This window comes from Mytilus edulis, chromosome 1, assembly GCF_963676685.1.
Source record: "Mytilus edulis chromosome 1, xbMytEdul2.2, whole genome shotgun sequence".
In the NCBI taxonomy this organism is placed as follows: domain Eukaryota; kingdom Metazoa; phylum Mollusca; class Bivalvia; order Mytilida; family Mytilidae; genus Mytilus; species Mytilus edulis.
The window spans coordinates 40,862,913-40,935,001 of record NC_092344.1 but is presented as its reverse complement, the minus strand read 5'-3'; the positions used below and the strand labels follow the sequence as shown (position 1 = coordinate 40,935,001).

General features: G+C 32.4%; 3 protein-coding genes across 5 annotated transcripts; 2 read left to right on the top strand and 1 right to left on the bottom strand.

Moving 5' to 3' along the window:
• Positions 1-2,275: 2,275 nt before the first annotated feature.
• Positions 2,276-4,978, bottom strand: LOC139515567 (zinc finger MYM-type protein 2-like). Its single transcript, XM_071305185.1, has 2 exons — positions 4,325-4,978; positions 2,276-2,591 (listed from the first exon to the last, which is right to left on the bottom strand). The coding sequence occupies exons 1-2, from the start codon at positions 4,756-4,758 to the stop codon at positions 2,276-2,278; spliced, it is 750 nt and encodes a 249-aa protein (XP_071161286.1). The 5' UTR covers positions 4,759-4,978.
• Positions 4,979-9,870: 4,892 nt separating this feature from the next.
• Positions 9,871-11,625, top strand: LOC139515493 (uncharacterized). Its single transcript, XM_071305091.1, has one exon. The coding sequence runs from the start codon at positions 9,871-9,873 to the stop codon at positions 11,623-11,625; it is 1,755 nt and encodes a 584-aa protein (XP_071161192.1).
• Positions 11,626-15,801: 4,176 nt separating this feature from the next.
• On the top strand, positions 15,802-67,925 carry LOC139482672 (major facilitator superfamily domain-containing protein 4A-like). Of its 3 annotated transcripts, none has more exons than XM_071266702.1 (12): positions 15,802-15,889; positions 35,632-35,746; positions 52,821-53,019; positions 54,417-54,602; positions 58,025-58,148; positions 60,827-60,912; positions 61,922-62,014; positions 62,539-62,619; positions 63,460-63,607; positions 63,908-63,978; positions 64,368-64,485; positions 65,212-67,925. In XM_071266702.1, the coding sequence occupies exons 2-12, from the start codon at positions 35,703-35,705 to the stop codon at positions 65,367-65,369; spliced, it is 1,308 nt and encodes a 435-aa protein (XP_071122803.1). In that variant the 5' UTR covers positions 15,802-15,889; positions 35,632-35,702; the 3' UTR covers positions 65,370-67,925. The 3 variants fall into 3 exon arrangements, with proteins under 3 accessions (XP_071122803.1, XP_071122792.1, XP_071122785.1); XM_071266691.1 differs by lacking the exon at positions 15,802-15,889 and adding an exon at positions 36,588-36,912 and having other exon boundaries at positions 35,629-35,746; XM_071266684.1 differs by lacking the exons at positions 15,802-15,889; positions 35,632-35,746 and adding an exon at positions 36,017-36,912.
• The last annotated feature ends 4,164 nt before the right edge of the window (positions 67,926-72,089 follow it).

Here is a 72,089-nt window from a genome sequence, read left to right as displayed (position 1 = left end):
AAAATGAAAGGCTTGCCGAACATTTTCCCGCTTGTTTCGCGGCGAGCACATGTAAAATTGATATGTTCCGACACTTATAATATATTCAATGTGTACACGAAACGCGCGTCTTGCGTATTAAATTAGAATCCTGGTACCTTTGATAACTATTTACACCATGGTCGTTGCCACTGCTAATGGACGTTTCGTCCCCGAGGGTATCACCAGTCCAGTAGTCAGCACTTCGGTGTTGACATGATTATCAATTATATGGTCATTTTTATAAATTTCCTGTTACAAAACTTTGAATTTTTCGAAAAACTAAGAATTTTCTTATCCCAGGAATAAGATTACCGTAGCTGTATTTTGCACAACTTTTTGGAATTTTGGATACTCAATGCAAAATTTTGTAATTGTTTGGCTTTATAACTATTTTGATCTGATGGCGTCACTGATGAATCTTATGTAGACGAAACGCGCGTTTGGCGTATTAAATTATAATCCTAGTACCTTTTGATAACTAATTATCCTGCTATAAATACAAATTAAGACGTGTAAAAAGAGTCTTAGTATAGATTTGGACAGCCTGTGTTACTGGCTCTGAATTTTAACGCGTAAAGTTCTAGAGTAGTACATGCATTCCGTGACAATGTGGCGCCATGATCAATTATCTGAAATACCAACCAGAAAGCTATGAAAAAAAAAATTGAATGTCTATGGAATATATTCTCCTTTATTCTAATAAAATTGAGAATGGAAATGGGGAATGTGCCAAAGAGACAACAACCCGACCATAGAAAAAAAACAACAGCAGAAGGTCACCAACACGTCTTCAATGTAGCGAGACATTCCCGCACCCGGAGGCGTCCTTCAGCTGTAAGTCTATCATACTTAAGAAGCAATAAAATTATAAAGAAATAAATCGTGAACTTCATTTGTCGCTTCACTATCTACCTAAAAAGTTGACACGGTGTTATATTAACTACTGTTTTTTTCTTGCCACTAGACATTTTAAGACTTTCATGTTGGTCAAAAGGTTTTTAGCATTGATGTTGTAACGTGAAAAAGTAAATTCACAAAAATACTGAACTCCGAGGAAAATTCAAAACGGAAAGTCACTAATCAAATGTCAAAATCAAATGACAAAACACATCAAACGAATGGACAACAACTTGTCACAATTTTTCAATAGCTAGACGCGTAAAGAATGTAATAGTTTGAAATATTGCATGCTCATAAAACATTATTGTTATATTCTGTTTTTCGGTTAGGACTGCATCCATTGTTATTGTCATATATTGTCAATTCCGTGTTATTTGAATAAATAACATAGGTTTAAACCAAACAAACGAATTACAGATACTCGACATGTTTCTCAATGTTATCTAAATGATAATGCAAATATGGAATGTTGACTTATCGAAAGATAAACCTCTAAGTATTTGTATTCTATTCATTTATTCATGAATAACCTCTTTGATACTTATCGGATAATAAGAAATATCTTTGATGATACTGTTAGTTCGTGAATAATTCAATCTTTGCATCTCAAGTCCATTTTCATAGATACTTGGTATGTCTTTATGATATACGAAATTGCCCATTGTACTTGAAGTTTGAAACTTAATTCTTTTTATGTTTAGAACATAGTAAAGTGCTTTCGACCAATGAAATGCAAGGATTTTCACCCTCTTAATAGTGAAGAATGACACAAAACATGTTCTTATTTAGTGATTATCTTATTGTTATGCTCTGAATTACAAAGGGCCAATTAGTGTTGCCAATATTGCCTAGAGGCAATTCGCAAGGACAGTGTACTGAAAAAATAGTTATGACCCCAGGCTTTTTAATCAAGATTCAATTATTTGTATAAATTTAACTGTAATAAATATTCTTTAATACACAAGCAGTTCAAATTTCTAAACAATATCTTTTCCATTTTTGAAAATGACAACTTTGTTTATACAATTTGGCACATTTATTGTCATGGTACTATTATCGTTTTCTTTGTCTTCGAAACTGTGCTGGTTACTTTTGGCAATGGACAAGTCATTTTCTTGCTTAACGTTTTTGCTTGTGGGTACTGGAGGCTGTAATGCCTTGCTTACATTATCCTGTAATGTTTCTAACGGGCGTTTATATGTGTCGACGGCCGTTGATCGGTGACCACTTCTTGATTTTACAGTTGAATCGGAAAATCCGGCATTGAAAAGTGTGGTGCAGCACGTAACTTTCCCAGAATGGTTGGTGATATTACGATCAGTAGTTGAAATTCTCGCAGCCTTAAATAATTCCTTCATTTTGCTAGACAATGTGTTAATACCAATCGGCTGGACGCTAAAGCGAATAGAACCATCGTAAATAACTTGCAGTTGTAGAAAAAAACTATATTGGTTAGCCCATTTGAAGTGTAACAATTAAAAACTCCACTATCCCACATGGCCTCCTCGTCTGTTGTTAATATAGGGTCTGCCCTTTTTACGTTAGTTCCAATACCATTATTGGTTAGTTCTTTCATTCGACTGTCAAGACATTTTCTAAAAAACGCAAATGTAGATGAATCCTTTTCAAAGAGGCTCACGTCATTTCTGTTACAATCTGTTCTCAGATACCTACAAAAAGTGGTGGTTTTACTCTTTGTTTTAATACATATAAAGACTTATAAAGGATTAGTAGAACTTTTTTAAAGATGAATTGGTTGAAGAAGAAATTATTTTTCAGAAAAGTAAAATAACCGACGACGAATTGCAATACAGTGAAACCTGTCTAGTACGACCTCCTTGGTACTTCAATTTTTTGTTAGATTTTGTTAGATGTTCGGTTTAACAGATTCACATCGCATAAAATTTTATATGACTGGACTTAGGATCATATATGTTAAGTTTAGGTGGGTTTTCGATTCATTCAAGGTTCTGTTTACACTGGTTTCATTGTAGTTTAAAAACGTAGTTAAAATTGAGATTAAAATTGTCATTCGTGTTTTTTTAAACGCGAGTTTTATCTCCCGAGCGAGGGGGTGGGAGACGACCCCAGAAGACAAGAAATGTATACATGTATGAGTTTGCTTTCCAAAATTGGCCGAATGAGTTGAATATACAGCTTTTTAGTAAATCAATACAAAATGAAATTAGCCATGTTAAAACTAGACTAATTTAAACTGTAATAGTATGTCTTAGAATTAATTATTGTTTGTTTGCTGTCTCTTCACGAATACATCATATCTCAATTATCTATTAAAAACAGTATATTGAAAGTATAGGTTGAGACAATTTAAGCATATTCGGAAATAATAACATTGGGATACATAATTATTGGCAAGCAGAATAAAATTATTAGAATATCCGAAAAATAACTGTCAAATTATTTTATTGTATTTTTTTTTGTCCATAATAGTAGTTTTAAAATAACACCTTTTTATAATATATTTTTTGGTTGAAGGGTTTGGGGTATATAAATGGTATCGAATAGAGAAAAAAACACACAAAAGGAAAGGATTTTACCTTAAAAAAAACAAGGGAACACCCTTTTGATTTTTAAAGGTTTGGGGGAGGGGAAGATATTTTAAGTAAAAAAATACGATCGAACATTTTAGGAAAAAAATGCAGAATGAGCAGTGTTATAAAATCAAACTGGTAGGATGAATATGACATGCTTGTCCTTTTTGACAGTACTTGTAAACGAAAATGCAGGAGAAAGGTTTTCTGATGTGCAGTAAAAAATCAATTGATGATTTTTTTTATAAGCCCCCTGCCTAGAATTCCTGCCTCAAATGTTGCATCCACAAAACAAGTTACGATACATTTTAAAAGTAAACTATTTTTAAGGAGAGGGGCTAAAATCAAATGTAAAAGGACAGGTGAAACCTTTTGCAAAAAAAAGCAGTATGACTCATGACAAAAAGTTAAAAAAAAAGGCAAGATATATATGACACAGTAAATGTAAAATGAGGATTCAGGTAAAAGTTCGTCTCCAATATGTATTGAAAAACCCAGAATGCAAACCCCCCTTTTCCCCTCGAAATCAAATGTTTGCTCCCTTAAAACAAGTAAACGAACGTATTTCAACAGTTGTTGCCCCCCCCCCCCCCCCCCTTTTCCACCAACCCGTTTAACTATACCGAACTCCAAGACAGCGGTTACAAAAACAAATATCAAAATCAACACAAATGTAATTCATAAAATTACATTTTCATAGTTTTAGTACAATGTAACATCTACATCAAACGCTATATACTGTATTGTGGAAGCTGTGGACTACAATTCCAATAAAATGTTGATTTTGATGATTTTACTTGTAACGGCTGTCCTGGTGTTATATATATTGAAATTTAAAATTTGTAACTTACCTTTGAATGCCTGATGCTAACTGGACCAATGAATTTGGTGGATAAGGACTGGTATCAACACGTCTACATTCTTGTATAAAGTGTGCCATCCAATAGTTTAAAAGTTCATTTGAGAGTAAATTCGGATCACTTGGTATTGCATTACCACCATCAGTTATTGTTTCTTGATACAAATTTCTTTCTAAAGTCCACGCAACCCAGACGCCTAAAGCCCACTTGTTGTTATTTCTAGTCTTTTTCGGAATAGCTTTAAGAATTCTCTCTTGTAAGTCTGAATCCGACAATGGAACAGAAAATCTACGCGGGGCCGCAGCCTCACACACGACCGGCTCGTTTTCATATTTTACAAGGTCCTGAGTAGGTAAAAGCATTAAATCATTCTCGGACACTTCTTCTTTTAATTCAAAAGTTCCAATTCCAACAAGTTGATTCATTTTAGACTTAAAGATGCATACATGTTACTGACTTGAAAATAATAATACTTTTAATAGTCATTAGAGCAAGACAGTTAGCTAGAGGGGTTATTTGTTTGGCCATATTTTCAAGAACTGTGTTCATGTATACCATTTAACACAGTACATATAATTAATCAAGAATAGAGTTTATATGTTCTAAGTTTGTAAGAACATGATAACCCTCTTCTTCATGATAAGTACTCGCTAACGCTCGTACTTAACCATGAAGAAGAGGATTATCATGTTCTTACATATACTAAAAATGAAATAAAATATCGATTAACGTTAGTTTTAATGTATCGATCTCCCTGTGTATGTAAATGTGCGTAATACTTGTAATACGTTACTTAAGATAGAACAATAGTTCCTTTAATAGAACGTGCACATTTCTTTTTTTAACTTTTACTACCCGATAGAATAGACAATTTTAGAATTATCGATATAGGATGAATATACAATAGGAGTCTTAGAGATTATCTGAATCATCCAAACATGTATGCAGATGTCAAGACCGACAAAAGGTTGTTAATAGTAGATATTTCCAAAGAAGACCAAAGTATTTAATCGATGATGCATTTTTCTTCTCTAAATCAGTCATGTCAGTCTTTCAGAACATGTTCTCTTTAAAAGTCTATGGAATTAACCTAAGTCAGCAGATGCAATACCTCAAACCATAATCTGAGTACCTAAATTTATAGAAATTCAAAGATTCTTATTGTGTCGACATACCTCGTCTACAACTATTGTTTTTTTTATTTTATAGAATTCCATTCGTTTGATGTGTTTTATCATTTGATTTTGCCATTTGATTTGGGACCTTCCGTTTTGAATTTTCCTCGGAGTTTAGTACTTTGGGGATTTTACTTTTTACAAATAATGATGTGCATCTACATATCTTTAAAGGAGATAGATAGAAATCGGTCCAACTATATGACAACAAAAATTGCTCCGAGGCAAGTTTACAAAACTTTGAATTTTTCGAAAAACTAAGGATTTTCTTATCCCAGGCATAGATTACCTTTATAGCCGTATTTGGCACAACATTTTGGAATTTTGGATCCTCAATGCTCTTCAACTTTGTACTAGTTTGGCTTTATAAATATTTTGATATGAGCGTCACTGATGAGTCTTATGTAGACGAAACGCGCGTAGGGCGTACTAAACTATAATCCTGGTACCTTTGATAACTATTTACGGTCTTTATCACACCTCTACTGATAACAAAAAACAAAGCATTGTTTTTTTAACTTGAAAATTATAAATACATTTGTTAGAAAAAGAGCACTATCTGCAAAATATTTTCAAATGTTCAAATAAGTGCTTTCGTGCAAGTTTTCTTCACACTAACAAAAAGCACCTCAGAACCAAAATATTGCTTTTTCTGAAAAGCATAGTTTTGCACTGTCACCTTGTACGTGTATTGGACTATTTAAAATGGGTCAGTCTAGATAAAAAGCAAGAAGCGTGGACTGACAATGGCCTATGAGAGCATGCTTAGTAGAGCCCCTTATTTTGCCTTGCAAAACTCACCTGTAGACTCGAAGAATTATTGCAAGGATAGTGTGGCACTACTCTCGGTGCATCAGTCTGACCAGTGTCACAGTCATACAAATTTTTATGTAAGATTATCGTCTCATTTATCAACCAATCAAAATAATGAGTGTGCTGTTTCGAGCACAAATTTTGTACGCCGAGTACTTGGAAATTTTGATGACTGAAAGACCAGTTAATGTACTTTAAAGTGAAAAAATACGTTTTATTGATGCTATCACTGTATCAAAATTAAGTCATCCTGAAATTAGGAAGTAAAGATAAAAATGTTTACAAGCAATATAAAAAAATCAATATTCTAACAAAGAAACGAATCTTCTTTCGTAACGTTATAACAATGAGAATGTATTTTACTATGCAATCTATATAACTTGTGTAATTTAAGAACCACGAAAAGTGCCAAAGAACAGACATAAGGTTAAAATCCAAAGTAATAGGGTAAAAAGGTACTTTAAACAAATATTATTGAAATCAAGTGTATTGAATAAGTCCAGTTTTTGTATAAGAAACAAGTTTCCAAATAATATACAAATGCTAATTTAGGAAAAAACACACTCAAAAACACTGAATTTAGTAAAATTATCTGCACCTGATATTGTAAGTTTCTTTTTTTTTGTTATGCATTTCTTATTTACAACTAAAGTTTTATGTTATAATTGGAGGACGTGTTGACATTTTCTATGGGTACGATATGTATTCGTCTGCTTGTCGACTTGCTTTTTAATAAATAAGTTATTTTCAGTGTAATGGATAAAAAGATAGTATTGCAATAACTATATGTTAGATGACAAATATCTAATTTATACTGTCTAAATGAGTAAATCATTCACAAAACTATGAAATAAAGAGAATTTCAACGTTCTCTTAAACTATGCACGCATGAACACATTATATTTTAACGATTTTCTGTGTAAGAAGTCAGTTGTGGTTATCGCCTTATAATTACAGGTATTCTGAATCAATGTATTTATATAAAAAGATGATTATGATTGCTAGCTATAGTGAGACAACTCTTCACACAAGACCAAATGACACAGCAGTTACCAACTATGTTTCACCGTACGGCCTTCAACCGCAAAATTAAAGTGAGCTATAAAAGGCCCCAAAATTAGAAATGTAAAACAATTCAAACAAGAAAACTAATAACCTAATAAATGTACAAAACAAAATCGAAAAAAAGTTTGTAACACAGCAATAAACGACAACCACTGATTTACAGGCTCCTGACTTACGACAGACTCATACATACATAATGTGGCAGGATTAAACATGTAAGCGGGAACCCAACCATAACATGGGACAGTGGCGTAACAGTAAATCATAAAAACGAACTATAAAAATTAGTGAAAAAGGCTCAACTCATCAGATGAACACAAATAGAGAAAATACATCGAACAAAAACACAGAGTGGACGTGGCCGGGTACTTGTACATCCCAACAACAAAAAAACACTATGTACAGATCTGCAAGTACTCCCAGTTACTGACAGATAGTTCAAAGCCTTTAAATACACTAACAAAATTCCTGCATCTAAAACTTAGTAATCATTCGGTACACATCCAACATCAAGTTGATTTATTTCAAGACAGAGTTGAATTGACATATTTATGTTGTTTATATTATATAATGCATGCTCACGTTAAATTTATATTGTAATATATATTGTATTGTGGAGAAGACTATAAAAGTATGTTTTACTTGTGTCTGATCCTTTTTGCTTTGAGCGAATACAATATGCTTAAACTTGAACATGAATTCTATATGAAAAAGTTGCTGATTTTTTAATATACTAGTATGTTCATCCATTATTTATGTCAACGAAACATTTTTAACCTCATTTTCCATTATTATTGTCTTATCTCATATCAGTTTCTACATATATTTTTATCATCTGGTGCCATCTGTTTAATTAATGTTAAAGAACGTTGTTAGTAGTATCCGTTTTGATCATTGTCTGAAAGAGAAGATTCACCCTTCATTATTGATTCGGCTATCTTTTTCTATTATCTCCAGTAAAAGATGAAGTTTGTATTGTTTAACAGGGAATGTATCAGGAAAATATTCTTGTTATATTTATAAAAAGGTGTGTAGAATATACGTCACCGAAGGAGCATTCAAACTAGGAAACTATTCGAAAGACATGTGGAGGGCAAAACAATCTCATCAATAGAATGGGTTATATATAAAGTACCAATTTTTATCCATCGCATCACATGTCTCTGTGATGATACAAGGCTGAAAACACATTTGTATATAATTCGTCTAAAATATAAGCCAAACAATGCTATTTTTTTCTTCCCTGGCCGGAATTTGAACTCATTCTACTGAGATATCGGGGCACGTAAACGCCTTTTACTATGCGGCTATATATATATATATATATATACGACTCGTCTAAACATCAACCCAACAAGATTTTCCAAAAGACTCAAAAAGTGAAAAAGTATATTTAAACAAAACGCATTTGACTAGTAGGTCGAAAAACTGATGTTCTTAAACCCAGCGGATTGCCATTGGCGGTTGCCAAATAAATGAATCACCATATGTAACAAAATGGATATTATATATAATATTCTTTTCGTATATATATATATATATATATATATATCTGTCAAAATAACATCTTCATGCCTTATATATCATGTACTGTAGTACGCCGCTAGATTAAAACTGACGTGGAAAGGTAACACATGCCCACCGAAAGCTCTTTTTTTTGAGAGCCCAGGTGGTCGTGTGGTCTAGCGGGACGGCTGCAGTGCAGGCGATTTGGTGTCACGATATCACAGTAGCATGGGTTCGAATCCCGGCGAGGGAAGAACCAAAAATTTGCGAAAGCAAATTTACAGATCTAACATTGTTGGGTTGATGTTTAGACGAGTTGTATATATATATATCATGTACTGTAGTACGCCGCTAGATTAAAACTGACGTGGACAGGTAACACATGCCCACCGAAAGCTCTTTTAAGAGAGCCCAGGTGGTCGTGTGGTCTAGCGGGACGGCTGCAGTGCAGGCGATTTGGTGTCACGATATCACAGTAGCATGGGTTCGAATCACGGCGAGGGAAGAACCAAAAATTTGCGAAAGCAAATTTACAGATCTAACATTGTTGGGTTGATGTTTAGACGAGTTGTATATATATATATATATACTCATAAAACAAATGGTGAGGTAAGTAAACAAGTAACAGTTCATTCGGTTTCGTCCATCCAGTGGGACTCACCATGATAACAGGTTATTCAGTTATCCTGGTGAGTCCCAATGGATGGATGAAACCAATTGTCAACGTGTGTACTTATCTTACTATCTATTATATGAATATATACCTCTATACATGTAAACTTTTCTTACACCTATATATACATATATATAATAATATTTTTAAATTTGCAAACTACATTTCACATCAAATAATAACAGTTCGTTAAAATATTGTCACTAGCGCTTTCATGCCTTCTGGCAATCTTCAGAATATATTACCGAGACAAAATTCAGGAACAGCTCAATGATAAACAATATTATCGGGAACTCAACGACAATATGGAAAAGAAAACTAAGAGAAATATAAACAAACTTATTTCAAAATTTCCTCATTGTACTACTGAAAAGGAAGTTGACTATCTTACAAAATTTGAGGTAAAGACAAGCAACTTTTATGGACTACCTAAAATCCACAAAAGTAAGGAAGTAGAAACAGCAGTTCAACAACAAAATTGCGCATATATCGAAATAAATTCACCAAAAGATTTAAAATTTCGGCCTATTGTTGCTGGACCGCAGTGTCCAACTCATAGATTGAGCCATTTCATTGACCTAATTTTGAAACCTTTATGCCAATATGTACCTAGTTTTATCCGTGATAATTTTGATTTTTTAAATCATTTACCAGCCGAAGTCAAAGAAGATGCAATATTGGTAAGCTTCGACGTAACAAGTCTTTACACCAATATACCGCACAAACTAGGATTAGATGCTGTAAAATTTTGGCTAGAGTCATATAGGCACATTATCGACCAAAGATTTTCGAATAATTTTTTGTTGGAGGGATTGAAAATCATACTAGATAATAACACCTTTTTCTTTGATGGAAAATATTATCTACAGATCTCTGGTACAGCTATGGGAACAAAAGTTGCTCCCACATACGCAACTCTCGTGATGGGATTTCTGGAGGATAAAATGTATCAACAAGTTGAAAGTGAATTTGATACAGCTTTTAAAGTGTACGTAAAATCGGAATGGAAGCGATTCTTAGACGACTGTTTTATCATTTTAAACAAAAGTCACAATTTAGAGAAGTTTCATAGTCTGATAAACACATTACATCCTTCGATTAAATTTACCATCGAATCTAGCGAACAAAGACTGCCATTTCTAGATATTTTAATATTAAAGAATGGAACAACCTTAACCACAGATATATATTATAAGAAGACGGACACCCACCAATACCTGAATTTTCATTCATGCCATCCTTCACATACGAAAAGAAACATCCCGTTTTGTCTAGCACGACGTGTATGTACAATTGTGAGTGATGATTTCACGAAGGAATTACGTTTGAATGAACTGAAGGTGTTTTTGAAAGAACAAAACTATCCAAACCCACTAATAGAAAAGGGAATAGAAAAGGCAAAAGCTATACCAATGACGGAACTCAGGTCCACAGCACGCAAAGAGAGTAATACAGAACTTATCCCGTTTGTTAGCACTCATAACCCGTACAATCCTGACATATTCAACGTCATAAAAGCAAATTTGCCAGTTTTACAAAAAACGAAAAAATTTAAAAAGCTTTTCCCTACAGAAAAATTCCTGAAAAGTAAAAGACAGCCTTTAAATCTTAAAAAGATTTTAACAAGGGCTAAGTTTTATGACCCAAATGGAATACAATACAACGTTTCAAAATGTAATGACCCTAGATGTGGTCTTTGTGAATACATGGCAACCGGCCCGCAAATAACATTGAAAAACGGCCAAACCATTATTCCAAATGCAGACATGAATTGCAAAACGGTAAACCTTATTTACTGTATTGTATGCAGCACTTGCAAGGAATGGTACATCGGACAGACTGGTAACTCAATTTGTCAAAGAGTTCGTGTTCACAGACAACAGATACGAGATCCATCCACACGAATGCAAGATGTGAGCGAACATTTCGAAACGTGCAGTAGTGGAAAATTTACCGTATATCCGTTCTATAAAATGAACGAATCGAACAAATATAAAAGACTGGCAAAGGAAGCACACTTTATAAAGGACTTTCAGCCAAAATTAAACGGATCTACTTAAACACGTTTGATTTATCTCCCCTTATCGTTATTGTAACGTAATAAACGTTACCAACGGCAGTGTCGTCAAGGACATTGTTAAAACGTCGCCTGAAGATTGCCAGAAGGCATGAAAGCGCTAGTGACAATATTTTAACGAACTGTTATTATTTGATGTGAAATGTAGTTTGCAAATTTAAAAATATTATTATATACATTCTGTACACCGTGTTTATTTACTTTTGCTACATATATATATATATATATATATATATATATTGTCTAGCGGGACGGCTGCAGTGCAGGCGATTTGGTGTCACGATATCACAGTAGCATGGGTTCGAATCCCGGCGAGGGAAGAACCAAAAATTTGCGAAAGCAAATTTACAGATCTAACATTGTTGGGTTGATGTTTAGACGAGTTGCATATATATATATGTCTAAGAATATAACTTAAACACGCTAATAAATACATTAAAACGTTCTACAAGATTTTAAATAGAAATACGCAATATTTCGCTTATTAAATTAGCTTCATTAGGCGTGTGCAGTTCTCAAGGTGAAATCGGATATGCATGACAAAAACATATTTTTGTAGCTTGAACTACACAAAATTTGAGGGAAAGTTTAACATATTCATTGACTGTAAAAAAAATATGATGTTTGTAGCTACACCGACATTAAGTTGGAGTAAAATTTTAACATATTTATTGATGTTCGAAATATTGTATGAATTTTTATGAATTAATTTGTATGATTTCAAGATTATTATTTAGATTTGTATTTTTAATCTTTTTTCGTCTCTCATTGAGTCCATCAGTTTCAAGAGTTCGTAACTACTGCATCATAAATGCCTCTCTCTTTTATCTTCCTTGTGTATCTCAATTTTGGTTTTTCTCAATGATTTGAAATGTGACGTTTTAAAGATTTCTTGTGTATAAAACGTATAAAAACGACCGATGGTTATTAAGTCGGATGTTAAATGATGTTTCTGGTTCACCAACATATTGCAACTAGCCAGTTCCACACGTTAGAACATAAATACAATTTTGCGCTTTGCAATTTGATGTTATAAATATGTTATATATATGTTCCGACCCATATGAGTATTTGGACTATACGTGTATGGTCATGACCATATGCGTATACTCTTATGGTCCGACCATATGAGTATAATACTCGTTTGGTTATTAATGGGATGGACTATATGAGTATTTAGACCATATAGGTATTTTTTTTCTAATTACATTATAAACATTTCAATAATACAAACAAATATCTAAAAAAAAAACAGTGATGATAACATGACAATTTATTAATTTTATAAGTCAAAAACAACGTAAAAATGTAGTGCCATAGTTCGTTTTCATCGCTAGATACATTCTTGCATGTAGGCTTGGTGTGACATTCACTTCCAAACGTATCATAGTTTTTTTGCATTTGCAAGAATTTTGTGCACGGTCCTTTTCATTTAAACCTTTTGCTTGCGAGTGAAAAGCTAGCCTTTTTGCAGCTGCGTACAGGGATACCGAGTTCTTTGGCCATTCTGATGTCTACGATGTCTTTAAGAAGCTCTAGATCTCAAATATCGTAAAATGACTGCAAGATTTCAAGATTTATTAGGAAAACACTCAGACACATTTACAATGTGTTACAAGAGGTCATTATTGATAACATATATATACATTAAATATGACAGAAATGAACAAGTGATTAACAAATTAATACAAACAAAATTTACAGAAGAGAAGACAGTTTTCTGATAAACATTGACAATTTCTTATATAGTTCAATATTGCAAAGTGACAAAAGACCTTCCATTTTTGCAATGTTTGGATTATTTCTATAATACTGTGGTAAATATTTGTTTCTCAAGTCTACTATCTCTGCATTTTTACAAATAAATAATACATGATACTCATCACCAATATCCTCTTTGCATAAATTACATTTTCTTTCTGATTTTGGTATATTGTACCATCTACCAGTTTCTATAGGCAATCGAAAGTTTGCAGTTCTGAATTTTGAAATCCAAATTCTAGATGACTCTGGTAAATTGATCAGGTATCTTTCTATTTCAAATCTATTTTTGAACAGTGAATAAAATTGTCCACGTGATGTGGTGTGTAAATCACTATACCATTTTTGTATGAACTGGTCACACAAAATTTGTTTTACTAAAGCCTTTTCGTATACAGCAAACTGGTTTAAAAAAATAAAGCTCATGCCTAGCTCATTAAATATAGATTCTATGTGGTTTATCCACTTGAAATTCACACCATGATTGCTTTTTAAACATAGCAGTAACTTGTATAAAGTACTGCTAAGTTTATTTTCATTTAATACTAATTTACTCCAAAAAGAAATCATCCTCAATTTGACCCGAATTACGAGTGGATACCTCCCAAGTTCTCCATAAACCATAAATGATGCAGTTGAATTTCGAACTTTCAAAATTCTCTTACAGAATTTCAAGTGGATTTGTTCAATAATTTTAAGGTTTTCAAAACCCCACACTTCTGAACCGTACAATAAAATTGGTTCAATCATGGAATCAAACATTTTCAATATCTATAGGTATTGATTCATTACGAAATAGTTTGTAAATGCAATATAACGCTTTTTGTGCTTGCTCAACAAGTTTTTTCCTTGTGTTAATAAACGTTCCATTATATTTGAAAATAACCCCTAGGTATGAATATGTATCAACAATTTCAAGGTTACAATCTTGCAAAATAAAAATAAAATTCTGTCTCGTGTTTCTTTTACAAAAAATCATAACTTTAGTTTTATTAACATTAACCTGTAGTTTCCATATATCACAATATGATTGAAAAATGTCTAAAGCTCTTTGCATACCTTCCATACTTTCAGACAGAATGACAGTGTCATCTGCATATAAAATAACAAATAATTAATAAAAAATGTGCAACTCACTTTCGAGCTTCTCTTTAATAATATTAAGAGGTTCACCGTCTAACTGGCTGAAATAACTTTCTAGATCATTAAGAAATATAGAAAAAAAGAAACGGTGATAAATTCTCCCCCTGCCTTACACCAGTAAGACAAGGGGAAAATTCAGACTGGTCACTATTATACTGAACGCAAGATTTAATATCATGGTACATGTTAAAGATAACCTTAAAACATTTACCTTTAATCTCACAATTTTGTAATTTTGTCCATAGCCCCGATCGCCAGACAGTGTCGAACGCCTTCCGAAAGTCGACGAAAGTACAATAAAGCTTCTTGCCATTCGAAAAATATAACTCAATTAGAGTATGCAATACAAAAATGTTGTCAACTGTTGAATATCCTTTCCTGAAACCAGCTTGGTTTTCGGAAATGAGACTCAACTCGTTAGCAAAAATATTTAATGTAGAATTTATAACAGACGTAAATAATTTCCCTAGGCAACTGATAAGTGTGATTGCCCTGAAATTATCAGGGTCAGACGGGTTACCCTTGTTTTTAAAAACAGGTTTTATAATTCCACTGGTCCAGCTTTCTGGAATAATACCAGTATCTAACACTACATTAAAAAGCTCACAATATATAGAAATTAACAATGGAGTTGAATATTTCAAATATTCATTTAAAATTTTATCTGTACCTGGAGCTTTGTTATTTTTCAGCTCCTTTATTGCATCAGATATTTCTAATTCTGTTATTTTTCCATTTAATAACTCATCATATACAGGATTTTCACAAATACTTTCAATATTCAAACTAAAATCTCCCTCATCATCTTTACTTGCATTTAAATTTTTAAAATATTCAAAAAAAGTGTCAATCTCTACCTGTGGGTTATCTTTTCTTTTACTTGAAAATTTGTGAAGTGTATTCCAAAATGCTTTTGTGTTTGTTTTTGATAGTGATCGAAGCTCGTTTGCGCAATTTTCTTGGTATTTTTTATAACTCTTATTAAGGAGTTGTCGGTATTCTTTAGCCTTCATATTCATCAGTGTTTTGTTATCAGCAGTCTTATTTTTTTTGTATTTCCTTCTTGCTCTGTGAAACTCATCACGCATAATCTTGCATTCTTTTTTAAACCATGGTTTGTTTTGAGTTGATCTTTGACGCTGTTTGCCCGCTGGTCCAAATGCAGTTGAAGCCGTATCTAACAGTACATTTCCGAGTTCACTAATTAGGTCATTGACCTGTAGTAGTGGTGTAACGGATTCCGTTTGAAAATTTTCGAGGGTGTGTTTGATTAAATTCAATGCATCCGTGTCATCGCTGAGTACCTGTGTAAACTCGTGTGCCTTGTTTCTGTTCCATCGAACGTAAGTGTTGTTTTTCTTATTTTGTTGATCAGTGTAATTTTTGTGTGTAATGCATAAAGAAAAATGCATCTGATTATGAACATCAGATAGTGTAGGGTCAAAGTCAAATATTTCAAGTTCCATAACTAGGTCAAACATATCAGGTGACAAAATAAGGTAATCAACAAGACTTGCGTCTTCACAAGTGTGTTTTCCAATAAATTTATCCTGATGCAATCTACCATTTGCAAAACATAATGAACATCGTTTGCATAACTCTATTAATTTTCTGCCATAATTGTTAACAATAATTTTGTCCTCACTATACCTTTCAAGGGGAATACCCTTTTTAAGGTTCATGTGGACCCTATGGCGAAAATGGCCGTATTTTCACCTCAAAATTTACTCTGAGTACAGGCAAACCTGTGCATCTGGAAAAGTTTTAAGGCATAGCATGCCCTAGATAAATAGAATTCAAATGCAATGTATGATTTAGAAAATTCATAACTTAACTGGATTTTGCCGTACACTTTTTTTCGTCCCTGCAGAAGATGATAAAATTAACAAACAGTTGAGTTTACCTTGATATGGTCCACTCAGGTACACAGTTTAAATAACCAATTATTGTCAGGTATCTATTGTCCATCTCATGTCCATGTCAAGCAATACAGCTCACTTCAATTATTACCTGTGGGGAAGTTCTCAAACCTGTTTCCCAACTTAGTTTATTATGGCACCTTCTGGAGGAATGAAAAAAAGTGCACGGCAAAATCCTGGTAAGTTTTTATTTTTCTAAAACATAAAACATTTTTGAAATTTATTTATCTAGGGCATGCTATGCCTGAAATTTTTTACAGATGCGCAGATTTGTCTGTACTCGGAGTAAATTTTGAGATGAAAATATAGCCATTTTAGCCATAGGGTCCACATGAACCTTAATAAAGTTATTTACACACAATGTATTTTCATTCATAATTTCAGATTCATTAACAATATCTAACATATCGAACAGATTCTCGTCTATTTCTACAATATCACTCATATGTCCTGTCTTGAGTTAAAATCACCAACAAGAGCAATATTATTTATATCATGAGAAAAAATAGAAGTTCTTCTATCTCAGTGAATGCTTCTTCTGAAGAATACTTCGAATTTTCAGGAGGGATGTAAATACATCCAAATAGAAATTATTGCTCATCAAAGTTTTAGTACAATTTAATGAAAATTCCACCCACTGAACAAATTCTGAGTCTGACTTCAAAAATTTCAGACAGTCAGAAAATGAATTTTTGAATACAACACTATACCCCCTGATTTTTTCACAAATTTTGTTCTATTTTTAGCAAAGTAGCTGTAACCATCTGGTAATTTTAACTCATCAAACTCATCAATTTTAGTTTTAACAAATATTAGAATATCATAATTTTTAATCAATACATCAAAATCTGGATTTAAAAGTTTTGATTTGATACCACATACATTTAAAAAGGTTATTTTCAAAGTACAAGTGTGGACACATATGAGTGTGGATAGTATGGTTGGATGTTTGACAGTGTCTTATGACAAAAGGAGTTTTATGTTTTTCCTATATGGTGTTATTAGTTGTGTTGCACGATGACAAACAATCTGAGCATTAGGAGTGTTGTTTATTTATTATTTAGTATTTATGTTCAAGACGGGCATGGAAGAGACATTAATTGCATTAGTTACCAAATGATTATGATAGAATATGTTCCACATCTTTGATTTTGGATACATTTTGTAGCTAGGAGAGCAACACATAATACATTTTTCTAGGTTCATATTTTCATGTGTTTTTTTTTTGTAAATGGGAGATGATATCTAGATTTGAGAACATGATATAAGGAGCCTGTAATTCAGTGGTTGTCGTTTGTTTATGTGTTACATATTCGTTTTCATTTATTTTTTGTACATAAATAAGGCTGTTAGTCTTCCTGTTTAAATTGTTTTAAATTGTCATTTCAGGGCCTTTTATAGATGATTATGCGGAATTGGCTTTGCTCACTGTTGATGGCCTTACGGTGACCTGTAGTTGTTAATTTCTGTGTCATTTTGGTCTCTTGTGGAGCATTATCTCATTGGCAATCATACCACATCTTTTTTTATATGTATTTGCTTACTATTTGTATGGTTCTATTTATATTACTTTGTGGAAGATCGTCAGTATCATTAGTAAAAAAAATTGTTAAAAGGTCGAATTGTTCCTCAGATTAGAATACATTTATTGGTTTTTAGTAATGACAATGCCTGACAAGATGCTAGGGGCTAGATGAGATAGGAAGTAAACTTCTGTGCTGATTTTTATCAATTCTTTAATAATATTTCCTCCAAAGCTGGTCGAAGCAAAAAAAAATTGACAAATATGAAAATGATTTCACCAAAAGAACTTTTTTGAGCATGCTTTAAAGACTCAAAACTGCTCCAAAAGTAATCTAATAGAATTTCAAGCATGTCAAGTGGATATTATCAACATCTACTTGATAAGTCTTAATATGTCTAAATATCTAAAAAGTTATAGTATTCAAAAGGTATTGCAAAATTATTCTCTTTTCATTTTTGTTTGTTATATAGATACAAATATAAGTGATACATGTACCACAAATACATGTACAGTATTTGTTGTGGTATGAAAGTGTAGTAATTAACATTTACTGTTACAATGTTAATTCACACAAATTTATTAGAAATAAACAATTGAATGAAAAATGTTGAACATGTACAATGAAACATAGTTTTAGAAATCAATTAGGCCAGATAGGCCTTAAATTTTTTTTTAAACATAATCGAATGACCATTTACACTCAGGACCAAGTCATCAGTAGGCAGTACAGATGCATTAAAACAACCTAGCATCATATTGCTAGTAGCGGGAGTAGCATTGTCGGGTAAATTTGTTCTTTTTATAAAATTTGGTCAAAGGACATATAATGGTTTGGTTCAAATCGATATATGCTTTTTATCTCCCTATTACTTACATTGAAGAAAGAGGTGATACTACTTTGACAAATCCTTGTACATGAGAGTTGTCTGACAAATCTTTATTTCACAAAGAATGAATTGCATAACAATGAACTGAGCTCAAAGCAAAGTACTTAAATAATACACTTAGACAAAGAGCTAAATCCAGTGATATACTTTGTACTGGCTGCAGGTTCTTCATGAACATCCATTGACCAAAACCATATCTCAATAAAATGCCATACTACATGGTTGGATCAGAAGTCCTGAAAAAGACATGTTTTTTTTTTTTATCGTATTTTAAGTATGCACAGGTTAAAACTTTCTTGTGGTATAATCATTCAGTATCTAGCAACTATCAATTTGCTTCATGCACAAATTGATATAGGTTGAGCGCTCCTCTGTTGGAAATAAGAACACACCTCCTGGCTCCACCTAATTTAAGTCAACTGATGAAGAAACATTCAAAACTATAAAATGTTATCCAAGACTTTTCAGTGTCTATTTACCATTGCCACTGATGAAACAGTGACGTATTTGTACACATATATACATGCAAGACTAAAATTTTAAAGTACTACATATATAAAACCAAAACTGATATTCGGTCTTTACTACATCTTCATTCCCCAAGTCATTTTCAAATTTTCCAAATTTAGCTATATTTAAGCTAACTACTCCTCACACACATGTATTTCTACACATGAGTATCGTAAGATATTTGCCAGTGAGCCGCAATGAATATTTTTAGCGAGTGAGCCTAGCTAATGAGCTAAAATGAATCAAATTGTGTACTCAGTCAGAGTTGTTGATATTTTAAGGTATCTTTACAAAGAAAACCTGCAAATCTCAGTGGCAATTCAGCACTTTTCATAAAGGGGTGGCCTCTGACTTTCCAAAGGGCTGCCCACTCCTGTCAAGCTTTGATGATTTCCTATATAATCAACTAAATTTTTCCCACCAATAGGAGGATCTAGGGGGCAGACCCCTCCCCCCCCCCCTTTTCGTTGGAAAAATTTTGTTGATTATATAGGGAATCACTGAAGCATGACTGGAGTGGGCCCCACCTTATGAAAAGTTCTGGATCCGCCACTGCCACCCCCTGGGTCTGTCTATGCATCTGTTTATGGTTCTGCGTAATAGTACCAACACTGTGTTTTTTTCCACCTTCCTTACTTGGCCCTAGACAGTTGCTTATCTGGTCAAGGTTCTATCACTAGCTATTTTAGACTAGAGATTTCATGCGTACAAATTAAACCGGACCTCAAACGCATGTACTACAGACGAAAAGAGACAAATAATTTTATATATAACCTCGAGTTTACTTCGACTACTGATATGCAAACCAAAAAACAGACACAAAAATATCATAAAATAGCGATTGAAAGATTGATTGCACTTTGAATGTATAGTTCAGACTGAGATACGTGTTACATGAGGAGCTGGTTTGTTTACAAATAATAATGTCACGTGATCACTCACTGACGTCACAATTTGCATCGATCTTGCAGTACACTAGACAGTTCGCTCAAACAGTACCCATTATCATGCAACGCAAATGTGATTGGTTATCAAATAATACAGAAATAATGCATGTTTATTTTTAGAAGAAATTAGTTCATCAAAAAATTAGATTTTCACTTTTGACATGAATAGGTCGGGTTGACATTTCTGTCATCGGGGATAATATTGAGATAAATGGGATTAAACTGACTGTCAAAGATGTCTAGAGAAGCACATCTGGAGAACTTTAACATAAATAAGCCATACTTACCAAAATTACTCTATATTAATAAACCCTATGTCAGTGAAATTTCACAATGATTACGATAAACAATTTTGATACTGACGATGATGCTGGTCACGGTTAAATTGGTGCAAAAAATATTCTTACTCCTATTGCTTTATGTAATAAAGTTTGTATAGAATTGAATTTGACTGAAGTTCAGCATACAAAAAAACCTGGATATGCAGAAGCATGACAATATATTACTGATAAAGTGTGTATATATTTTTGTTAACGAAGTTGCCTGTATACAGCTGTACTTCACTTGAGCTAAAGGATATCTCTATTTGTGAATCGGTTTATTAACCCTTTGAACCCAGGGTCGAAGTTGAAGATGTTAACATATTAACGGAAATTGTTTGGGTTGCTTTTACATCATTGAGGCGACCTATTTTCATTGCGGGGTTTCACATATTTCAAATGGAATTATAGAAAAAATAGAATGTTGTTAGCAGAATTAAAACAGAAAATGATGAACACTTGATTATTTTTAGCAATACAGAAATTGGATTGAGGGTCTGTGTATTCACATTATTTGTAAAACTCTCCTCAATTATTCCTGTGAAGCGTGTGCTTTATATCGAGGCTTGCTATGCTTTACATCGGCACCACAGTGCTTCAACCAATCAGGAAATGTTTATTTTGGGCATTCGACCTATTCTAACTCAGATTTTTGCACATTTTAATCCAAATTATAGAAAAATGGAATATTGTTAGTACATATAAAATAGAAATGATGAATACTTTTAGTTAAAGATGAATTGGATGGGGGTTCTGTGTATTTACATTATTTGTACAACTCTCCTTACTGATGCCATATTTTGGAATTTCCGTGACTTACATGTAAATGGTTTGCGAAAATTAATATTTTTATATAGTATAGTAATTGACCTTCAAAAAGTAAATCGGTTCGATTGAAGTATTATACGGCGGCTTCACTGTTGTGCCTTTAAAATACACCTATACTGCACGTACAAACTATGCTAGAGGAAAAACGATGATTTACCAGTGTTATTTTCAACCCTTTTCAGATGCATAAAGCATTATATTTAGGACTTTTTGGAAATGCCCTTAAATTGTATGAAGATCAAGAATAACTGTATTTACCAATTTCATTCACAAATTATTTCTAGAACGGGTTTGTTGTGACGCCTCCGGGTGTGGGAGCTTCTCCCTGCATTGAAGACCCATTGGTGGCCTTCAGCTGTTGTCTCCTCTATGGTCGGGTTGTAATGGGTCTTTCCCGCATAAGCAATTTCACACAGCAAAATATAATGAACATGTTTACTTTTATATAAGTTTCTTTAATAAGGAAGTTTATTAGTAAATTGAGTTGTTTTCGCATCACTTAAGTAATTACATGTAACGAACTAACATAGGTCCAAGTAATGTGCAGTGGCTGATCCAGGGGAGGGTTTTCAGTTGGAACCGCCCCTATTTTGGGGTGATCAATGCATTTGAATGGGCACATGGTTGGACCCCCCTTTTCACAAAATGGCTGGATCCACCACTGATGTGTTTCAGTTTAGATTAGAGTAACTGAGACAGATCCAACCATTTTTTAAAAGGGGGCCTCACCCAGGATAAGCAGAGGCGGATTTAGTAATTTTTCAAAAAGGGGGACCTAATGTAAATTGAGTTTTTTCGCATCACTCACTAAATAACATAGGTCCGAGTAGTGTGCAGTGGCGGATCCAGCAGGAGGGTTCCCGGTTGGAATCGCCCCTTTTGTGGGGTGATCAATGCATTTAAAGGGGACATGGTTGGACCCCCCTTTCAAAATGGCTCGATCTGCCATTAATGTGTTTCGGTTCTGACTTGACTAGCTGAGACAGATTCAGCCATTTTTTAAAGGGGATCCTAACCCAGGATAAAGGGTCAGTTCCAACTGATATCCCTATCCAAATGAATTGATCGTCAACAAAAAAGGGAGGTTCAACCTCCGGAATCCCCCCTCCCCTAGATCCGCCACTGACCAGAGACTTAATGTGTACAAACCTGACGTAAAATTATGTACTATTGAATGATAAATAATATCACATTACCTCCAAAAATCACATGTTTCAATAATCCAAAAACGATGTTTATGTAAGAAGTTCCCGCGCAAATGTCATGTGTTACCGAAACGGGACGGGAAACACACAAAAGAATTGTAGGTGCATGTTGTCATTCGCATTCCGATTAATTTACACAGTTCAATAAAATATATATGTTAACATTATCTATATTGGTTTTGAATTTAGTTACTAGATCAGAAAAATGATTTGTTTCTCGCAGACAACACAAAATAATATACATATTAACTCGACACTTAATCTAAACATCCCTACAACAAAATGGGACGACCAAACAGATTTCCTAATTTTGATAAAGGTGAAATATGTAGAATAAGAATTGTGCACTCTGGAATAAGACCATAAATAAAGCCCTATATAGAGTGTAAACAAAAAAAATAATGTATGAAATCATTGTTTATTACATCTGCTTGCATAATAATATTGAAGTTGAAACTAACAACGATCACGTGTATCCTGTCAACCCCTGAAAAACATAATATTGTCTTCTTGACTACTTCCGCAAACCGTGGTCTGGTAAAATGATATATTGTTATAGTGTATGTTAATTATGAATGTCAGTTAAATCAATGTCTGATGCGTTGTCCTAATAATCTCCATCATTATTGGGTAACGGTTGACCTGGAATTATAGGCGGGGGTTCTCGACGGGCGTCAGGGTTGTATACTTCACCATCTACCAGGAGTTTTTGCGTGTCGTCTTTGCCTTTTGAATTCCTTCATTTTCGGAATGAGTTTTTTACGCCTCTCATTTATTTCACGTGGGTATTGCTGGTATATAGAAAATTGTGGTTTGTTCTTTAATTTACTCGCAGCTGCTCTGTTAACACGTTCATGGTCACTGAATCTAGTAAAACGGACAATAATGCTTCGTTCCTTGCCGTCAGACCGCTCACCAAGTCGGTGCACATTTTGGAATTGTATAGCTCCAACATTAGGAATTTCCATTTCTTCCGAAAGAAAAGACCTCAATACATCTTCTGTATTTTCCTCATAACCATCTTGATTTCGTATACCACCAAAAATTAAGTTGTACTTCATGGAATGAGATTGTAATTCTAGAAATTTTTCTTTCAACTCGAAATTTTCACTTTCCAATTTTCTGTTTGATCTTTCAAGATTCCTCACTCTATCTTCGATCTGATGATGATGATTTTCTTGTTGTGTTTCTGCTGAACATTTCTGATATCATTTATTTCATTGCTCATTTTGGATATGTGGTTTTCAAATTTTTCAAATTTCTCAGCAAACATATCAAGCAGATCTAATTTAGACAGTTTGTCGTTCATTACGTGTTCTAGACGTTGTAATCTGTGGTTTGTGTCGTTGATATTGCTGTATATCATTTGTGGTGTGATGTTCGGGATAGGCATAAGGCTTTCAGTTTGGACGGATGATGGAACAGAGGGTGGTAAAAACTGCATCGGAACAGGTGCCGATTGTTGGTAATTAACAGAAGATTGAACTGGTAGGGGGGTGCTCTGCAGAACTGGCCGAGTACAATTTTGTTGAAGTTAGTTAGTCTGATTTGGACTGCATGTAAATGTCTGATTATTGTTCACATTGTTGTTTATAGGGACTTCAGTATAGGATCCATGTAAAGATTCATGGGCTTGTGTCAGAACTTGAGATATGTTCATATTGTTTTGATTGTTTTGGTTCGTCGCCATCTTGGAACCTGTTTTATAAGGTGAAGTCAGACCTGATTTCGTATTATTACTATTTTTTCGCTTCTTTCCTTCCATCAAAAATCATACCAATCGTTCATTTGTTCATTTAAGTTCACCATCATTATCAATTTGGTTAAGTTAAATACTTTAAGACACCTTTACTTGCATTTTTTTTCGGGAGCTATCCCACAATCAACTTGTTCATTCCGCCATATTTGTTGGTCTGCAATACACCATATTCACAAGACAACTTAAATAAACTATGTTATTTTCCAGTTACTTCTTGTGTAACAGTTCATTAAGAAATTGGAATTCATTTTTAAATGATATTAAGCTTTTGAGCAATTAGTTAACGCCGCCGTCGGATCACGATCCCTATGTGTTGCATTCTGCGGCATGAGTCGCAGGCGAGACAAAAATAGAATTTAAGGTAAACGTGTCTGAATTTTTAATGACGAAATAAATCACTATTGAATATAACGGATTACACATTGCCAAGTTTTCGAAATATCTTATTTAAGATTCTTTGCGAACCTTGCCTCTTGAAATGTTCTTCCAAGTCCTTACAATGTATTGTTTAGTTGATTAATTCAAATATTACCTAATATTTCAGTGCATAGCAACAAGTCTGCTATTCTGCCTGCGAGACATTTTTATACATAATGTACTATTATGACTTTTATCATATGTATTGGCTCTATAAATTTCATCATCTGATTTTACTATCTGCAAATCATGTTAAAGTACATTGCTTATTGTCAGGCGACAAGTCATTAAGTTAATTCAGGAAGTAACCAAAAAAGATTTACATCTTATTATACATTTTCTGATTTAATGAAGTTCGTAGTTTGGTTTGAAGTGTTATAATTTATTTAACAAAAGAAGATTTTAACTAACGAATAAAGCATGTTCTATAATAAGTACAGATGTAAAGATTTACAAACAAAACGAAAAAAAATAGAGTGTTGCTATCTGGAATGTATATTTTCGAGTGAATTTTAGGTCAGCACCATGACTTTACAAAAAGTGTGAATTATCATGTAAAATGTTATAAATACACACGAGTTAATAAAAAAAAGTCAATGAAGGACAAAAATAAAGCTATAAAATAATAAACAGTTAACTATATGAATAACAACAAGTCTACAAAATAGAAAACTAAAAGATATTCAAGAACACTACCCACTGAATACCATAAGAGAGGGGCGAAAGATACAACAGGAACATTCACTCATATGTCGAAAATAAACATACAACGCCATGACTAAAATGAAAAAGACCAATTATAGACAAACAATAGTACACAAAACACAACATACACAACTACAGAGAGAAACGCGAACACCACCAAAAGTTTGGGGCAACAATACAAACTATTTTGTCTCAGACGATCAAAAAAATTTCACAACATTTGATTTGGAGAGTGTTGTTTAATTCCCTTTCAATGTCTTTAAATTGATCAAATCTCACCGATAAAAAATATCGAACCTTGAGTTATTTCGTTTTGTTTAAGTGTTGGCAAGTTAATTTATGTAACGAAAAAAGTCGATTAAAATGAGCATATTCCTAAAATCTTTTGAACCCTATAAAAAAGGAAGGAAATTTAATGATTTCTTGGATGTTTAATTCACTTAAAATCCATTCAAGAAAAGATGTGGTTCTACGGAATAGTTGAAACAAAGATTCTTTTTAATCTTTTTTTAAGCACTCATAAATATGTTTAACATCACTTCAATTATTATTTGCATCTCAGGAGCCTGTATTCAGTGGTTGTCCTTTGCACATAGTAGTATTATTCATAGTTGTTTTTTCATGTGATCGTCCTGAAAATGTATGAAATATTTGCCACTGTTGATCATACAATATCTCCTTATTTTTGTATTGTTGTTTTCCATATAGTGTTGATTTTCTCATTGGCCATCATACCACACCTCCGTATTTTATATTATTTTTTTTCAATATAGTGTGTATTTATAGTTTGTTCAAGAAAATTCGTCATAAGCAACCATGCATCTTTATTATACTCAATGGCTCAAAATCTTAATCTGAATCATTGTCTTCTTCTGGAAGGTCTTTGGGAAAGTCTTGAATTACAACAGATAAAGACATCTGTCTTTGTTGATTTTTTATTTGTCTTTCCCTAACTGGCACAGTCTCTCCTGTAGAGCTTTTCTTAGTGCTTCTTTGACATTTTTCAGCTTCCTCATAATGTGCTTCATCTCCTCCTCAACTTTCTATCTCCATCTGAATTTCCTTCTTCTGCAAATACATTCAATTCCTTGTCTAAGCTTACAAGCTTCATATGATTTACCATCAATTTTTCCAGTTTTTTTCTGATGGTGGACTCCTTTTGTTTGGAGGCCTTCTTCCCGTCTAGCAGTATACTAATATAACTATTCTTTACTTTCAATTTGGCTGGTCCAAGCTGTGTCGGCAGCATCTGCTATTTCTGTCTTTATCCAATTACGCTTAATGTGCGTAATTGAACACAGTTCTTTTGCCTTCATATTGAAGAATTCCCTACTTTTCTTTTCCAAACCAATAGCGGTTTTTATCTGGAAGTCTGACCACAACTGTATCCCTTTGTTTCCTTCTTTACCATAATAATTATGTTTTTTTACTGCCAAAATAATAGTTTTTTGTGAACCTGAAGAAACCATTAAACACATGTATTAACAACAATAGTTTTATACAATTGGATAGAAGGAAGATGAAAGAATGAATGCAATAAAATAAAAGGGATTTTTTATTAATATTTACAATTCTCTTAGCCATTGTCCATTCATCTTTTCCGTATAAAGTTAGTTTTAAAATCAATGAAATGTATGCAACTCAACGATTTGATTTTGATTTTTGTTTTTTTGTTAACGTCACCTTTAAGCACCACATTTAGGCTATTTCATAGCGGCCAGTTTTTATTGGTGGAGGTAGTCGGAGTGCCCAAAGAAAACCACCGACTTGTTATGAAAACCGACAATTCTAGTCAATTAAGAGAGGAGTCGAGTGCACGAGTATGATTAGAATTATCTATATAGAGGATAATACAGTCAATGAGTATCAACACTACATTTATCTTAGGGGTAATAATATGGTTTATAATCCAAATAAGTACTAGTATTCGACTTCTTAAATCATTAAAAGATTGCACTCTTTACGGACAGCTCAAATAACATTACCGGTATCAATTACACTGCACCAGATGCGCATTCGACCTAAATGTCTCTTCCGTGATGTTCGAGGCCAAAATAATTAAAAGTCAAAACCCTCATACAAACATTGAAAGAGCTGATTAAACCTAACATTGACTAAAAGTAAACAAGGCTATTACACGAGGTAGATACAACTATGACTTTTCTTGTGATACCTAAAATTTGAATGCTCAATTATCATATTAAACCTGAAACTTAAGTATTTTGTTAGACTACTTATATTAAAAAGGTCACAATGCCAAGTGAGAATATTTTTTTTTACCAAAATAATACCGATAACATTTCAAGCTAATGCACGGTGGGTATGGTTGTCCTGCGAGAGAACGTTCTGTGCTGGTGATTTGGTCCTGTCAGGTGCTGGTGGGTCCTGATTCTGTGCTGGTGGGTTTGTTTACATTGTATCAGAACGGCAATAAAACGACTGTTTTGTTGCTTAATTTTTCTCTGATGCGTCATAAGTACCATGCAAAGTATATTACAACAATATTATATTGCAAAAGTCGTGCAAGTTTGTTAAACGGAATTGTCCTGACGCTGTGCTGGTGATAAGAAAAACGGTCCTGGTTCTGTGCTCCTATGTCCTGGTTCTGTACCTTTATATTTTAGTTAAAAGTGGCATATGTTCAAGATCATTGATGCTGTACTGTTATTGACTAATTAACTGTTGTCTGCTTTCTTGAAATTGACATTGTTTGAATCTGTTTACTGTTATTATGAGAGTAAAAATACCCCTATTTTTTTATTTTTTTTTAAAATTAACTGTATAATCTTATTTATTGGCCTGATAATGGAACCCTTCTTGCCCCCTTTTAAGATAAGAAAATATGTTTACGATTTTCGGGATTACGATCATTTTGCAAGATCACCAAAATACGTTGTAATTTATACAATACTTATATAAAGTAGATGATGTGGTATGTTTGTTGTCAATGGACAAATTTCCATAAGAAACCAAAGGAAGTATGTGTTAACAACCATACGTCATCGTACGACCTTCAACAATAACCCATAAATTTAAATAAAAATGTAAAAGGTTTTGCATAAAAATGGTGAGCCAAAATATAGAACAAAGGACTTTCTAAGCGTTTGAATCATATGTCTTTAGCAGCTTAAAACACATTTGTTTGTGAACAATTTAGTGCTGACTATAAGAATGACAATAGTATTGCGGGTTTGTTTGTTGTTGTTTTTTTGGGGGGAATGGGGGATAAGTTAGAGCGAGGTTACAGTGAAAGTTTTAAGCTTGGAATAGTTTCCCGTAAGATTTAAAAGTTGTATTTCAAAAGAAAAATGTATCTTATAGCTATTAAGACTCACTTGCTGTATCTGTAAGATTTTTTCAACATAATGTTTTTGTCTGAAAGGTTATCAGTTTTTTTTTTCGAAAGTTCGATAGAACACTGAAAAAAATCACTATTTTATGAAAGGGCAGAGTAGAATATGTCAATTTCAAAAATTAAAATATCTCGTAGCTTCATACTACCAATTGAGTATAAAACAAGTATATAAGTTTAAAAAAGAAATTCTTAGATTAAACACCTACATTTAACTTTAAAAGGTCATAACAGTTTAAAACAATACAAATCTACACACACAAAAAACTGGCTTAATTTCAACTGGTTATCAACCCGAATCGCTATAAGATCATATATAAGCTCACCTGTGTCGAGGGGTCGTGTGAGGTTCATGTATTGTCTTGGCGTCCGCAATTACAAAAAGATCTTTTCTGAAATTACTTGACCAAATGTTACCAAATGATTTTTCAAGAATGAATCTAGGAAAAACAATATTCATCAACAAACATGAACACCGTCTGTTAAATGTATTCGAGTTTTTAGTTACAGCCGATTCCATTGAGTATGTAGGCAAAGTAATATCTTTGGTTAGCTTGCTTGTTAGCTAATCCGTGAAGTCATTGTTAGGTAAGGTATACTACCCTCCTTTCGAAGTAGCCTGGTCCTACAGACAGAAAGATGTGTCATTTGTCGGACTAGTCTGTTTTTAAAGTAGGATAGTTTACATAACCTAACAATGATTTTTCTGTTCAGCAAGCAAGATAACCAAAGATATTTCCTTTGTCTACACACTCATTGAAATCGGCTTTAATATTGCAAAAGTTCAAGCAATTAGGGCAAAACTTACCGAGTAAAAAAAATCAAAAGGCCAATGTCTATCTACCTTGCACATTTCAGAAAATTCAGATCAGATAACGAAACTGGGTCCAGCAAAATTTATAAGCAATTTAAGATTTTGACCCTCACAGTTTCCATTCACCACAAATATTCTCGTTACAACGAATCATTTTAAATACAAAAATACCAGTTGCAGTCTTTTGTTTATCTATTAATATATGTATACGGATAAAGTTATGAAAGGCAGCAGGGTAACCAGGGTGAGGAGTCCATGTCATCTGAAATAAATGCTGAGCATAGATCTAGAAAGCGACAGATAATCATGACATTAAAAAAACTTTCTTCTTTTCGACTTTTTTCAAATTGACACATAAAATGAATCATATAGTATTGTGGAATTTTAACTTGTGTTCAATTCATTGGTTACACCTTTTACTAGGATAACAATCTTGTCAAGTATGAGCTGGGTAAAATATTTCAGAAAAGAAGATGGAAATGTGAAAGTTTCCGTGCGTCAGGTGCAACAGCATATGAACAGCTAACATGCCTCGTCAGGGTTGAAGCTAAAAAGTCCACGAAAATTTGATTTAAAACCTTTATTCGTTCCAACAAAGTTATTGAGATTTTGTTGAGGATTTAACCATCTACGACAACAAATTTTTTTTTTTAGAATTTACAGCTCTTCTATAAATATATGCAAAGCAAACCATTGATCAAATTGCTTGCTATGATTGTTTGGATGTTTGTAAACGACAGGTAAGAAGTCTGTTTACTGTATACTAGAATTTATTTGGACAATAAACATTAACTTCAACTCCTGTCAGTTTTTATTTGTCCAATCAAATCCCAGTATGTATTGAAACTCCGCCTACCTATTGTTTTAAAACTTCCATGCTTTTATAGAAGAGCTGTACTATATAATGCAAAGAAGCTTTTAAGTCTTTCGCCAAAAAATACTATCAATTTCTTTTTGTCCTATGTAAACTTCCGTACCATTTCTTTCCATTCATGATCATTAAATTGAACTGTAAAATATTTCTTGGTACCTTCTTAATTCCTTTATAAGTCTTATGTTAACATAATTATGACAATAACTGTTGTGAGCACAAGATTCACTGCACACTTTTAAAGTTCTGCTTCATCAAACATTAGAATGTGAACTTAAGTTTTGAGACTTCTTTAATCGACACGATTGGGATTTTTGTATATGAGAACATGGTTTAGGCTATTAGTTGAAAATGCGGACCCTTTGAACTACTAGCGTTCAGTACCTGCGAGCATTCGTTGTTCAATAATGTGTGTCTTTGTGTTATTATTTTATGTGATAAATTGTTGTGCTGGTACACCACTGTAACAATGAAGGAGGAAATGAGGAGGATTGGTTGGGTGGAAGTGGGGAGGGGTATGCGGAGCGCTAACAAACATGTCTATGCGGCATGGGCTTTGATCATTGTTGAAGCATCAATTTAATGGGCATTTAAAATCTTAATAAAACTATTCTTATTTTAGATACTATATATTGTTATCTGATATTGGACGAAAGATGTTGCCCTTTTATGTAATTATGTAATACAAGTTATGATCATTTGAAAACACATATTAAACAGCCAAATGGATGCACAAGAGCTAAAATAGGAGTCATAGATCCTATTGACAACAATTATCTGTCCAATTTTATTGATTTTGTAACATTTGTTTCAAATATGACCAACTTCTTATCCAAAATCAGCAGCACCGTATCAGGACCCACCAGCACAATGACAGGACCCACCAGCACAGTATCAGGACATGAATAAATTGAGAAAATGCTAAATTTTAATAAATTGCAATGTTTTTTCACAAAATAGTTTTGTCGTGTGGATTGCGGTATAGAAAGCGGACTCTATGAGCATTTTTGTTTTATTATTTCAGTTCTAGATTTTCTGAAAATGAGCATTTTTGTGTTACGCTTACTGAAACAGTTTAGAGGGTCAACTTTTTAATGGTTTACATGTGAACCTATAAGAAACAAAATTGAAAAATCTCAACTGTTTTCTTCCATTTTTTATGAGTGAAAACGTCAAAAATCATCATTTTCGTCTTTGTTTACATTTTTCCATCGATCACCAGCACCCGTCAGGACCGAATCACCAGCACAGAACGTTCTCTCGCAGGACAACCATACCCACCGTGTAATGGTTTCTTTTTCGTTCATTGAAGTATAATTAATATAAATAATCTTTATTGCAAAATTACACACATGAGGGTCAAGCAATACAATCGAACAATAATTGTATACAATACAATACAATATATAGAATAATAGAACATATTAGAGTTCAATTATGAATGTATGTAAAATTAACACCATCATAAGCTTGTCTGACATGGGTCTGACTCCTTCAGTTCTAAAGACTGCTTAATGAAGATTCCTATATGACAAACAAGTACAGGGATGGGGTTTAGAATGTATTTTAGTTTATTGAATTTTAACTTAGTATTGTACTATGTACGGTGTTGACACATCTTACGATGTAACAGAGAGGCGAAAGAATGATACATTTGTACAACTCGACATTAATATGTCGAAAATAAATTGACAACGCCACGGAAATGAACAAAACAGACCAACAATAGTACACGAAACACAACATAGCAAACATATAGACTGACCAACACGTACCCGGCCAAAAAATAGGTTTTACAATGTCGATATTGAAAATTTTATGAAACAGCCGAGCAGAACTATATATATAAACAAATGAAAATACGATCAATCAAATTAGGGCGACTGTAGTATAGAAATAGGATCACATTAATATGTCATTTAAACTATAACTCTTCTGTCTAAAGAATGCCAAAAGAATTTAGGCAGCAACCATTTGATTTTCGGGGGGGGGGGGGGGGGGGGGGGGCTATGGATTTTTTTCCCGGACAAACTATTTTTTTTGGCGACAAGTCGACAACAATTTTTTTCTTTTAATTTTATCATTACATATAGTGGCAACTAAGGGTGAAACAAACAATTTTTTTTTCAGGGTTGAAAACATTATTTTTTTCTCCAAAAACTGGAAACAAACTTGTTTTCAAAAAAAAATCCATAGCCACCCCCCCCCCCCCCCCCCAAAAAAAAATCAAATGGTTGCTGCCTTAGTACAACAGAAATACATGTTAGTGAAACAGGCAGATTAAGAGGGACAGGGAGCCCGCCTCCTTTTTGTTATATAGAGGATCACTGAAGCATGACTGGAGCGGTCCCAACTTAGGCAGTCATGCATTGCCTCCCTTTTTTATGAAAATTTCTGGATTCGCCACCGTAAAATTGATGCAGCATATGTTTTCTAGACATCAGTCAGTGAACAAGCTGTTATTGCCTAGTGCTAAATTACTGTGTTAGTGAGCAGATGTTACTGATGTTGACAAATAAATAAATTAATTCATTAATGACGATTCACTTTAATATTTTATGGTTCGTAACACAATAAGCAGTATCATAGGATGCGTTAATTGTCGGTATTTAAAAAAAAATGATAGATAACCCTCATATAAATCAGAAACTTTGAGAACCAGAGATGTATATAAATATGTAATAAACAGCTGCGCCATGAGCGCATGATACGCCCGACGTCTTGTGTGGAAGTTTTATGCAATAATCATAAATTATAGTTTCTGAGAAAGTTTTAAGCAATAACCATATATTGTTTTTGAGACACGGCGGGACATGTGAAACCCCCAACCCTGTTTTTTTTCTCGAAAAACTAAATATCACTAAAATAAAATTTTGAATCAAAACCAAAAAGTATACAGATCTTTAGATTAATATAACAAAGAAGTGTGTAAAGTTTTAAGCAATAATCATAAATTATTTTTGAGATACGGCGCGACATGTAAAAAAACCTCCCCTGTTTAACAAAATACTTAATAACTCCAAAATAAAGTTTTGAATCATCAACAAAAAGTATACAGATCTTTAGATTATTATAACAAAGAAGTGTGTACAGTTTTAAGCAATAATCATAAATTGTTTTTGAGATACGGCACAACATGTAAAAAAAACCCTCCCCTTTTTTACAAAATACTCAATAACTCAAAAATGAAATATTGAATCATCACCAAAAAGTATACAGATCTTTAGATTAATTAAACAAAGACATGTGTAAAGTTTTAAGCAATAATCATAAATCGTTTATGAGATATGGTGCGACATGTAAAAAAACCCTCCCCCTTTTTTACAAAATACTCAATAACTCAAAAATAAAACTTTGAATCATCACCAAAAAGTATACAGATATTAAGATTAATATAACTAAGAAGTGTTTAAAGTTTTAAGCCATAATTAAGAATCGTTTTTGAGATACGGTGCGACATGTGAAAAAAACACCCCCCCTGTTTTAGTTACAAAGTGCCGTAACTCAACAAGTTTTCATCTTATTTTTACCAAAAAGTATACAGATCATTTGACCATCATAAGAAACAACTATGTTAAGTTTCATGAAATTTGGATAAGTCGTTCTCAAGTTACGGTGCGACATGTTTACGCCGGACAGACAGACGGACAGACGGACGGACGGTACGACCGACGGACGGACACCGGACATTTGTATACCATAATACGTCCCGTCAAAATTTTGACGGGCGTATAAAAATGCTAGGAGCGAGATATGACCAAAAGGTACCATAAAGGAATAGCCGAATTCACACAAGGTTAACTATTAAGAAGTTAAAACCTTAGCTTCTTAATAACATATTAACTACTTTAAAAATGTTTATATGCTATAGTGTGTACAAATTGCATTTCCTGAGTTATTAAGAAATCTTATGAGCGAATGCTACGTCCGTCACGTTAAAAGCTCGTGTCCATGCTTTAAATGAATCTAAATGACCAATCTCAGCAGTATCGTTTTCACCATTATTTATGCAGTGTAAAAACGGAGACAATTTAAACTGTATTCAATGTAAAGATTTGACCAAATACTATATTCAGAAGCAGATCATTTGAAACGAAGGCAACGTTATTAATTTTATTTCAGAACAAAAAAAAAATGATTGTATTCTTTGAACTGAATATATTGAAGGAATCGTCTTTTCTATGCCTTCTAGAGTCATTTCATTTCATTATTTTTTAATTCATTTCAACATATTTTTTTTACCAGGTCGTGTAAGAAAAAGGACTAACGTAACGTTACGGTACCCAAATTGCACCTATTTTGCAAAAATAGCAGCGGACATCTTACAAGATTTTCTAGAGACTACACAATTTGTATTTTTATGATTTGATACTATGCAAATCTTTCAACATAGGTGAAAATATTTAGATATGCACAAAACGTTCACAGTATTTATCAATAGATGAAGTGTTTACTGAAAAAGCAAAATGTACTGAAACGTCGCCATGCGACGTCATTAAAACTTCATCTTTTTAAAATGATCAAATACAATATGTTACAAGTACTCATTTAAAAAAAAATGAAGAGTAAGCATGGACTTGTATCCAATTGTTCAAAATATTTGAAGAAATTAAACAAAAGCTCTGTTATTCGACTTTTGACGATGCGAATTTAAGCATAGATGCAATTTGGGTACTCCTCATTTCAGAATCATTGATGGTTTGGAGGTCAGTTTAGACCATTTTTTCTATGATTCCAAATGGATTAAAAATCGAATTGGTATACCTATATAATAAAGAAGGATACGGCTACAAAAAAAACACAGAATGGACACTAATATTGTCTTTATCATAAAAAAACGTAGGTGAAAAAACTGTCAAAATAGGTGCAATTTGGGTACCGTCACGTTAGACACGTATAACTGCAACTTAAATAGTCTCCGTGTTAAAAATCCCCCTCCTAAATATAAAGTTTTAATGATTAAGTAGATAATGCCATGACACAATAACATTAAACATTTATTTTTATATGGTTTTTATGATTTAAGCATGTTGTGATTAACGAGACACTAGACAATGACGACAAACAAATGGAAGTTTTTAACAATGACGACGGAGTATGCTGTTTCTATTTATACCGAAAAGTCTGAAATGTTTGTTGGGGTAAGTAAACCATGAAAGAAAAAATAATTTAAATCAGTCAATACACGTAAGTTTTATAATAGACCCGCTTTTTCAACTGTAACATTTATAAAGCAACTTTTACTTATTATAATTACTTATCACATCAAATACATGACAATTTATTGTATTATAAATTTTAAATACTTTAAATAAAGGATTACTTTTAAAATCAAACATTCAAATGTGTATTCAACCTAATGTTTGAGATACTCATAGATTTAACTTTCTAGTTTACGCTCTATTTCAAACAAACAGTTACATATGATATAGAGAAATAAATACTTTACGTTTGTTTATGTACATATATTTTACACAAGAACACGGATTTTAAATGAATAAAATACGAATCAATTCGTACGAACGGAAACGGATATTCATGAGGATTTATAATTAATTCTTAGTGGTCGTATTGTTTTCAGCTTTTATTATTCTTTCTATGCCTTCTTACCTGCCTGATTTATATTGGTAAAGCTAACGTTTCAATTCGTTCCATCGATCGACAATGGGTTTGTGTTATAAACAGCTATCTGTCTAATCCGTTGTCACATTGAGCGTAACACATGTTTCAGTGGAGAAGATCGTTGAGCGGAAAGAAGTGAATAATTTTTATGTACAAAAGTTTTTAAAATAAGGGGTACATCCTACTGTGTGATGGTAGGGGGTCGAGAAAACTAATTTTAGCATGGAAATCCTATTGTAGGAAAGTTTTACTGACACGTTGGATAAAAAGTGTTTTAAATATTAAACTGTGCTTGTCAAGAACCGTTTGCCTAAAACATTTTAATTAAACTCTTGCATGCTATATTAATCAAAATGGAAGAAACACACGAAAACAAAGACCCAATATCTGAAAAGACAGAAGAGGAAAGTGAAAATAAACAACTAGAGTATCCAGTTCATCCATCAGATGTGTTACCAGAGGAAAGAGTAAATTTTTGGAAACTATTTAAGGAGAACTGGTTGTCAATTCTTACAGACTGCCTGACTTTCGGAAGCTTTGGAATGGGTGTTGCTTTCCTAGGACCAACATTGTTTGATTTAGGATGTCAAACAAGCTCCGACCTTAAAGATATGAACTGGGTTATATTTGCTCAACTTGTGATGACCTTGGTAGGATCAATTTCTGCAGGATGTTTGGCAAAGAGGTAGGAACCTATTTTTAAATTGCAAGGTTACACCCTATCAGTGGCACTTAATGCCAAGTTGTAACCAGTTCTTTAAACCAGAGACATGGTTTTTTTCAATTTAAAATCACAGTTGTTTACCACTTTGCTGTAATTTTATATGACAGCATTACCAAAGAAAAGGATAGGAAAAATGTACCGATGAGATTTCTGGATGCATTATAATAATGTCAGTAGCAAGAATGTAACAACTGAAACTCTTTAAATGTATACAGTACCACATCCTCCGATAATGACATAAATGAATAAATTCTTACCGAATTTTCGGTATACTAGTATCTTAATAAAATAGTTCTCTCCAATAAATAAGTATGTCAGATTTTGGCACATCATAGACACTGCATAAACTGATCTCTCCATAAATCGGCCTTTTGAATGGAACATCAAAAGTTTACAAAATTATACAATATAGATGGCTCGTGCTTGTTTCGGGGATACAGGCATTAAAAAAATAGTCATTTGGGTGGGGGGAAATGCTCTTGCGTTGGGATTTTTTTTTTTAATATATGGAATGTATGAAAAAATTTATATAAAATATTTATTAGAACAAAAACTACCCATGTTGACAATTTTTGTTGTTGCTGGTCAACATATTGCAATTCATGGTCTAGGATAAGATCCTCCTGCCTTTTGAAATTTGCATTTGCCAATGAGCTTGCACACATCTTCAATCACAATAAACTCTTCCTAGATAGTACTATTGATTGTAGTAAACTATAATAGTACCCTTGGTACATCAATGTCTCGTGGAAATACATGTTTATAAATTACATGTAGGCGTGAAATTAAAATTGCATGACTTGACATATTGTAAAGTGCTACAGGATAAGATGAAACATCTTATTCTATACTTTGGAAAATATACAATGTATTGAAACGTAGATTTGTCTATGATTTACTCATTTATAATAAAATTAATGCAAGTTATGTATGAAAAGTTCTACAGGTATAATTGAAATGTCTTATGCAATGACGAAGATTTGGCTAGTATTTTTAGACAATGTTTAGCCTGTAATAAAAAGAAAGGTTTGAAATATTATTGTCATATCTTTATTGAAAATCCTTTTTAAGCTAGTGTAACAACATTTACAATTGCATTTGGAATTATTTAAAGCAATTTGCCGCACATATTAAGCATTTAAATAAATTAAAAAGAAAATCTTTCGGAGGGATATGAATAACAATACATCTACGTGTAGGTCAACTGTAATAAAATTGAGAAAGGAAATGGGGAATGTGTCAAAGCGACAACAACCCGACCATAGAGCAGACAACAGCCGAAGGCCACCAATCGGTCTTCAATGTAGCGAGAAGGTCCCGCACCCGGAGGCGTCCTTCAGCTGGCCCCTTAAAAAATATGTATACCAGTTCAGTGATAATGGACTTCATACTAAAGTCCGAATTATACACAAGAAACTAAAATTAAAAATATACAAGACTAACAACGGCCAGAGGCTCCTGCCTTGGGACAGGCGCACAATTGCGGCGGGGTTAAAGATGTTTATGAGATCTCAACCCTCCCCCTATACCTCTACCCAATGTAGAAAAGTAAACGCATAATAATACGCACATTACAATTCATTTCAAGAGAAGTCCGAGTCCGTTGTCAGAAGGTGAACAAAAGAAAATAAACAAAATGACAATAATACATAAATAACAACAGACTACTAGCAGTTAAATGACATGCCAGCTCCAGACCTCAATTAAACTGATTGAAAGATTATGTCTTCATCATATGAATATCAGGCACAATCCCTCTTGTTAGGGCTTTAGAATCATACTATCATAAAATATATGAGAAGAACATAACCTGTGTCATGCCAACAACTGTTTTTTGTAACTTTGTTTTACATTTGCGAGATACTCCATGTAATCTATTGTTACTTCACATTTGAAACCGATATGCATTTGTTTGGGCATTATGCCCGGATGTAGACAAATATTAAATGGATGTTGTTGATATATTTCCGAAATAAACAGACATCTCTTATACAATGTTTCAGTCGACTTATGTTTTAATTAATGTATAGTATAGATGTTACAGTTATACTTCTAAAATTTGTTTCCTTCTATTTTAAAAAAAATGGTCTCTAACACAGTGAGAAAATCAAGCACCCGGAGGCTGGCATCAGCAGTTCCTAAACAAAAGCATGTACTTGTTCAACGAAAGTGGACGTCACGCTTACTAACTCCGAAACATATAAGTGTACCAAAATCTAAATATACATGCATTTTCTTTTTCTTTATTTTTTAAATGTAAAAAACGTAACCGCGCGTATTTTTGTCATACAATGCGTCATGTGCAAGTTGATTACAGGTGCATGACTTTCTTTAGAGAATTTTGTTCTATGAAAGGTGTATTATTACACAATCAGTCCACAAACTGACATTTGTGTGACAGACTGACGTCGACTAAACTTAATAAAACAGAAAATTACCACATGGTTTCAATGTTGAAGACTGTCTGTTGCCCTTTAATTTAAGTTGTGTGTATCGTTGAGTTGCTTTTTTATTGTGAAGACTCAACCCCTCTCCTTTCAATAGCCAATGTTGCATATACTAAGTACATACCATGCTGAATATCTGAATTAAGAAAGAAACGAGTACGAAATATACCTGCTTTAATATCGTCCTGACAACACTTATACATGAATTAACAGTATATGAGTACATTTTATTTATAGAGGTTCTTGAGAAACCGTTGTTATTCTTGTATTGCTATATCTTAGGCAAAAAATCCAAATGTTCATAAACAAATGATGTTAAACTTTATTTATCCTTTTCCCAAACAAACCCAAACAAAATTGAACGAAAAAAGCAAATCACAACACTTAGCTGCGTTCCATTAGCACTTCTGGATACGCCTTCATCTGGAACACCAAGATCCAAAGTATGTAAAATTTATAACAAAAACAGACTTTAGTTAACAAATTAAGACATAAATATGCATCTATCACATAAAAAAAAATGTTGAGAATGAAAAGCACGTTTTCGTATTTTTGTTATCTAGTAATTGACAAGTCAACACTAAAAGGATGTTAACAAATTACTTTGAGTTAAAAGGGAAATTGAGATTGTCAGATTAAATCGAATGCAGTTGAAATTTCACAAACACAAAAGTGTTTAAAAGAACGTATTTCAGCTGTGTCCTACATTCATTATAAACTAAATTAGCTGCTTTGTCGTATGCCATTCTCACGTCGTCATCACATCACATTTTAATTGACGTATTCATTATAAGCAGACCACTAGAATGTCTAAATCAGGGTAAATGTGAACAATAATGTGTTAATAAACGGAAGAATTGTAAGTAATTTGCCATTAATATTAAATTACTGTACGATAATGGTATCATTTTTAATTAAATTCCCGAATGTTGGGCATCCGTTATTAACTATTATTTTTATCCTACATGTTTAGAGTAACAATAAGCCAATGGTCATACAACATTTTATTATTATAGTTACAATAAAGACAAATTCCCATGAAACCTGTTCATTTTATGCTTGATTCATTACGCAAATTGATAGTAAAACATATCAAATTGGCAGAGTTCGAAATTTGTACATTTTAGTGTATCTTTTGACTGAGATATCTACTGTGTCACTAGCTTTTCAAAGTGAAGGCTGTGAATTCGAACCCTGCACGTGTCAGGTGCGTTCGATTCCAAGGATTGCCAGCTTTCCAACCGAAAATTGGTGGCTCTCGGTGGCAATCCGGGTACTACCACACATAAAAACTTGCCGCTACAAAAAAGCCAGAAAGAAATATATAACGAAAATACCGAACTACGAGGAAAATTGTGAACCAAAAGTCCATGATAAGCAAATGGCAAAATCAATAGCTCAAACAAATCAAAAGAGCTGAGGGTGGCGTTAAACACAAAATATTCAATCAATCAATCTTTCTATGGGAGTCACAAGTAAGGAAAAGCAATGATGGACAGAGGGATGAAAACTTTCCAATAACTAGTTTAACAAATTACTATGAACCTCATCTAAAGTACAGTATTCTCTATAAATTAATTCTCGTGTTCGATTTATTAAAAAAGATCGACAAAGCTGTGATAGAAAATTATGTTGGAAAAGCTACATTGTAAGTGAAAATTTCAGTTGTATAAAGCAGCTTAATTAACCATAGAAGATGGATATCAACACTGGAGGACGAGTCATTATCAATTTGAATTAACCTCATTCACCAGTAAATCGTCTTAAAATTATCAGTAGATTAATTTTTGTTAAAATTATATCGGATGAAATTTATAGGATAAACACAACAAAGCGGCTTCTAGTTTAATTAAATAAACCCTCTACTGGGTATTGGAAGGCTTGGTTGTCTCTTTTGAGCAATCTTTCTGCGATATTCATTTCAAAAATTGTAAACATACTATAATTAGAAAGAACAGGAAATAATGGCAATTCTATATTTTAATAACAATGTATTTCACACTGGTGATATGAGTTGGAATAATTACATCGGATTAATAAAATTGTCAATATTATTCTTTTCCGGTTATCTAATGAAACATGGTGAAATGACTTGAATTATTTATTGGCACCATCATTTATTTTTCAAGAGGAATAATTCCTAATTCGTCAGCCATCTTTATTTATAAATATTTTAGCAACTTCGCAAAGATGATCGGATCTAAATTGATTGAATGAATGAATGAATGATCTTTATTCTCGTAAACCATAGACATAGTTACAGAGAAGATACTATTACAATGATGACAAATATTGAATAAATAAAATATCCGACAATTCATTATATACTAGACTTATTTACAGACTGTGTTTGATATATCCATGACATAAAAAGGGGGCCTGAAAATGCAAAGCATGGCGATATGTCTGTATTTCTTTAAATTCACGTCAAATGCCATTGATTCCAAATACCAATATTTTTTCCCTATAGGAAAAGGAAAAAAAATGTTGAAGGCAATAATTTATAATTCATAACATGAAATGAAGGCATTGTCGTAACTGTTTTGTCATTTTGCAATTTAATACTTAGTGAAAGTAGGATGCATTTAGTGACGTTGATAACTAATTCACTATGTTGCGTGAAATAATTTTAGCATGGTAATGATTCCGATAAGCGATAAGAGTTAATAAGGACAACAGCAATCGTTTCATTGATTTAAAACTATAGATAATGATTAAAAGACCCAATGAAATATTCATATGTATTAGATACGAGGGGAGTTTCATTTTTTCTGAAAAAAGGAAACTTTTAACTGGTAAGGTTAAACGTTGCACTGGATAGTAAGGCAGTGTGTAGCGTTTTATGTAGTGGGTGGATGAATGAGTTTGTACCAACAATATACATGGCGTGACAATATTAATGCAGTCTGGATATATGATTTAAAAATATTTAAAACATGCGCGCCCACACAGATTGCTACGTGTTTGCATACAAGGTTACAGTCTTTAGAAAGACATGTCAACCAGCCATAACACTTCACTCTGTATTCAATCCAAGCAGTTTTTGATCTAACATCTAATTGATGTGTATCCACTATCCACTCTTAAAGAGGGGATAGCACTGATTTTAGTTTAAAGGATTAACCATGGGAGAACATAAAATGTCGATGTACCTTGTATTACTCTGTTGATAGTTCGTGCGATTCTGTTTGTTTTCGCCAACTTTTGATGTAATACTTGGATTTATGACATTTCAGCATGAATTCGTAGTCTGTCTCATATAGACAGGTATTGCATTTTTCTTTATCTAGAAATACTTAGGATGTACATGTCACACCAGTGTATACTCATTAATTGCTTAAAATATTCTTTACTCTAGGTTAACACTATACTAATACTAATACTGTATTCATGCGATTCATTGGCGGATTCCGGGGGCGTTGGGCATGCACCCTCCTCTGATTGGAAAATACATATTTTTTTAGCCTTAAGCCGTCCACTGTTTTCGCTTCACTTTTATGGAAATATGCCCCCCCCTTTTTTAAATAAAAAATCGTTGACCCCTGAGGTGTCTAGACAAACTATGGAAGACGAGAATCACAAAAACATTTATTAGCTCCGATGTAATTAAAAAAAAAAATCGCAATTTACTCGTTTGAAAAATAGTTGATTACAGGAGAAGGTATTCAGAATTAACCATGATAACTTTGGGCCGATGTTATTATAACTTAGTATATGTGTTAACTGCATGAATGTATGTTCCAGTATATTATATCGACCTGCAACTAACCTTAAGCTTAACAAGTCAAATAATAAATACCTTCTTTGAACTGGTAAGAATATCCGACGGAAACGTACTTATGCACATATTGTGCAAATACTATTAAATGGGGATTGAAAACACGCTTACTGTTATTATACAATCGAACATAAAACCGGACTTATTTATGTTATAATCATTGCAAAAGTAAATAAACATATATACATCCCCAGTTTAATGGGGAAAAAATAGATTTCCCTAAACTACATCCATTCAAATTAAGTTTTATACGATTATAAATGTGGCCTGACGGTGCGATCGTATTTTAAAAGAGTTGATATAGTTATAGCTCATTGTGAATTCTACTCTGAATCTAATCTACCGTACTCAACTCTTTATTGTATGACCCGCCTGCAAAAGCAGAATTACAAAAAGTTTTCTGGTCGGTGCATCCGTCCGTTCTTTACTAAGATAAAATGTTGATTTATTCTTGAAATAATGTTTTGGTTTATTATAAAGTAATTGACCATGGTCGCATCAACTTGAAACTTAGCATACATGCATATGACCTGTTTAAGAAACAAATAAGAGTTTTGACCTAGATTGTAGATTTCGCGGTATACTGAAAATGTGATAGTGATCAAAATACTTGTTCTAGCAGTTATGAAAACGTGTCCACTATCCCTTATATTTGAACAAACTTGTCCTCGTCTCAAATATTTAAGACATGCATTTTCGTTGTTCTTTAATAATTAACAGGATAGATAGTTTGTTGTTTGCTTTACGTACAACGACAATATCGTGAGTATAATCCATACGAAAACCATGCAAGCACACAGTGAGACCATGCAGAGATGATTAACCTGGATAAAAGACCTACATATATGATTATTACTAAAAATTTTGTGTAAGGACATGTAATTTTGTCTTGAAATGTGTGATGAACGGACCATTCAAGTATCATAGTATATTAGCCATTTTATTATTTAAAACATGAAGCTAATTATGCATTGTCTAATTGGTCCAGTTGCAGATAAACTGTGTTTATTGCCAATATTAGTCAAATTTGATAGTAATGAACAGCAAGATCCGTTTATGGTAAAATTATTTGGCTTTGTCAGGTATAAAAAATACATTCACGTCTGTTTTGATTGGCGGTAAAAAAAAATTGTGGCCCGGGGGGGGGGGGGGGTCCACACTCGTATCTCGGGCGTGTCACACTTTATAAAAGTAAAATAAACTGGGAAATTACACTTAAAACGAGTTAGAAAGGGATACTTTAAACCCCTTCACAGCCTACTTTTCAAAAACTGCTTTGACCATAGCTGTGTGATGTCTTGGATATGCATGGAATTGTTGCCGCTGCATCCCAAGCAAACAGTTACCATGCAAACTTGATGTCTTTAGTACAATTAAAGAAAGTCCTCTTATTTTCTACATTTCTTCATTCTCGGACATATAATACTTACATTTGAATTCTGTATAAGGCGACATTATATAGAATACTGAATATTCGATTTTATACTGAGTGCACTCGTTCTATGTGAGCAGTCAAAATGCGTTGACTGTATATTTCTATTTATCCTGCAATTGGGTGTTCTACTATACAGATACAGCCCTACAGATATCGCTATGCTGTTTCTGTATATATACTATACAGATATCGCCTAAAAGCTCCACCCACTGCAGGACTGAGTATTGTATAAACCTGCATGACCTCAGAATGTGTATTGCAGTCGCATTCCAATGACGTATCAATTGCGAATTAACGATTACTTTTAATAATATACGTTCTGTTTGTTTTCAAACATTTCTTTAGAGCAATAAGAATCACACCAATTTTCTGATAACATACACACATGTACAGCAGTCTTTTCTACGATGACAACTATCGATTTCAAAACTTGAATGTGTATGATTGTGTAACAAAAACAACTATGTCAATTTCAGCATGCATGTTTAGTGAATGTTGAGTCTGAAGCGTAGGACAACTCGTACACTCCTGTTTCAAATTGGACAATGTTTTGCTATTTGTTTTTACTGTTGAAACTAGTTGTTATGTTAAAATAGATAATTATTCACCTTGAGCGATGTACTATTGTTGACCATTCGAGATTCTTTTTTTGCGAACCCGTCTTCAGCTGAATGTGTGATTACCGTATCGTATTACTACACGGGCCTCAAGGGATTTCAAATCGAAAATAAATGCAAAACATGTGTTTTTGTGTCTTTCAAAACACAAATAATATACAGAATTAATTGCAGGATAAAGACAATAACTGTTTAGTGTCTTTAAATATCAACTGTATATGTACTCTGCTCGAAACAGGTGTAATAGCTCGCTAAAAGCTCGCATACACCTTGTTTCCTAGCCTCGTACAAGTACAGCTGATATTTAAAGACACTAAACTGTTATTGTCTATGTCTTATACAGTCACTGATCCGATATCACTTTATCTCATGAATATTTAAAAAAATTTAAATAGAAGCTGCTGAAACTATATTTAATTATTCATACGACCTCTTCAGCTTGTTCTTGTTACAAATGTATACAACTAAGCGTGGAATGACTCAACCTTATTCCTTTTACAATTTTTTGAAAAGTATATTTCACTTGTGAATATTTTTTTTTAACCTATAAATCATTATGTTTTATGCTTATTGTTGATATTTTAGTCCATACTCAAACGAATTCGTTCAACATCGATTGCGGGTTTCAACAGGTAATGTACATTTCATTATGTTGTATATTTCTCCGCCTGATGTGAGGCCTTTTTAACGGGGATTTTCCCCAATATTTAAATCGAATTACTAACATTTACACATAAAACAACAATTTAAAATGTTTTTATGCCCCACCTACGATAGTAGAGGGGCATTATGTTTTCTGGTCTGTGCGTCCGTTCGTCTGTTCGTCCGTCCGTCCGTCTGTCCCGCTTCAGGTTAAAGTTTTTGGTCAAGGTAGTTTTTGATGAAGTTGAAGTCCAATCAACTTGAAACTTAGTACACATGTTCCTTATGATATGATTTTTCTAATTTTAAAGCCAAATTAAACTTTTGACCCCAATTTCACGGTCCACTGAACATAGAAAATGAAAGTGCATGTTTCAGGTTAAAGTTTTAGGTCAAGGTAGTTTTTGATGAAGTTGAAGTCCAATCAACTTGAAACTTAGTACACATGTTCCCTATGATATTATCTTTCTAATTTTAATGCCTAATTATATTTTTTATCCAATTTCACGGTCCATTGAACATGGAAAATGATAGTACGAGTGGGGCATCCGTGTACTTTGGACACATTCTTGTTTCTAGATTGCAGTATTAATAACATAGTGCATTGACTTGACATATCAACGATATAAGACCATATAAGGATTCGGCCCGAAACGGGGGAAAAGCTCAACAGTGCCTCGAATTTCCCCGTTTCTAAGCGTCATCCTTGTAATCGTTGATGTGTCAAGTCAACCCACTATTATTGTCTTTTATGTACAATTTGTAGAGACAAATCAAAGTAATAAATATATACTGGGAGAAATATTCTAAAAGTTGCAACACAGTTGCTTCGATAGGGTTTTACAAAGCTCCTCCTGTTGTGCATGCAGCAGATTAAATGCGATTTTATACTCAGTAAAATGTCACATTCGAGAGTAAGACAGAATTGCTAAAATAATCGACCAGAAAAACAAGTCGTCCAGTAGTGGTTCAGTACAAGACCATTGAAAACTTGTAATATTTGTTGAATACAGTAAGTTGAACAGTTGCAAAAACATGTGATTAAAGTTGACATGCGCTTTCATAGATGCAACGTTAACATGGAAAAGGGTATTTTCCAAGTATACATGTGGATACTTGTACAAAACTAATAACAAAAAGCAGTAGCTTCAAAGAGACAAACCAACAGTGGGCGGATAATCAATATATGTAAGGTTTCTGCTCCATGTGATATTATAGAACAATAAGTCTTTCACAGTGTTATTAAAAATGAATATTGAACTATAATTAAAGATGTCGCTTACAACAGGTGGCAGCATCGGCTTAAAATGAAACAAAAATTGAAGTCTAAGTGAGTTGGTGTAATCATTTTTTTTTTAACATTTTTACAGATGCTTCACCAATTATTTATATTAATATTATTACTACACCAGTTTTTTAATGTAAAAACAAAACTGTAGAATAATAAAACGCTAATTTTCAAGGATTATGAAATAATGAAAGCATGTGTTTTACAAGTAAAACCGCATGTAATCTATAATTGAAATTATGCGACATCAGGTACACAAACATGTAAAACAGCAATTCAGTGATTTAGTAACATGGTATCAAAGAAATTAAAGATGATGATAAATGTACATAATATTTATATTTCAAAGCAATAGTAGCTTAATTGTATTAGGTACACAAATGAAGTAACCAAATACCTACCCTCCTAAAGCACCTGCGTTCAATTGAGTTCCCTGTTGGATTCGTGTTGCTCAAATTTTAGTTTTCTGTGTAATATTTTGTGGCATGTTACTTATCATTTTGGTCATTGTCCTGCATGTCTGTTTTTTTTTTAACCACGCGAATTTTTTATCCCCATATTGGTGTCTTCTAATTATTAAAATTCAAGTTTCAAGCGAATGCACGACTACTAGTCACCGGACAGCAGAGCATTACATGTTATCGAAGTAGGAGCACAACTGAGCGTAGTGTAAATCTGTGGGTTATGAATATATTTAATCAATTATGTATGGCATTAGTCGTAGTTTTTGCACAGCATACATGTACATGATGTATCACATCACATATAAAACAATTATTGTTCGGACACGTTTTCTCCGCTGAAAACAAATAAGAATCGAGAGTAACGCAAGATGTATAAGGGCATTAGGTGTAAAATTTTTGAATAATATTAAATATAGCTATTTAAAACAATAGCGAATGATATTTGGGTGCCAAAATGATACTTATCCGAAACAAAGCCGGAACATGTGATACAATATCCATACACTATTCGTGCCAAAAATTCTACAAAATAGGACAACCGAATTGCTTTATTAGATATAGAATAAAATCTTTACAATTGAAATTATCAAAATGCATCATTTTTTTCTAAAGATATTTTATTTGGAGATGTATTAATTCTTTTATATTGCTTATCTGTATGTATGATGTTACAATATTGTATACGTTTAAGTTTCAGTATCGCGATAAAACAAAATGGAGTCGTAAACAATTAGACAGCAGACGGGACTAATTTGTCTAATATCAATAATTGAAATCAAGAACCAAATGTAGCATTTAATGTGTTTTTACTTCAAGCTTCCTTCGTTTTGTAACATTGTTATATAATTCTAGAAATTTGATTTGATGAAGATTTATTTCTCCAATAATACGTCAACAAGCTTTAAGAACTCTCGCTACTAATCATGACTTGCGATCGTCACAGTGTTTTAGCTAATCAAGTTTCCTTTATACGATGGTTTCAAATCAAATTTCTTGTTGCTTTCTCTTATTGCTGAAATGAACATCAATAAGAGAAACGATTTAATAGAATTAATACTAAGAATGTTTTTTTCCTAAATCGTATATTAGTATATAAATCATTCCATGGCGATCAGATATACAGTTTTTGTGATATCAGCATGCAGATTGAATATGCTAAGTAATAGTAATAGTCTACGCAGCAAAATTTATTTCAACAAAAAAATAATATAAATAATTTATAGTATATTTTTAAAGACAAAAGGAATTCGGTACGGGTTTTTCCGAGTGTTGAATAGAAGGTAGCACGGTGGCTTATAGTTGTTTCATCCTTGTCATGTAATGTCCAGTGATGGGTGTCTCAATGTCAAATATTTCACGTCACCTTGTTTCTAATGAATTTACAGAAGCAGAACGAGTTACATAGTTTGACAACACACGCTTTGATATTTTTTGGTCTAACGTATAAGATATCTGAAGAGAACGGAAAAATATTGCCAGTATAAATAAATAACGCATAGATTGTCAATAGTGGTGAATAAAGTCCTAACTCTTTCGGAACACCATATGCTATAACATTTTCATTCAGTATTTTGGTTTGTTTTCTGTTGCTTAGTCTTTAGTGTTTATTGTAAAAGAAGAAAAAAAGATGTGGTGTGATTGCGATTGAGACAACTGTCCATCAAAGACCAAATGACGCAGAAGTTAACTAACAAATAATTTTTCAACGTTTTTATTTTTTATTCTGGTCATGGTACTGTACTGTTTAGCTTAGCCGACTTTTGGTGTTCAATTACATCTTTTGGATTTTTTTAGCGGTGCTTAAAAGTGGCGTTAGAACACCAAACAATCTATATCTAAATCTATCAAAAATTCAATCGATGTTTTAAAATAATAAAACGTTGAAACAAACTTTAACATATATATGTTCATTTAATGCATGTAAGCCATCTGTGAGCAATTGATTTCTTTGCACTGATATTTGTTTTAATCAGCTTATCTTTCACTTGCAAAGATGCACGGTAATGTAATTTATATAGATTAAAATATTTTAGCTACAGTTGCAATAAGAAGGACTTTGAAATTATCAATCATTTTATTTTTCCCATAGTATTTGTTTTACTGTATACTGTAACAATGTTTTTCAACCCGTCAATGTAATTTGATAAATAGTGCACAGACAACATTAAAAAAAAGTTGCAAGATTGATAACTTATATTTTACTTGCAAAGCTGCACGACAAAATACTTTATAAAGATAAACATTTTTGTGTCACAGTTGCATAAGGACTTCGATAATATTTTACTTGCAAAGGTGTACGACAAAATAATTTATAGCTTTTTAAGATTAACACTTTTCGTCACAGTTGCAATAAAAAGGACCCTGAAATTATTGATAATTTTATCTACTCCTTACTTTCTCTCTCTGTATATACACTGTTGTTCAATTCTCATTGTAATTTGATACTTTTTTGCACTGACAGTTTAACAAAATAAAAATAATGTTGCAAGGTAAATAATATTATTCTTTTGATTGAGAAAAAGCATCAGTTGGGATTAGAATTCTTTAATATAACAACTGATCGGACGTTCACCATTTAATACGATTATAACACACAAAATAAATTAATTCTTACGTGTTCTTATGCAGTCCTTACAATGCCGATATGCATATATCATAAATAATCATTATAGTGACTAGTTCACACGTTTGCACTATGAAAAGATATTAACCGTCAAGTGTTTGATCGTTCTGAACATGAACTATTTGCCACTGGACACAAAGCTAACAACAGCAACGAATCAATAAACCCTCGACTAAACTATAACGACGCTCTTGTGGAAGCAGTTGTGCCTTAGACGTTTTACCCTTCCCGTTCTGTTATATATATTTTGATTCCTTGTTGACCATTCTAAGCAATAACTGCTTTGGATTGACCAGAGTTAAGATCAAACGCTTGACCGCCGTCACTCCAGGCTTGTATGCCACCAAAGAGTACCAGTGCCATTCCTCTATATTAGGAAGATATACAACCAATAAGTAAAATATATATTGTATTTTGCAAGCTATTGATTTGACATTAGCAGAGGGAATTACAAAAAAAACATCGTGTTATAAATAATTGCAAATCTATATGCTTGCTTTTTGCTTGATTAAAAAATGTAATATTGAAATGAATCCATTAAAAGATATACATGTATATACGTAAATAGACAATCGTGCAAGTAATGACATGGAACAAAAATAAACACGTTGCCCAAAGTAATTGTTAAAGTGCAACAACCAAACCTACACATTTGAACATGATATATTTTCAATAAAAATAATCTGCGTCTGGAATATTTCCGTTGTTAATTCAGATGATGAACTGAAGTGATATGCTGGTATCTTATGTCGTTCCCTGTCTTATTACCAAGACAAAATCATGGATTTCCTGTTGCATGTGTTGACATATTAAATTATTTATTTTTGTATAGAAAACTGTTTATTATATATCATTTACAATCCATTATTATAGATCATAACTTTCAGTATGTATCTATCGAACCAATTTGAAAAATAAATCACCAGTATAAAAATTATGACTATATTATAACATACAGCGATTTTTGTAAACTTTAATTAATCCTGAAATTTCATTTTCGTTTCGAGTTTCTTCAGTAAATTTTTCTTGTTTTTTAATGATACTAGCATAACTTAAAGCAGGCCATGGCTACACGCATCATTTTTGTCCGATTTGTACATTATGAATTTCTGAGGATGGAATTGTTGTATATATAGAGTGTGTCATAAGCTTTCCAATGTATAACATGTCTTCTTCATTTTGGCAAATGTGATTATTATGTTTATCATTGATAAAAGCAAGAGTCTTTAAAAATAAGAGGTGTTATTCCATTAACAGCTTTTGCAAAATGGTACTAGTATCATGATAGCGCATGATGTTATTTTGTATCTTAAGGTTTAAGAACGATAATAAAAATTTAAAATGAAAGAAAACGATAAATGTATATCTGATATGATATTAAACTTTAGAATCGATCAAAGTGATGTTTGATGTTCTATACAAATCTATTAACTCTGGAGGATAGTAGTCTAATTGACAATCATACCACATCTCTTCATTTTTATACCTACCATGCAGGTATAAGAGTGTATGCCAAGTTTGCATTGAATTTCATTTTTCCTATGGGCTTGAGTAAATATTGTTCAGAAAATAATCCCGATCGTTTAGATCAACTAATGCATTTTTCATTATGAAACACTTAGTTCTTAATAAATAAATGGAACCAAAAAAAATACGAACATGTCGATGCTATACTTTAGTATGAGCGGCGGACTTATAATCGACGTCTTTAGAATGACTCTCAGGTGAAAGAGAAAGAAATTCTGTATTGATTTTAAAACTTGTTTTTAAATAATTATGATGCTATAATTATGTAAATCTGTATAACGAAAGATCGATAAAAAAGATCTTGTTAAAATTCGCTATCTCAAATACGAAATTTTTAAATTCCAAGTTGACATTTACCAGTTCAAAGTTGACACTTCTAAGATTCAACTTAACATTTCTCAGTTCAAAATCCTTGTCAATTTGGAACCGAGAAATGTCAAGTTGAAAGTAAGAAACGTCAAGTTGAGTGCAAAAAATGCCAACATGGAAATGGCGAACGTTGCAAGTGGAATATCTTCAACAGTCTTTCGTAAAATTCACACAAATTCCAACATATTTTTGTTATATCAAGTCTGTTTATCTATTTCTGACAGCTTTTCTAGTGTCATTACATCTCCTTTACCACCTCAAAGTTTATATTTGATTTGTAAATTGTTAATGTTTTGTAAAACATATGTTGTTCTTAGTATTTTCTTGTCTCAAAGTTTATGAAGGTTATTAAATCAACGCACAATTTCCTTTTTCCCGTTTTTTTTTTATCATTTTCTATTCAAGTCTTTGTTCTTTCCATCTCCGACCCTATACCTATACATTTTTACATTTAGCATTTTACAGATTTGGATGGTTAAATTGCCATGGTTTGTGTATCGCTGCTCTCTTTTCGAAGCCATCCTGTTTATATAATTAGGTACTTATTGGCATGTTTGGATTGCCGTTCAATGCTTTACGCACATGCTAAGTTTGATTCTCCTTCTTTTTAGACGCATTTTGATTTGTTAAAGAAGAACATTTAATTTTTCAGAGTTTTAAATACCAACTTCTTTTTCAGAGCCGTCCCTGTGTATGTATTGCTACTTATTGGTATGGTTGGATTGCCGTTATTTATGTATCTTGTTCCATCTTGTACAGTGTTTGCCTGGTTATTGGTCGACTTGTTACTGATGGGATGGTGCATGGGCTGTATTGATTGTGTGGCTAATTTGAGAATGATCATGAGATTTGGAACCAATGTTACGCCATTCTTGCAGGTAAAGTTCACTGTTCATTTCAGTATATTTTTTAAATCTGGTTGATGAATACACTTTTTAGATAAATATTGTTAGAACAATAATATCAAGACCATTTTTGTATCAGACAAAAGTATTTTAGCCAACTAAACGATTAACTATATATTTCTTAAAGAAAAACAAATATCATGAACACACGCAACTATCGGCTACATCTAACTAGGTAAAGGCACATAAGGTCTGTGGCTAGATTAGACATGTTTGTGTTGCTCAACCTTCTCTGGTCTAAGACAGGACTAGTGTAGCACAAAATCGGAACAAACTGTAAATATCAGTCGAATATTGGTTTAACTCAGCAGACTGGCACAAAAACAACTAACAAAAAAACAAAATACACTCATTATCGATCAAATTAAGACAAGTTGATATTAAGATGGAACTTTTCATTGTCATGGTCTTTGCGCATGTATATTTGATAATCATGGGATGATATATACTAGAACTGATCGACTTTGAAAAGCATTGATTTGACAGCGGATGGATAGATGTTATGACTTTAAGTGGAATTCTATGCTTGGCAAATCGCCTTTGTGTCAATTCTGTAGACTACTTATATCCCAGGACGATTCTCAAGTTAAGGTCAATTATCACTTCAATTTCCTTTCGCTATACTCAGCAAAAGATAGCAATAATATAAGTAGGAATAACAAACGTAAACACAACGTTAAGAAGTTACTATGTCTGATGATATATTTCCCTTGATGCCTCACTTAACTTCCATTTCATCTGCGAGGATAAACATACAGACAGGGTATAAAAAAAGTCTAAAGCCTTATCAATTTGAAATAATACAATGTGGTAGTCTTAAAATGATGCAGGTACACGTCTACATCTACTAAAGAATTCTCAAAATTAATATTTGTATCAACAAAAATTGGGAATGGGGTTTGCATATTCCTTAATTACATACAAGCACAAACAATAACACTATAGTCAGTAAATGTGTTAGGAACATTTTGCATGGAAATTCAACTAATGCAGAAAGGTGACATGGAAACTTAACTCTGGATCAGATTTCAGAAGTGTAGGAAATAGCATTGGACATTAACTTCGTACGCTTAAAAAAGATAGAAATTTCCATCATAAATTTGATAAAAAAAACTTCTGAATTTAAAAAAAAGAATTATAATTAAAATTTAACATTTTAAAATTGTTTTATTTTCACTACATTTTTATTTGGAAGTGACCATTGCTCCGCCGTCTTTGAGGTTTTTTAAACTGTTGGAACGTATTAGGTTTCGACCTTTTTGTATTTCACACAGTTTTGATATAGAAAGAGCATTTTGTATAAGAACAAAAAGGGTAATGCGTTATATCAATTGACTATAAGGTTACTATTTGCTTTTTCAATTTTTCAGGCCATGCACTTTTTCTATGGACTTGGTGCTTTTATAAGCCCGATGATAGCCGCACCATTCCTGGTCAACATCGATTGCACTCCACTGGTTGATGGCGTGACATCATCGTCAAATAGTTTAAGAATAACCAGAGCACAACACCTGAGTAAATCCAGAACAGCCTTTGTTATTCTAGGAAGTATACAGGTAAATTACTCCCACGTGATATTTTAGAAGAAATTGATTCCCTCTTGAGTATTAGTAAATAAAGGCCATCAATGATTGCTAATGTATGTCCAATATATATCATATATACGAAGTGGTAAATGATTTTCAACAATTCTCTTATGGTTATATTGTACATAATTCATGGCATTGATTATCTCCAATAGTTTAGCGTAAATAAGTCATAATAAAATGAAAATACATTTCATCACGCGTTTTGTAACATTATCACGACCTTTGGGAGAAGTACACGTTCTTCTGGAAAATAAAAAGCGTGTTACTAAACAGTAAATTAGGTTGCTTGTGTCATGAATCAAGATGAACGAACTTCGATTGATGTTTCCATTAATCTTGCAATAAATTTCGTCAAGATTAAACGCTTATTATCCATGAAAGTCGACGATACATTAAAAGTTCATACGTAAATCAGGTGTTTATCGTTAAAAGAAAAATGTCCATATAACTTATGCGAAACTTCAATAAAATGTCATAGACGAGCTTATAGAACACAAAATAACGCCTGTAATAACAACCATGCATTTCAAAGAACAGAAAAATGTTTCTTAATGTATATACATTTTATTTAGTCTCTCATAACTTGACTGTCCCTTTGGTATATTTCGTCCCTCTTTTTTTTAGAGTGGCTCTTGTATGTTTTATGATGTTGTTTTATTAACTAGTTGTATGTTTTATATAATGAAGTGGTGAGACTTAAATAAAATATTGTCTCGTCTTGTCTTGTATTAAAATTGATACAGAATCGAGGCTCGATTCTTTTTGACAGAAGCGAAGGACGTGAGAGTTTAACAAAAATGTACTCATTCAGACTTCCTAAATAATAATTTAAGGAAACATATTTATAAACGTCACTAAGTGTTTTTTTTTTTAATTTTTAGTGTATGTACATTCTATAAACTACATGTACATGCAATTAACATTTTAAAAGGGGCTTGGAAATAAATTTTCTATTGTATTAAAAGAAAAAGGAAATTTAAAATTGTTCTAGAACCCCAAATAACCACCCTTTTGATTTATGTAGATTTTTTTTTAGAATATATAAAAAAAACCGAAGAGCTCGATAAATTAGAAAAGAACATTGAATAAGACGATTTAATATCAATAATGAGCAAAACCCATACAACATAGCAAGATATAACTTTTTGCAGTGTGTTTTAGGAAGAATATATAACACCATTATTTCTCATTAGCCGTTCCATATCACTACAATAGTTATTTTTAGTTTTAAATGCGTTGTGCCATACAATTTGCAATTCCCATAAGATCTTGTTATTCATTTCAGTAAATTGAAATGGAGAGAATTGTTGATAGAATTTATTATAAATTCTGTTTACAAATTCTGTTTACATCTGAATCTGATGGAATTGAAGAGACACTATGATATAAATAAAATATTAGTGTCTCAAGCGAATCATTACTACAAGAATTTATGAATTCTTTTTCTATAGTGTTCACTTTATTTGCATTTGAACGGTGACTATACTTTCGATTTCTAATATAGGTTTGGCAAGTACATATATACTAGATGTATTTATTTTACCAGTCAGTTCATTTTCCAAACGTATTTCCCCTTCTTAACAATTCAATTTTTGATAATATACTGTTAATTGACTTGGTTTGAGGTCAACGGCTGTGTTGTTTGACATGAAGATTGATCTGTTGCTCGAAGCCAAAGGCTGAAGGCGATAGTTTAGTCGAACCAAACAGCAGCTGTTGGCCATCAATTCAGTCTATAACTGTTTTGTTATACTGCTAACCTATCAATTTTTTAGCTCACCTGGCCCAAAGGGCCAAGTGAGCTTTTCTCATCACTTTGCGTCCGTCGTCGTCGTCTGTTAACTTTTACAAAAATCTTCTCCTCTAAAACTACTGGGCCAAATTTAACCAAACTTGGCCACAATCATCATTAGGGTACATTAGGGTATCTAGTTTAAAAAATATGTCCGGTAATCCGGCCAACCAACCAAGATGGCCACCATGGCTAAAAATAGAACATAGAAAAAAATGTAGATTTTGGATTATATCTCTGAATCCAAAGCATTTAGAGCAAATCTGACATGGGATAAAATTGTTTATCAGGTCAAGATCTATCTGCCCTGAAATTTTCAGATGAATTGGACAACCCGTTGTTGGGTTGCTGCCCCTGAATTGGTAATTTTAAGGAAATTTTGCCGTTTTTGGTTAATATCTTGAATATTATAATAGATAGAGATCAACTGTAAACAGAAATTATGTTCAGCAAAGTAAAGATCTACAAATAAGTCAAAACATTACCAAAATGGTCAATTGACCCCTTAAGGAGTTATTGCCCTTTATAGTAAATTTTTAACAATTTTTCATAAACTTTTGTAATCTTTTACAAAAATCTTCTCCTCTGAAACTATAAGGACAAATTTAACCAAACTTTTCCACAATCATCATTAGGGTATCTTGTTTTTAAAAATGTGTCCGATGAACCCGCCCACAAACCAAGATGGACGACATGGCTAAAAATAGTACACAGGTTGAAATACAGTTTTGACTCATATTTCTGAAACCAAAGCATTTAGAACAAATCTTATAAGATTAAATTATTCATTAGGTCAAGATCTATCTGCCCATGAATTTTCAGACCAATCAGGCAACCCGTTGTTGGGTTGCTGCCCTGAATTGGTAATTTTAAGAAAATTTGGCAGCTTTTGGTTATTATCTTGAATATTATTATAGATACAGATAAATTGTAAACAGCAATCATGTACAGCAAAGTAAGACCTACAAATAAGTCAACATGATCAAAATGGTCAATTGACCCCTTAAGGAGTAATTGCCCTTTTAAGTCAATATTTAATAAATTTTGTAATTTTTTGTAAATTTTTACAAAATATTTTCCACTGTTACTACTGGGCCCCAAGCTCATTATAGATAGAGATAATTATAAGCAGCAAGAATGTACAGTAAAATAAGATCTATAAACACATCACCATCACCAAAACACAATTTTGTCATTAATCCATCTGTTTCCTTTGTTTAATATGCACAAAGACCAAGGTGAGCGACACAGGGTCTTTAGATCCTCTAGGTTTTCATACCTGCGAATTGAAAAATATTGATTCCTTTTTCGTTTTATTTTAATGGCTAATCATCAAGACTCAGTAATTTCTTGATTTGCCCTTAGTGAGGACTAGGAGACAATACGTACGAATCAAGAAATTGGTTCCTGTTCCATTTCCATAGCAACATGCACCAAGAAGAAACACCTTTTCAAATCGTTTACGGTAAGGACAGATATCATGTGAAGCATATTTAAATGATCTTAAAAGGATGATACAATAATATGTTAATTATACAGTATAGATGAAGTTTTTTTTTTTTTTTTGAAATTTAAATTATGCAAACATTTCTTTCAGCTTTTGATCACATTTATTGTCGTTACCGTGGTAACACTAGAAAAGATGAATATCATCAAGACAGGTGCTTACGTATCACAATCAACCAGCCAACATTCTCTTAAAACTGCAGCCTTAGAAAAAGGTATATTATATACATCATTAAAATCATCGTCAAACAAACCTTGTCGTAGCTGAATGCCATCAAGGCTTGTTGTCTGTACTATGGTCGGGTTGTTGTCTCTTTGACACATTCCTTATTTCCATTCTCAATTTTATTCTTTTGTTGTGAATGAGTTCATTTGTAAATAATTATTACAAGTTTTACTTTCTCTTATGAATGAAGGCGACCTAAATTAACAAAGTTACTAACTTCTGTCTATGAAACGTATTTTTTTTTAAACAGAAGGGTTTTTAATAAGCAGTCCTAATTGACATACAATTATTAATGTGGTCAAGTAATCCCAGTATGTATAGACAGAATCTAAAACTTTATTTTCTGGTCAATCAAAACAGTTCATAACATCAAAAAACATTTACTAAACGCATATTTATACCGGCAAAGGGTTAGACGTTACTATAGTATCAAAATTCGAGTTTTAATTCAATAAAGACACTCGTATAAAATGACATTCCGTCTTATAACTTATTTAAACATTCTAAATAATTCCGGAAGATTTGTTGTGTTATTATATAACTAGAAATACCCTATGAATCAATTTTGATATGATGAATATTGCTGTTTACCGGTAAAACAAGACAAGGAACACTAAAAGCTGAATTATTAACTAGAAATCATTCATTTGCGTACATTTAATCTTGTAAATGAAGACACTTCTGTTACTAATTGATCTGAATGTTATAATGAAAAAAGTTTTCTTTCAAATTGGATAACAATTTCAGTAAAGTACATGCACAAATAAAATATCTTACAATCAAATGAAAATTAACGTTTTTTATACGTAGTAGAAGTTTTTGATTAAAATAACACACAAACGAAGGACACTGTATTCATCCTCCTCATTATAACGTCTTATTATTGAAATTAGCTAAGAAAAAGACTTGTTTAAAGATGTTTTTTCAATATAAATAAACCACAAGATAAAATCTAACTACTCATCATATGGTTTGTGTACTACTATGTAATTGTATGGATGTAACGGTAACAGATGGCTTCGTATCCTTGATGTTTTCTTACAACTTTATTTAAAAGGTATTCAATGTATAAGTTATGAAAGGCATGTTTTGATTCAATAAATAAATCATACTTATGTATCAAGATAGTGATTTGAACGGAAATAAATTATAGATTTTTACTATCTTTAGGATATATCAAATCGATCATGTTTTTGAAGAAAGTCACCAATTTTTCGTGCATTTCGAATAACTTTTATTTTGAATCCTGTCGGCATAGATTGTTTACAAAGTTTATTTATACTTGAGCATGTTTGGTATTGTGTCGCCTTGACATATGTGGATCAATTATATCGTCTTGTGTTGTCATCCACATAATAATATATATTATTTATATAAATAGCTGTAAATCCCAGAATTATACATGTGGATTGTTTTTGTGGGAAAAGGGGAGGGGGCAGTTAATTAAACAAACTGCACTTTTGTGAGACCTTCTGACAAATACTTCCGCGCATTACCAAAACATTCAGGGGTATCAATTAGGGAAGATGTATTTAGCAAGTAAGATTTCCAATCGCTATTGTTAAACATATGTCATATGCAAAGTGAATAAATATAAACAATTTGTTGGATATATGCCAATTGAAACATCATTATAGCGACACACAAAAACATAAAAGGTCAATATACGGTTTACAAGTGCTTTAAGAATATGCCCCTTTTAATTATAACTGCTTCAAGTAAAGAAAAGGTTATTAGATTAAAACATTGAATATCCCAGAAAAAACGGAAAGAATACCAATTATAATAGTAGACCTTTTAAAATAAGTACGAAAAGGGTCACGAAATACAAACATCGTTGGTTCATTATGTGCAGGCAGCCTATCGTAAATAGATTATTTTCCCCATGTAATAACTTTTCACTGTAGAACAGACAAGCTGGGGAAACGCTGTTCGCAGCAATACATTCACATAGAATTAATTAATAGGAGTGAATGTGGACTATTAGTCCCTTTTGTGTAATCAGACTGTTTGGTATTTAATATTTGATATCTTTTGGGACAGATTTATCTTATTGTTACAAATTATTATGTAATTTAGTTTTACAGAAAATCGAAATATTCATTTGCTGATCACAGCAACTTTTTTTTTCAAATATGTTTTGCCGTTCGTTATAGATTATTTTGGATATCAGTCTATTTTTGTAAATAAATTTATTTCATTAAATTATATAAAAACTGATAGGTGAGTACATTGTATAAGATGATGCCGAGTGTGATTAGAATTTTAAATAGAATGCTTTTTTTTTTAGTAAAATACCAATGAAGCGGAAGCTGTGAATTACAGTTTTTGAAAATTGTTGATACTCGTTTGTTATATTTCCTTTTCATTTATCCTGAGTGCAGACATGAAAACAATTATATTTATTTTCTAGTTATTTACTTGTTTTTTTTTCTTTCAATCACGAAAGGAGAAAGACCATATGCCCTAAACAATACAATACAATTCAAAACTCCTTAAAGAAATTATTTATAAAATATTTATTATATACAAAAACTTCTTCAGAACAAGACACGTTCGCTATAACCCCTTTTAAAAAAAAAATTCTGATTCAGTTGTTTTCAGGTTATAGATGTAGCTAATTTAGAACAAAATCTTAACTAGTAATTATTTATATGTACATTTTAGATGAAAGAGGAGGCGTTAGTTTGAAGCATATAATAATTGTAACCATTATGGCGTCAATATCACTGTTTATCTACGATGGGATACAGGTACATTTCTTCTGCATTAATGAATTCTAATTAAAAATGTAATACAATTTTTTAGTTAAACAAACTTAATGATCCGAGACTAGCTTGAGAGTCAAATTATTTGCCTTAATAATACATTTTTATATTTGATAAGGCTGAACAAACACTTAAAACAAATTTGTGCACAGCACTATTTATTGGATTTAGCTATGTATATTTAGTCCTGGTATCTATGATGAGTTTTTTGAATTAAGCGACTTGGTCGAAAATCATTGTAAAAAAAATATTCCTATGGTATTTTTTGACTCTTGAGTGTTTTCATCTTGATTTTTCACTGGAATTATGTCCTTCATTGTCATTAGTGTCGAATAAAGATATAAATGATACAAATTTGATATAGTTAACATCAATGTCAACAATGTGCAGACACTCGCACTATGATAAGGTGCACTCACAAGGAGACAACTGAATGTGTATCTAGTCTTGTTTTGCATTATTTGAGCAAAAAGTTAATTTCCATAAATCTTTATATGGAAGTCTGCAATATATGAGTTATGAACACCAAGTGAAACAATATCAGAGAGATGTTATTTGACATCATGTAACATAAACCCAACTTGTTACGTAACTTAAAGGCAGCAGTAGTTAAGTCCATTACTAGCTATAAACCTATGTTTAATCCACCAATTTCTAAATAGAAATTGCCTGTACCGAGTCATGGATACATGTATGACATTTGTTGTCAATACGTTTGATGTATGTGAGCTTTTGATTTTGCCGTTAGATTAGGGTCTTTCCGTTTTGAATTTTCCTCGGTTTTCGGTAGGTTTGTTATTTTCCTTTTTCTTATAAGAAGATACAATGTAAAAGCAAAACGAGTAACTTGCACGAACTCTTAATGGAGCGAGTCATTTTTCGTAAAAAAAACATTGAAAAGGTTTCATCCTTTGTAAAATAATGTAATTCACAATGATATTTTCTTAATTTATTTTGTATTATAAAGGTCTGTATCATTTGTTTCAAATTGTAGTCATCATTTGGAGATTATATCTATTCTTATGCTGAAAAAAGTATAAGCAATTTACGAAAAGAAGAAGGAGCATTTTTGAATGCATGCTTCTGGGTATGTACTTTATTTATAAAAGGAATATTTTTTCTAAGCAAACTTAATTTCTACACTTGACTTAATACAAATCATAGTACCATAACGGTTTTTGATAGAGCATGTTACATATATTCTGATGCAAGAATGAATTATAATTGTACTGCAGGCATTTTCTCAACTGTATTAAACTCGATCACTATTTTACAGGATGAATGATTGCGATATCAGTATTAACCAATTCTGTCTAGAGCAGTATGACTGTTTCAAATGATCAATGTAACTGTCTGCATCAACCCATGTCGTCCAAATTAGACTCATAATTCCTTCAGCAAGACCACCATATTCTTAACAGCTGCACACCATTTACCATTTTACCATACAACATTCACCAAAAACAATGTACACTTTATCGATTGACACGAGTCCTCAAAAGCGGCAAATACAAACATTTGATTTTCAGAAAAAAAAGATGGATGGAAATAGATAATGTACATCTTATAACAATCCTTTGCTTTTTTATGCATACAATATTCATTTTACAGGGATGTTTTGCCTTTGGTCGTTTATTAGCCATTCCACTTGCCACGAGACTAACATCTTTGTTTATGTTGTCTATAAATTTGGTAAGTATATGCTGAAGAAAAAAAAAATCATCATTGTAATGAAAGATAAGTATGGATGCCTCATATTTTCATTCTTTCGATATTTGCAGAGGAAAACAGGCACGAAATTATTAATGTAATCGAGCTATATCTTCTGGATATACTTCAAGAAGTGATTTGTTCCAAATGTAAGGACTTTTGGCATATCTTTCAATGCACAGTACTGTGCATTCTCTAGTTTATGTGGATGCATTTAACGGTATAACATTTGTATTTTTTCTGTTACTTTACTGATAAATCGTATAAATTTTAGCATCGAAGATTACTCAATATGAAAAAATATACAAATGCGTAGGATATTGATTTCAGTAGAATAGAGACGAAAGATACCAAGGGGAATTCAATGAATACGGCTTAAATTCAAACTAAAGTTGACAACCAGTGAGTAGGTTTAGAGAGTTTAATGATTCAAATACATATGTCGAAAATAAACTGACAACGCTATGACATAAAGGAAAAGATCAAAAGACATACAACAGTATATTAAAAAAAAAGAACCAAGGGTCGTTCAAACTAAAATCGATAGATATTCGACTACGACGAAAAGACAAACAAGTTTAACCAAACTTGATATCAAATAGTGACTAATACAAGTATCACAAGTCCAGAGACCTAGACAAACATATATTACTCTACTGTCCGAGGTCAGGAGAGGGTTGAGCGCTATAAATCTTGCGCGTGAGTTATAGTCATAAATTTAAAGCAAGGAGGTAAAAAATCCAAATTTTCAATACACAGCGATTTCACATTCTTGACACTCAAAGAACAAATTGTTGTATGTGTGTATTTCTTACATTTTAGGGAGGAGTTCTAGGTGCATCAACGCTAATGTTAATATGTCACACTGATAAGACAGTTATATATATAGGAGTTTGCTCTTTAGGATTATTTTTAAGTAGTATGACTCCAACAGCTATATCACTTGCAGAGCAGTTTATAAATATTAATCGTAAGTATGAGATTTGCATACGTACACCAATGTCTGAATAGTAAAGTAAACAGAATAAGAGTTAAAGTTCAGAATACATCACTATAAGTAATATACTGAACATTGCAAAAAGTAAAATAACAAAAATACCGAACTCGGTTTTTGTTTCTATCCAATCTACCACTTTTACCACTGAGTGTTAAGCAAACATCAATCAATAAATATATATCTTCAAAACGATTTATTGGTTGTTTCCATGAAACGTTATTATATATCAGTTATAAAACAACACTTCACAATTAAGAAAAATCTTTCTTTCAGCATCCATCACGTCGTGTCTGGTAGTGTGTGCGGCCTTGGGGGAATCACTATGTCCAATTATCGTTGGAAACGTAAGTACATTAATGTTTGTGTTTCTTTAAATGTTAAAGATTCCATTATTAGTCAGTTTACATTATTGAATATCTCTTACCTGATGCTTGTAGATTAAATATGAAAAAAGTTATACGTTTCAAGTTTGCACTTGCATTGGTGTATATGCTTAAAACTATGTATGCTACATTTTATGTCATGCATACTCTTGATAGGTAGAAGATATCAATAATTCTTTTTCTTTTTCTTTTATAAGAATAATAAATTGACCGGAATAATAAATTGACCGGTGTTATTTGGAAAAATCAACTTTGAATCCTCAAAAAGGGACTTAATTTCTTGTGCTTCAGCATTCATGATTTCACAATAACTAATATCTAAATAGTATATTTTTTTTTAATATTTTCAGTTATTTGCGTTGATTGGGCCACCAACTTTTTTGACATTTTGTTTGTCTGCTACAATTCTAGCTGTTATCTTTTATGTACTGTTAGTTCTTATAGGAAGGAGGACTATTAAATACAAAGGTAAACATATTTCATATATCTAAGATATCAATTTTTGTTGCACTTTAGTGTTTCTGTTGTTCCATTGTTTTAATCTTGTAGTTGATGTTTTTCTCTCGGTTTTAGTTTTTAACCCTGAGTTAATTTCTCTCGGTCGATTTACGCCTTTTGAACAGCGGTATACTACTTTTGCATTAACTTGAAAGATGAATTTGTTGTTAGGTAGTTTATCTGAATTTCGTTCATAATAAATGGTGTCACTTTAGCTGAGAGGAACAACTTACTCTCCCAAAGCACGGTATATGTTTTAGTGCTGTTACAGTTCCTTGGTCTTGAGCCAAAAGTAAGAAAAATTTGAAGATTTTTTTTTTGTAGGTAAACACGCGAAAAAACCATTACCGGCTTACCACATATACATGAGCGTTGGTGATGACGTATCATTAACACGCAAAATCGTACTTAGTATTTTCTTCCACAAGGCATACTAGATGACATGAGCCCTATTTGGCACAGCTTATGGAAGTATTCGGGTTTCAATGCTCTTCAGATTCGTTTTTGATTTTACTCTTAAACTGTGTTCATTCGAGGGCCGTTGATTAATCCATGATGAAAACCAAACGCGCCTCTGTGTAGCAAATTTTAAACGGCTGGCATTTGTGATGAATTTTTAAATAATTGTTTTTTGTTGATTTTACAAATACTTTATTTCTTTTTATTAAATTAAACATATTCCTTTATTTTTTTCAGAAAAACCAAGAACATCGTTTATCTTTTTGTATGAAAGGAAAAAAGCTGGTGAAAGTTCTTTGATCATGCCATCATCTCTAAAGTATTACTCTAAGATGCAGGAAGAACCGGAAGAAAATTTACAGCTAGGCCCAATCAAATCAACGTCTACTGAGTAGATTTTAAATATGAGTTTTGACTGCTTATAAATTTATGTTATACATAATGTAAATGCTTTTAAAATCCTTCATACCCACCATTGTCAAGATATGATACAAAGTTTGATGCAAAGAACAAACTATTTTGAAAATAGTTTGTAAGATAAGATTGGCTTATAAATCTAACCTTTCACATTATTGTAAGAAATAGTTATTTTTAGTAGTCTAACTTTGATAGCATTTTAACAATATTATCAAAGTTTTGTAGTATCGAAGAATTTAAAATTTGTTATGGTGCAAGGGAGAAAACTTTATACTCTTGTTGAAATAAAACATTGTCGTCAAGAGACCAAAAGTTAATAATGTAAAAACTGTAACATACACATTTATATAGTAGCAATACAATTGGTTCATACTTGACGGTTGAAAAAAACTAACTACTTATAAGCTAATGTCGCAAAGTTGTTGTCTATAGAATGTCATATTGGTTTTTGTTGAATAGGATCTTCCTTGCTGTGAAGTTCATTTATTTCCTGATCGATGTCACAAGTCTCTCCCATAAATTTTGCTCAAGAATTCGACTCAGTTACTTAACAAAGGGTAGTATCTTAAATGTGTGGTTTTTATCGTGTCTGTGATATTTCTTTCTGTGTACGATTTGTTAGTACAATTACTAGTTTGTGTTTTTGGTAGGTTAAAAAAAAACTAATTTAAAAGTAAATTATACATTGTATTAGACAAACATTTAATATCAGGGGTTTGGGGATTTGAATTAATCATACGGACCTTAGAAGAACTCAAAATAAAAAATAAAAAACCCTCGCCCTAAAAGGAATGAAATTGAATATTCAGTCCAAAAAAATATAAAAATAAACGTCTTTGTCGTGTGAATATAAAAAGCCTGCCTCGCAACAGCTGTATATTAATATGTCATATCCCTCCCCGAAAATCAAATGGTCGTCTCCTAAATCTTGGCAATTGAAAAGTAGATCCCGTGTTAACAAATATTCTTAACAGTGTTAGCATTGAAGCTTTTCTGTTCCGTATAAAGGCTTATCTTTAAAAGGTTGCCATAAATTGAACTGAATAGATTAACATCGCTTATACATTATAAAATGAAGGGACTACGTACTGATCGTTAATTTTTCAGTGATTCTTAAATTTGTTTGTGTATGTATGGTTTTATAGTGAATAGATTTTCTTTAAAAGAAACGTGATTGTGATTTTTCTATAATGCTTTAGTACTAAACTTTGAATCTTGCAAACTTTTTTTAATTCATAAAATTATCTGTTATTAAAACAGACAACCGGAACCCAACTGTTTATACATGTCTAACATGTATAACTTGTTAAATGTCTAAATGCGAAACGAAAACTAGTTTTGCTATGATTGGTTATTAAAGTACCATATCTTCTGTATGTATACAACAACATACAACTTTAAGTTGATGTATTGATTATTAAGATCAAGTACGGTTAGGTAATGTTTCTGAATTGTACATATATATAATTCATTTGTCTAATATACTTGTCACGGGGGAACAGCGGTGTAAAATTAAACACGTTGTTAAAGCAAAATTAATTTACTGTTAAACTAATGTGTATATTAAAAATTAATGTATTATAGAAACATGTTAAAATGATATTGGTGCTAAGAGGTCAAAGTAAACGCGGTTGCATGTCTCTATACATTTCATTCAAAATATTCATGCATATACTACTCGGCTTCTTTAAGACCTTATCTGAGAGTAGTTTGCCCTTGTAATGTCCCCTTTCAGCATACATATCATACATCTTGAATGTTAACTATAGAATTATAAAGAAACACAAAAAAAGACAATTTAAACCTGATGACGCCAAAGATAGAGACGTTAACTAATTTTACAAATGAAATTGATTTGTGAAATAAGTTAAAAAATGATAATTTTATATCACAATACTTTCTAAAATCACTCTTTATTTTGCACAGTGATTAAATATTGCACTTTCCCTCTAATACTGACACTGTCTGATATATTCATTTTATTTTATTTATGAATTGTCATATATTTTCAAAATTTAGATTTTTTTGTTACTATCATTTCAACCCTAACCCTGCATTTAAATCAGAAAAGGTATCTGTTACTGGTAGACTACATGTATTTCAAGTATTTTTCATTTCTGTAGAAATTATTTTGACTTATGTATACAAACGCACATTAAACAGTGACAGGACAGTCAATCTGATGACGGTGGTCACTTAGTGGTAGAATTAGAAGTTAAATATAAAATACCAGGATTTTTTTTTAGAAAGAAAGGAATTTACAAATTCATAATTCCTTGTATGAGCTGGCACAATTATATACTGAAATTTATGTTTATTATTGTAAATAGTGCAAATTATTTTAATTGAGATAGTTATGTAGAGCTGCAGTTTAATACTATTCTACTAATATCAGATACTTAAATACTGTTTATCTTCATTAAGATTCTATTTCGTGATGTTATTTTATTCTTTATAATATGTTAATATGTTAATATGTATTGTTATTGTTGTCTATTTCTGTTACAAATTCATTAAAATGTCTTACATTTTGAGTTTTGTTTATTGCTTGTTATGTTATCTCTCAATATATCATACCAGTTGAAGTGGGCATGAAACTTGTTTCTGATATTATTTTGAAAATGCACACTCTAGTACTTTCCGTTATGAATTTCCTTCGGAGTTCAGTATTTTTGTGATTTTACTTTTTTCTCATAATAAATTGGTTTTTTTTTGCTTTAATTATCCTTTTAAGAAGAATACATAGAACGCGGGTTCTCTGATACGTTTGATGTTGTAACTCTAGTTTAAATGTCAGATGTTTTCTTCAAGTAAAACTTCGATCTCTTTATGTATTTTGAATTAAGGAATTATGAGGGGTTTTAGTAAAATCATCTTGATCAACATACATTCTTCAACAACAGACATGTGTCTATACAATACATGAAGCTCTAGACCGAACTTTTGAAGTAAACACATGAAAGAATTTTTTTTATGGTCGATTCTTTTATCATAATAACAAAATGAAATAGTTGTTTAAGATACATGAATAATAAAATTGAGAATGGAAATAAGGGAATGTGTCAAAGTGACAACAACCCGACCATAGAACAGACAACAGCAGAAGGTCATAAACAGGTCTTCAATGCAGCGAGAAATTCCCGTACCTTGAGGCGTCCTTCAGCTGGCCCCTAAATAAATATATATACTAATTCAGTGATAATGAACACCATACTAAACTCCAAATTGTACACAAGAAACTAAATTAAAAATAATACAAGACTGGTTTCTTATCTGCTTGTAATTATATAAAACCAATACATTTTGATAGTTTCAGAGATTCAGATTAGTAGTTTACTTGAAGTTTGTCGTCTACCTTTCATTAGGTGCTTTGAACTTTAAACCTTATACATATATGTCTTGACAAAAGTAACGCTGTGAAATACCAGATAGAAAGAGCAGAATAGATACAATAGAATAAAAAAACCAAGAGGCTTTGTTTATCTCCATAGACAGTCGATGTAACTCTTTCCTGTTTTGAAACGACTAAACAAATACCGGTATATATAAACCGAACTTACATTTGAATGCACAATAAAAAGAACTTTAAGGAAATCAAACATTAAATTCTGACTTGAAAAGGAATAAGTCATTGTAAAGTCAACAGACATTTACCATACAGCAAAGCGTGCCGAAAATGTAAAATAGATTAAAAGACAATATACAAATCGATTACAAAGCTTCAAGAGACCTGTGTATGTCTAATGACTATCGACTAACGTTCTTGTCAGATTTAAAAGTTTGATAATAAAAAATCAAAAAACAAATGTAGCTTCGAATGCCTTTCTAAACATTTCACCATGTAGATTCAAATAAGCTAAATGTTGGAAAATCAGAATCAAAGATTACCTCAGGTGACCACCACAAATTCTTTCGTTTGGAAAGAATTGAGAATGTCAAAGGCATCGATAGGAGTTCTGTGCCACCAATGACGTTATCTTCAATCAAAATTTAAGAAGGAACTCTAGCTGGTCACCCATTCATCAGACTCATGAAGATATAACGCATTTATCCTTCATTTAAAAGTGTTGCACTCAGACAACAGTAGACAAATCACAACATAAATACCTAAAGACTGGACAACATGAAACCCAACAAAACCCTTGGGTGATATCATATGTATCCGAAGGGTAATCAAATCCTACTCCACACGTGGCAACACTTATGATGCTCATGAAAGTACAAACCCGTGTTGAGTCTAATGTGTCAGTCACATTTGTTGAAAATCGTACAAAATTTGATCAGGAAGTTTTGAACATATCTGTCGCAATTTGTGAAACAGTTATTCTATGACGGTCAACCAACTAATGAAAACTTGCATTACCCAATTTGTTTAACCATGCTGTTTTTCCTAGCATGTTTTCCTTAATAGTTGGTTGCTGCTCACAAGGAAGCTATTAAAGCAAGAGTTCCAAAATGATGAAATTGAAATCATCACTTCGTAAATTTACTAAATTAAACGATACTTACCTTGGTTAAAGTTGAAGTTTAATTTGAATTCTATGTAGTCATAGAATCACTGAAGTGATCAGATGAGAAGCACTGCGCAACATAAGTCTTTAAAGATACACATTTTTTTATGATAAAAGCCAAGTGGTACTCTACCAATAGCATATATATATAAGCCTTATAAACTACACAGCTGTAGGGAGGGTGGTGGCATCTGATCACTTCAGTGATTCTATGACTACATAGAATTCAAATTAAACTTCAACTTTAACCAAGGTAAGTATCGTTTAATTTAGTAATTCTATTACGTCATATCACTTCCGCAATCAGATGAGATTTTAAAGCACACTCAAACAATTTTCAATAGTAACTTTTATATATATAAATGTAAACAAATCAGTTATTCAACACATTTACATCAAAACTATTAGAATTTATAATTCTCTTGTTATAGAAAGTTGCAAAAGTATTCACATTTTTCCAACCCGCTTTACTCATAATATCAGCTAAAGAAACATTGTACAGTTTAGCTTTAGACGTAGCTGCATATCTCACTGAATGTGCACTAAATTGTCGAGTGTCTATACCCGATTTTTGCAAAACTACTTTAATCCAACGGGAAATAGTGCTGCAAGTCACTGCTTTGTGCGGCTTAATGTAACTGATAAGCAACTGCTTAGTGTGAACACGCAAAAATTCAGTACGTTTAATATATTCTTTCAAAACAGTATATACACACAACCTCCTATCTGGAGGAAAAGCCTATATAACTAGCAACTTCTCTTATTTTAGAGTTATGTCTTGAAAGTATTTTATGACTTTCTTCATGTATCATTTCTTTTTTGTCTTGTGTTAAAGTGACAATAATTTTTTGAGAGTCTATCAAAAACCCTAAAAATTAAATTTTCTTTGTAGGTATAAGAACAGATTTTTTTCTCATGTACTATGAATTCCAAATCAGATACCAATTTCACAGTATCTTGGATATTTAGACTACACTCTACAATTGTATCTCCTATCAATAAAGACTCATCAATATAACCTATATTGATAAGACCTGATCTGCGGAGTGTAGCATATACCACTTTCATAAGTTTTGTGAATAAACGTGGTGCACTTGCCAACCCATTTGGTAAGCAAGTATATTGATAAATAGAACCTTTCCAAATAAATCTCAAATATTTTTGATATTGCTCATCAATGGGCACTGAATAATAAGCATGGCGCAGATCGATACTAGCCATGTAACAATTTTGTTTTATCAAATGCAATGCCATTTCAAAAGTGTCCATTTTAAAATGGTGATACTCTACATGTTCATTTAACTTCTTTAAATTTAGTATCATCCGATATTCACCATTCTTTTTTGGTGTCACAAATATTGGTGAAATATATTCTCCTTCAATAGATTTTACCTTTCCAATTACTTTAATATTCAGTAAATTTTGAATTTCTGCATCTATTATTCTAGTATCATTATTATTTGCGACTATATTTCTAATAGTTGCTTGATTTTGAATAGGATGTATACCATCAATAAACTCAATGGGACATTTATGAGCAATATCTAAAATATTACTATCTGAAGTAATTTCTTCCCATTTATTTATAAATTTTTTCAATCTACCTGCTTCAAAATTTATACTCACAACATCAGGTTTTAATATCTGTATTTGTTGTGAGTCCACCTGGAATTGTTTGATTCTCCAGTCTTATCTGAGCCTGCACGAGATGCTCTACCACGGCCTATACCTCTACCAAGGCCAGTGCCTCTACCAGAGATCCTTAAATACCAAGGTCTACGACCGCCTCTAAAGCCACTGTTGAAACCACCCCTTCCTCGGATTTTATTTGATATTCTACTACACTTGCCAATATCATCAACAGTTTTGACCACATCACCACCAAATAGGTTTTTATCATAAGGGACTGTAGCATTCAGCAAATGTCCATATTCACCAATGATATCATACTTCATGAGAGTTCTTCTCATTAAGCATACCAATCTGTTAGCATGCCCCATCAGAGCGAGTGAATCCATACAATCGTCTAACATATTTCTATGTTCAGTACACTCCTCTTTCTCTAACATTAAATCTAGTTTATTAATAACTTTAGCCATGACAGTAGCTGTCTTCACAACTACAGACTGAATAGTTTTCATTTTGTTATCCACTGTTTTAGTCTCGGGACTTAAAATATCCCAAATA

Excerpts from the sequence above, each read along its gene's own strand:
- LOC139482672 (XM_071266684.1), top strand. The coding sequence starts at position 36,581 with ATGGAAGAAACACACGAAAACAAAGACCCAATATCTGAAAAGACAGAA. Across the intron at positions 60,913-61,921 it reads TTATCTACGATGGGATACAG|TCATCATTTGGAGATTATAT; the intron begins GTACATTTCTTC and ends TTCAAATTGTAG. Across the intron at positions 64,486-65,211 it reads GAGGACTATTAAATACAAAG|AAAAACCAAGAACATCGTTT; the intron begins GTAAACATATTT and ends TATTTTTTTCAG.
- LOC139515567 (XM_071305185.1), bottom strand. The coding sequence starts at position 4,758 with ATGAATCAACTTGTTGGAATTGGAACTTTTGAATTAAAAGAAGAAGTG. Across the intron at positions 2,592-4,324 it reads TTAGCATCAGGCATTCAAAG|GTATCTGAGAACAGATTGTA; the intron begins GTAAGTTACAAA and ends CACTTTTTGTAG.
- LOC139515493 (XM_071305091.1), top strand. The coding sequence starts at position 9,871 with ATGGAAAAGAAAACTAAGAGAAATATAAACAAACTTATTTCAAAATTT.